This window comes from Rattus norvegicus, chromosome 7 (genome assembly GCF_021556685.1).
Source record: "Rattus norvegicus strain SHRSP/BbbUtx chromosome 7, alternate assembly SHRSP_T2T, whole genome shotgun sequence".
Classification (NCBI taxonomy): Eukaryota; Metazoa; Chordata; class Mammalia; order Rodentia; family Muridae; genus Rattus; species Rattus norvegicus.
Window position 1 is genome coordinate 119,641,708 of NC_141540.1, and position 70,214 is coordinate 119,711,921.

Here is a 70,214-nt window from a genome sequence, read left to right on the forward strand (position 1 = left end):
TGTTGCTGTGATAAAACACCCCGACAGAAAGGCAACTCAGGAGAAAAGGTTTGTTGACTGAGCTTACAATTCCAGGTTCCAGTCTGCCTTGTTAATTGAGCACATACAATTTCCAGATTGCCTCCTATCCACAGCCAGGAGCAGAGCAAACGGACAGCCTGTGCTGCCTGTTTGCTTGTGTTGCTTATGCTCGACTCACTTTCTTCATCCTTATAGGGCTCAGGGCTCCGCTCATGAAATGGTGCTGCCCATATTTAGGGTGGCTCTTGCTTCAGTTAACAAGGCAGAAATGTGCCCATGGGCAACCTGATCTAGACAAGTCCTGCACTGCAGCTCTTTCCTGGGTGATTCCGGCTGTTGTCAAATTGGCAGTTAAAACTAACATACGTGAGGTCCTCAGTTTGATTCCCCAGACCCATGAACGAAAATGAAGAAGAAAGAGAAAGAGGGGGGAGGAGAGAAGGGACCATAGGTCAGGCAGACACCTGCCATGGCAGGTCTGGCGTGCGGTCTGGTAGAGACAAGGTAAGAAGGAGATGCCAGATGTGTGGCCCGAGGGGTGCTGGGAGAAGGTCAATGCTGTGGAGAAAAAGAATGCTGTCTAGTGAATGGGAAGCACATGTCTGAAGAAACTGGTCAGAGGGTGCTTAATGGGATGAGCTGGGGAACATGGGAAGGAAAGGGAACCCTGGCAGAACGGGAGAAAAATGAAAGTGTGGGTAGGGTGCCTCCTGAATGCGTGAATCCATTTCTAGACCTCTGAATAGTCCTGTCTCCCAGCCCAACCTGCTACCCACCGTGGTCTAGGAGTACCAGATAGGGGCCCCTGAAAAGCATTTACAGGATTTTAAACTAGTCATATGAAACAGAATTGTACTTGAACCTGTTTCTTACCCTTCCTTCCAAAAAAAAATTCCTACTTATCCCTCAAGAACCCAAGTATACAGGAGAGGATTGGCTTCCCTCATCTTTAATGGCTTACTCTTGCATCTCACGCAAACTTATTTTACAGTCCCAGCACCTTCCCCTGGACCTGAACCTCACAATGGGGTTGAACCTGCCTCAAGTACTTTTGGAATAAGCGGTCTCTTCTGGGAGATTCCTGGCTAATGGTAGCTGAGAAGAAATGACCTGTTGTCCATTCGATGCCCCTGTCATTACATTATGGGGAAGGGTGGTTATTCCAGCTGTGAGTGAAAGCACAACTCCTCTTAGCTCAAGGGGAGGAAAAAGTCTTTTTGGAAATGGGGGCCAAAGGGGCAGCCCACAGGCCTTCGCATACCAGCACCACTGCCCTCCCTTCCTGTCCATAGGTCCATCAGTCATTGCACTCAGCCTACTAAGTATCCAAGCAGGATTCCAGCTGGCCTTTTAGCCTCAAGGCCTCCTTTAGAACCAGCAGCCTTACTCTGACCTCTGATAGTCACCTCATCCAGCTGTCATCTGAGAAAGGACAACTCAGATACCGGATGCGTGGTTGAGAGGCCTGTGGAGAGGCCCAGCCACGTTCCTCTTCCCGATGGCTTAGAATTCCTCTAACCCTGCTCAGCGCAAGATGTGTGCCCACAGGCTGCTGCGACTCTGAGGAAGAAGGGCTCCTCTCAGGTAACTGTTGCAGAGGACTATATCCATCCTCGTGAGGAAGCTGTGGTGGAATGCCTCAGGGCCTTGAGTCATGGTGACAGGAGTGCATGTGGAGAGTAACAGCAGAGAATTGACCAAAATCAGGTCTTAGGGACCTTCAAAGACCCATCCTTATTGATCTGCTTCTGCCAGCTCAGTACCCCTTCCTAGAGGCACCATAGCCTCAAAGAATAGGACCACCCTGTGGGGAACAAGCTTGTAAAACTTGAACCGTGGGGGCTGGCTCAGATTCAAACCCTGACAGCTACCAACCATATTCTTCCCCAAGGGCCCTTCTGACTCCTCCCTCCCTGCCTTGACCCCAAAATGCCCTGGAAGTAATCTGCTGTTTCCCTTGCCTGTCTGCCAGCCCTTCTACACTACTTCTACCTTTATCCCTTGTTTGCCCATGAAGACTGCTCTGGGGACCTACATAGCATCTCCCCACTACAGACTGGAGGCCACCAGAAGAAATACCTTGTGTTTTGCACACTGCTGGGCCTGTGACATCATAGTGGGACCCTCTGCCAGGTATAGACTGTGGCTGCAAACTCAGTGGGCAACATGGAGGGGAGAGAGCAGTCTGTGGCTTCATGGTGACTTCCTCTGTAAAATTACTATAGTGACACCTGTGCCTCAGTAAAGTTCCACAGAGGTCTCCCAGGCTCTGTGCTTGACTAACACCTGCAACAGTTCCTGTATGCATCCTGTTGTACGGATGGAGAAACTGAGGCACAGATTGCTCAGGAGATGCTATCCTGTGCTCAGACTTAAACGGGGGCAGAGCCTGTGTGTGTGTGTGTGTGTGTGTGTGTGTGTGTGTGTGTGTGTGTGTGTGTGTGTGTGTGATATGGGGGACACTAACTGCACCGCTGGGAAGTGTCAGGGACGACTATGACACAGGATAGCTCTCTCAGGTCCCCACCCTTTGGTGAGGCTGATTTTGTTGGGAGTGAGCATCTGAGCCCCTTAGGGCTGGGAAGTAAATCCTGTCTTTATAATCCTATTCTCTTTCACTGAGGGTTGGGTCGGGTCATGTGACCAGTTCTGGCCAATGAGAATTGAAGCACTGCTGCTGGTTCAACTTTCACCTCTTCTGTCCGTGGTGCAAAAGTTTTCATGAGAGGCACACAGCGTGTGACTCCTGACCCTTGGTGTGGCCATGGAACTGCCCTGACCCTAAACTCAAGGTTATTTATGTTTTCTCTGCTTTGTTCTGGGTGTTCTGCACCCTGACAAACACAGGGGTTCACATAAAAAGCAGTGGAAAAGGAGGTCTTCGCTCATGCCCAGAGTTTAATTCAAGTTGGGCGCAAGGCTTAGAGGGGAAGATGCAATGAGCACCCTCAAAAAGTGTCTCCAACGTACAACACACACACACACACACACACACACACACACACACACACACACTTCAGTGAGCCTTAAATGCCCTGAGTTGGGGCAGCAGAGGGGGAAACAGCACTTCAATGGAGCATCCTCTCTGTTCAGGTTAAGTCTGGTGGGGCCTCATGGAGATCACGCATGTGTGTCTTGCTTCTGAGCCTCAGAGGCAGCATCCCTCTTCCTGATCAAGGCCCCAACGGGGAGGCAGCTGGAAACACAGGAAAGTAGTACCAGGGTCCCAGGCTAGTGAGGCCTGGTTAAGACTGCCTCCCAAGAATAGGTGTGTATACTGGGAAGACCCAGGTTGACCAGAAGCCACCCTAGTTCCTCAATTTCAGCAATAAATGCTGTCCGGAAAATGAAGGTTAGTCAGAGGAAACCAGCCTTGTCCTGTCTATGTGAGAATCTGTGCTGTCATTTCTTCCCCCTGGACTGGTGATTAGCAGTCCTTTCAAGACGGTCAGCCACCTGCAGGCACATAGGGACTGCATCTGTCCCCACCTCATCCTGCCTGCACCCTGACTGGCCTGATTCGCCTAAGGGTCAGCTGCTTCCTCAGTGTGACTGTGGTCTTCACCTAAGGCTTTCCTGCCTCCCTGCCCAGCCCTGTGAACTCTTGACTTGTGTTCTGGAAATCCCTCTTTCCTCTCTGGCTCCCTCTGTGTGCCCCACCCATAATGTCCTGGCCATCTGCTTCTGTTCCTAGTGAATGTCTCCGGCTTTCCCTGTCCTGTAGTTGTCCACGTGGCAGCACAGGTCCCCGAAGTGCAGAGGAGATTCAGAGAACTCAGTCATCCATCTTCAGTCAGAGTGGTGCTGCCTCTCCCCCAAACACACACACAGACACACACAAACAGACACACACAGACACACAAACAGACACAGACAGACAGACGGACACACACACACACACACAATTGTATGGACACAGTGGGAGTAAAGCCAAAGCTCACACAGGGGGAAGAAACAGCCCAGGGCTCATGACAGGGAACACTGAGGTGCCTGGCAAAGTGATCTGAAGGGGAAGTAGTCCCTCAAAGCCCCCCAGCCTGGCTGCAGAGCCCACAGGAGCTGAGACCCGAGCTCACCATTTCTCTCAAACTACTCACGCATACTTCACATTTTCTGGAGCGGTTAGTCCTCATATCACGATTCGGCACCACTCTGAGCCCTCATAAGTTCTGAAGTGGGGTTTTACTGCCATGCCCATGTGTGCTTTGAGGCAAAGTCCTCAGTAGGGTAAAAAAGATTTGTAGTCAGATGTTAGAAAGACAATGTGGGGTCCACAAAGGTTAAATTACCCAGTATCCCCCATCCCTCCAGCTATACAAGAGGCTGCCTTGCACAAAGACAGAACAGAAAGCCACCAGGCCTCTTAGACAAGTCTTTAAGAATGGAGGAGCCTGACAGGCAGGGTCTTTGTCTTGGCTAGGGTGGGGTCAGTCTGTTTTCCACTCTGCATCCAAATCTCCCAGCTCCTTCAAAAGTCCAGTGGGAACTCGATGTCCTCATGGTGTGTGGCGCCCTCCCAATTTCTGGGGCTCATGTCTGCCCTGGACTGCAGTGCAGGCCTCTTCCCTCTAATCTGGATCTGTCTACACCACCTGGCCCCAGTGAGCTGCCTTTAAAGGCCCCAGCCCAAGGTCAACCCCAGGCCAAGCTTTACACATGACACCTCTCCTGTGTCCGATTCCATTCTGTGTACTGTTTCTTTGTCTCTGTTTTCAGCTTATTTCATTGAGACAGTATAACCCACCCTAGCCTTGAACTCTATATAGACCAGGCTAGCCTTCAACCACAGAGATTTCCCTGCCTTTGCCGAGCCCTGGGGTAAAAAGCATAAGCCACCCTGCCCAGCTGTCTTCACTTAACTGAGATCTTCTCTCTGCAGCCCTGCCTTGGTGGCTTCCAATTGTATGAAGCCCTTGCCAAAGCTGCACCATGTCTTGCCCGTTTGGAAAGTCCCTGTCACCAAGATCTAGGGTTCCCGTACCCACTGGGACTGTGCCACTGAGTCAGAACACCAGGTGTGAACACTGACAGAGGCCACCCCATGGCCACCTCTGAGCTGAGGCTGGGAGGAAGCGTGTATGGTAGTGGGGGATGGGGGGGTGAGGTGGGTGCTGGTCTCAATGCCCTGAACTAGCACCGCCTGGAAGTGCCTGTGGCTTTGGTGTGCAAATTAGAGCGCTAAGTGTGCAGGTGCCGGGCAGGAAGTTTCCAGAGCTTCAGGCAGCCAACCAACCAGCTGATCAGAAATTCCACCGACATGCTAGACAGAAGATCTGGGTTTTCTTCATGTTAGCGCATATTTAACAAGCAAGAGCTTGGCCCCGAGCCTACTGTGAGGCCGTTGCTTTTCAGATCACTGGAAAGCATACAGATAGAAATGGGCCACCTCTCTTCAGAGCCCTCAAAGGCCCTGTGTCTCAAAGGGCCCCAAGGACACAGGGCCCACTCTGCCACTAAACAGGCTTGGGTCCCAGGCAGATCCAAAAGGTATGTTCTGTGCAGCGTTCACCTTCCACTCGGAACACAGAGAGCCACCAAACAGCGATGGCTACTCAGGCAGGGCACTAACTCGTGCTTCCCCACCCACAGCAACAGGCAGAGTGGAGGCAGGGGTCAGTTTAACAGTATAGGCAAGGGACCGTGCTGGTCAATATGGCCACCCCCAGCAGACCATCCTCCAGGAGGTATGATGAGTATTTTCCAGCTGTTTCCTTATGAGACAGAGGTACGGGACTGCGGTCCCTCGCCCAAGAGAGGTGCTGTGGTTGGTATGTGGTGAATATTGTCAACTTGGCAGGATCTAGAATCACCTAAGACAAGTGTCTGGGCATGCCTGTGAAGTTGTTTCTAGGTCAGGGAAGGTGGGAGGCACTGTGGTTGGGGTCCAGGTCGGAATAAAAGGGAGAGAGAAAACATTCGTCTGTCTCCTGATGTGACCAGCACCTCACAACGCAGCTGCCGTGTCATCCATGCCATGGTCGACTACCCTCAAGCCAAAATGAACCCTTTCTGTCCTGAGTTGCTTTTGTGTCACAGTAGCAGTGCACTTTGGAGTACCCGGCTGGAAGGTGAGTCTCTGGAATGTTCTCTGAGGGAAATCAGCACTGTGCTTCGGCTGCACAGAGGTACACCTGCTGGGCAACACGCCTTCTGGTCCTGAAGCCCCTACGCCCCCACCACCATGCGGTAAACCATGGTCAGCTCCACTCTGCAGACAGTGAAATCAGAGATGTGGGGACTTGCCCAGATAGATATTAGCTGACTCTCAGTGAGACTCCAGGACTCTGGCTGTGAATGACTGGTGGGACAAATCGTCTATCTTCCAAGGCAGAGGATGGCTGTAGGGCAAAAAGTACCAGGCTGAGTTGCCAAGAGAATCCAATATCTTTATTCACACTGGCCAAGCAGGCAAGGACAGTTGGGCTGAGGATGGTTTTATGGAACCAGCCATCACAGCACATGGCTTCTGTCACCTTGCCACGGCTCCCTTGGCTGTAAGCACCAGAGATACCCTCCTAGGGCCAGCCCTGCCCTAGATCTGCAGAAGCACCAATGGACGGAGGCCACCTTCCCCTGAGAAGCTCGGGCAGGCTACAGTGGAAGAGGGGAAGGTTGGAGGGTCACCAGGCCACACACCCTGAGAAAGGCATGGGGGTCTTGGTGCCCCTTGCTTTTCTACAACCTCCCCCAGGGCCTGTCTTGGCAGCATGGCTCAGAGAAGACCCCCGGGTAACCTGAATGTCACTGGCTTCAGACCCCAGACCTGCTTTGGGCTGAAACCTGCCACCTCTATCCTGCCTGACTTGCCCACGATGTCTACAAGGGCAATACAGGCAGGAGAAGCTCTGAAATGGGAGCCGCCTCCAGGGGGACGGGTGGGCGCTTAAGCACCTTCATAAACCCAGTGTGAGCCTGGGCCTTTGAGAAGCCAGGAGGGCCAGAGAGCACTGGTACATGGTCTGACCGTGGCTAATGTCCTGGAGAATGGGGAAAGAGGAAGGGCAGGAGCCTTCAAAGGTCAGATAAGAGAACAGCTCCAGTTCCCAGATGCCCCTTCGTCTAGGTGCATCCAAACCCCTGGGTCTCCTCCCAGCCAAGACTATTCTTATATTTGCATTAATGCTGGGTACTGGACAAGAATGCAGGGAGTGGAAAAGGGACATCATCCCCATCTCCAGGATCTATGGCACCATGGAAGCAGTGGAGAAGGGCCCACAGTGCCTAAAAACCCAGTTTAGAGGAGCACCCAGTATATGCTCAAGTCTTAGTACCCACTTCTGGGCCTTCCTAAGGCCTGAGACCAAGTGAGCGTTCGGCATTTGATGAATTCACAAATGAACAGCGTCTGGAAAATGGCGGGGAGGTGAAAGGTCAGAGGTGGGTGAAGCCCAGGGGGAGGAGGATATGGGGAAGAATAGAGTTTGGGGGGAATTCCAGAGTGTTCGTGAAGTCCCTAGAAATGCTGGGAACATTCTAGGGAGCACAATTCCTCAAGTGTGATCCATCAACCAGTAGCAACAGTATTCCAGAAGAAATCGCTAGAAATGCAGAATCCTGGGTCTAGAATGAGAAGCCAGAATCCATCATATAACAAAGTCCACGGGGACAAATAGCATGGTGGAGTGTCAGGAGAGCCACTCTAGAGGCTGGCAAAGTCTGGAATAAGTGAGCCCAAAAGTATGGGGAAATGAAGCCAACAGGGGAGGGGATGGGGACAGATTACAGTGGAGACAAGGAATGGAGGGCAGCAGACCGAGCCCTAGGACCTACAGGACCTGCCCTAGCCACCAGCCACCCAGCTGTGAAGGCGGCCGGGGAAGCTCAGTTGTCCTCTGCCTTGATCAGGTGGCCGCTGAAGGTGATGTACGTGTCCATGTCATCGCTGTAGATGCCATTCTCCCGCTCCCGCTTGAAGAGCCGCACCCACACGTAGTCACCTGGCACCAGGGGCAGCATCACGCTCTGACTCTGCATGATGCTGCGTTCGCTGGGCTGTGCATACAGAATCACGACCGCCTGCTCGTTGTGGACTATGTGCACGTAGGTCTCCTTGTAATTCCAGCTGTGCACATTGAGGCTGAAGAAGTAGAGGCCTCGCAGGGGAGCCACGAAGCGGCCAGTGGCCATGTCGAAGTGGCCGTCCGTGTTCACGAAGACCCTGTCGAACAGCAGTGAGAGGAAGTTCTCGCTGCTGTGCAAGCCCGTCTTGCGGCCCACAGAGAAGGCCGAGTAATGCGTCTGGCACGAGCTGCCAGGGCTACCTGCCTGCCCCTTGTCACCTTTGATACCCTGAGAGCCACGGTCCCCTCGGGTACCATTCTTGCCTGGCTTCCCTGGCGTTCCTGAAGGACCTCTGTCCCCTTTGTCACCTGTGAGGACATGAAGGGGAGAAGTCAGGACAGGTACCCATCCCTGTGCTAAGCACTCTGTTTTGGAAGCTTCCACCTTTGCCTGGGTCCAGAAAAGGAGCTAGTGTTTATTAAGCACCTAACTGCATGCTGGGTATTACCACCCCAAACATCCCTCTGCAGAAGTGAAACTGAGGCCATTTCCAAAACCTAAAGTGTGTCCTATCCAGCTCAGTCTGGGAGGCTGCACCACCTAGGCCAGCTAGGAGGTAGGGTAAGGTCAGACATATTTTGCACTTCTAGTTAGAGAAGAAAACTGCCTTTGGGTCTTGGGTTTTTAGGGTGGACCTTAAAAGGGACCTTCAAGGTTATACATGCGTGAGTCCTTACCTGTCAAGGAGAGGACAGGACATCCACTCAGCCTGGCCCAGCCCATCTCCACCCTCCCCTGAGCTGGTGATCTCCAGCCTAGTCACTTTCCCTGCCCTGGCTGCAGGCTGAATTTGAGTACAAATACGCTGCCGTCCCCAACAAACACGCCTGGTGTGTACTGAAGAGACCTGACTCCACGCATTTCCCTGGTGAGGTATACTTCCTCAGGTCTCCTTGACCACCATGGTGAGGTCAGCAGATGGTAGAGAGAAGCACAGGTCTTTGAAGACAGACCAAAGGAAAGTGGGGTGGGCGTGGCCATGGCTGTGTGCTGGCTCCACAGGTGCCATGTCCTGGGGGAAGCGCCTCACTGGGTACAGGACACTTGAGCACCCGCTCTGCTCAGCCTAAGTCCGTGGTAGTAGTGAGTGAGAAGAAGACTGCTTTCCTTCTACACACAATCTGGCAGGAGGTTTAGAAAGAGGCCATCTTGACCCACAAGGCAAGGTGCTTAGACCCTGGGCTCTTTGTGCTACAGGGAGCCATACACTTTTGACATCCCGGTCCAGGGTACCACAGGACATGGATAGCCACAGGAAGGGTATCCACACCCAGGTCCTTCTATCTCCAGAAGCTAAGCTTCTGAAGTTGTATGGAAAGAGGCCATGGCACATCTTCTCCGGGGGGATCAGCATGTGCAGGAGTCTCGGGTGCCTGCTGGCTATCAGAGGGGAGTGCCCTGCTCTGTCTCTGACGTCGAGGTGACCCCAGGAGAGCCCCTCCTCTGCTGTCCTCACATTGGGTGGGGACATGGTGAGCAAAGATGGGGCAAGGATGTCAATGGTGTGACGGTGGCAGTCACGGTTCCGGTCGCTATCTATCAAGGGGTCACCCAGTCATCCTGACCTCCAGCCATCGAACTCCCCCAAGACACTGCACTTCAACCCCTGTCCCTGTGTGTACCATATGAAACCTATGGGGCCAGGTCCTCTCTGTTCAACTCCTCGGATCCCACGGAAAGAAACTATATCCTGGTGGTGGCTGGTGACCCCGTGGACCCCGTCTTTTTCACCATGATATCTCTTTTCACACCCCTGCTGGGAAGCCCCTTACCCCGTGAATGCAAGCTTACACATCGCCTTCCCAGGAGCCCTGTGGCCTGCCATGCTCACGCTGTTGACTATGCCCCACACGTCACCCCAACACCCTCTGCCCACATTTTGGGTCCCAAGGCCTTTCCCTCACCTACTCCATTAACCTGGGGAATCTGCTCGCTGAGTGTCACCTATTCCTTGGCTCCCTCCACATCCTACGTGCTGTGCATATGCAGACCAAAGGCAGACAGGGCCTAGGCAAGGCCTGCCCTGCTTTCTGCTGTCACTCCGTCCCTACCTACCCCACGCCCTCCCAGTGTGGGAACTCACCTTTCAGGATGGTGATGTTGATGTACGGCCTGACCTCGGGCAGGACATAGGGGGGAACAGCATTGACCGTGTCAGCAGGGGACAGTGGGTCCTCAGGGTCACAACATCGTTGACAGTTTTTGGGGAGATGGGAGGCCACAGACTCCCCAAAGGTAGGCTCTTCTGTGGGGACCCCAAACACAAGAGGAAGAAGGAATACTGCCCAGATGGACCCCAGGCTGGCTGTCCCCATGATGACCTGGAAGGAGAAAGAAATACATTTCTCTCAGCATATCTGGTGTGTCAAGGCCCAGGGATAACACTGTAGCCATGGCAGACCCAGTGTTACTAGGGGAGCAGAGTAAGACCTCTGTGTGTGTAAGGCAAGTCTGGGGCCTCCGGGGAAGCAAGCCTTGGGGGGTGGGGAGACGATACTAGACTGGCCATCGAGCCTCCTGGCGTCTATCAACTGTGGTCACTGCCACGTGGGTTGGGAAGGAGGAAGGCCTCGTGGTGACACTCCAATGGCACAAACCCTCCTCCACTAAGACACCAAGGAAGATATCCAACTAACTAAGGAGATGGAGAATGTCTCTAAAGGCTGTTTGCTGACCTTGGCAAGATCTCTTGCAAGCACATAGGAGGTAACAGGACCTAGGGTCCCTGAGACCGAGGCATTGTTAACCCTGCAGGCCCGTGCTTCTGTGCAGAAGCAGGAGGTGTCCCTCTTGAAGAACAAGTCAGAGATGTGCCCTTTGGAACAACATAAGGCTGGTTAGCAGGGCTCATCCTCTGGTAACAAACCACTTGCCCAGAAGCCATGTGATTTGAAGGTGGTTGTGTCAATCATGACAGGCCTACCAATCAGCCACTGAGGTGGTAAATTGAAATTAAGGGGGTGAACAGAAAGCACCTGGAAGTTGAAAGGAATCAGAGATGGTAAGGTTCCATCTTGAGACTTGAACATGATGAGGTCTAGAGTTTCCAGAGTGGGGCAGGAAGTAGGCCGGACACCAGAGGAACCTGGACCAATAGGCAGGAAGCCTGCAGTGGGCCTTTGAGGTGGTGACAGGCTCGGGGGCTGGCTCCACCCAATTATCACAGATCAGAAAGTGCTATTGAAACCAGACTGGTTTTTTACACCTCTGGCGTCTCTTTGTTTATTTCCTTTTTGTTCCTCTTTAACATTTAGTACAAATTCAAAAATATTTTTCTGTGGTTAATACAGGCTGAGAAGGTAAAATGATTACTTCATGAAAGGCTATGTGTTAAAGGGACAGAAGCTCTGGATCTCTGGGGGCCAGGGTGACAACAGGAGGTGTCTTCATAGACACCTCCTTTCTGGAATGATTCTGTCCACACTGCTGGGGCCTGCTGTTTCTATTCCACAGGCAGGGAAACCTCTCAGAGACCAACTCCATGCCTATTCTTAACTACAGGTCGCAGCAACACCCCCCACAGTGCACGCGCACACGCGCGCACACACAGACACGCACACACAGACACACACATGCACACACACAGACACACACACAAACATACACACAAACATACACACACACATACACAGACACGCACACACAGACACACAGACACACACATATACACACGCACATTCACACATGCACACACACAGACACACACAGAGACACACACAGGCACACACACGCACACACATAGACACACAGACACAAACATACACACATACACACACGCACGCACACACACAAACATACACACATATACACACACATACACAGACACACACACTCACACACACACAGACACACACAGACACACACAGACACACACGCACGTTCACACATGCACACACACAGACACACACAGATACACACAGGCACACACACAAACATACACACATACACACACACAAACACACACACACACACACACACACATACACATATATATATATACACACACACACACTTTATTCTGGCCATATGCCCACCCTAGGGGGGGAATCCAAATAACTAACAAACATGTGACCTAGTGGTCACGTGACCTAGAGATTGCAGCTTAGCCCCTCTTTCATTCACACAAGATGCCAACATGTCTGCCTTGCTAGGCAATACAGGCAACTTACACTCTGGGAAACTGCCTAGCTTGTCAAAGACTTCAAAGTGCCCATTCCCTCCTCTTCCTGTATAGGGCTTGAAAGGCAAAGAACTTCCGGAGAGTCGGTGTGGTTTGGAGACATTTTTGTTTCCTATTGGTCTGGTCCCTTGGGAGTCAGGAGTCAGATGCTCAGAGACACAGAGCTGCAGCTTGGGAGCAGGAAGCAGGAAGCAGGGCCCTCTCCATGGAAATAGTACTAATCGCAGATGGTATCCCTGATGGGGTTCTGGGAGGGGGGGCAGGCAGGACTAAGCATAGGGGATCACACCAACCATAGAGGGGTCTTTCTGTTTCCCACCACCTCACCTAAAAAGCCAGAGCATCTTGGCAGGTAGCTGGGGTACCATTGTTGTTATCCAGATGGGTGGGCCGGGCTTAGTGGCTTGGAGGTGTGTGGGGGGGGGCGGAGGAAGTCCCTGCAGGGGCAGGTAAACACAAGAAGTGCAGGGTAGCAGAGAAGAGGAGATCTTCCAATGAGCTAGCTGGCTAGGCCAGAGGGAAAGAGCTATGTGCTTACCAGAAAGAGGGGAACAGAGGCATCTCAGACTATGACCCCCAGCTCCCATCCCAGACAGAAGAAGGGAGGCCACCAGCCACTCACCCTCATCCTGCAGCCTCAAGCTCAACTCACAGACCCCGAACGGCCTCTGGCTCCTTGGCCCATGTCTGTGATGATAACTTGTTGCAGGCCCAACCCCTAGGCCTACGACTGAGCTAGGAGGGCGGAGGGATGGAGGAAGGGAGGAGGGAGCATGCTGAGCTGGCTTCCCAGTCCCCTCCTCCTGCTCCCGCCGCTCCAGCCTGGGGATCTGCCTCGGAGATACTGGGAGACTCAGATCTTTAACACCTTGGGCATCTGTGGTCCAAGCCCAGCTACGGGAATCTGTTTGAGTCAAATGCCCCAAGAATTAGCCAGGATGAGTATCAAGAGCTGAGAAATACTTGGCCTGGAAATTGGAGGCGGCAGAGACGGGGCAGGGCTCTGCATTACTCTGGGAAAGGGAGGCAGAGCTAGGGACTCTGCAGCCTGGATCTAGTCTGAGCCCAAGAGTCATCTGCTAAGAGCTACAGAGACAGAGGGAGTGGCATGGGGGCACTGGCACACATCCTCCATAGGCTATCCTGGTCCTAACACCCAGCAACATAGCTAAGTATTGTCTCTCCTACCCAAGGTGGTCTAGGATTCTGCCCCTCGCACGCAAGTGCTGGACAAAGGATAGCTTATTCTATCTTCTGCACCTGGAATCCTGCCTTCATTGAATCAACCTTTGGTCTCCTAAAGCTATCTCCCTCACAGAAGTAACCCCCAAGAAGTTCATGGTGGGGCGGGGGCTGGGGCGAGGGGAGGCAGCCTGTGTGCCCTGGGTCTAGTGAGAACTCTGCCTCCGATTCCTCCCGGGCAGACTGGGGAACATTTAGCAAAGTCACTGCCTGGCTCCTGGCCCTGGTATCCTGGGGTCAGAAACCCTGAGCAGTTCATGTCAAATGTCCCTCACCCTTGACGATCTGTTATTTCAGTTTTGCTGAACACCTCTTCCCTGAGCTAAGCTTCACCTCACTGGAGACCTTGGTCCTCAAAGGTATTTGGATTTATTCCCACCCCAACCCCGGCCTCTCTCCAGGCCACGGAGTATGAGCAAGTAAGAAGCTAGAGGGTCTTGGCCACAGTATTGCTCTCCAGCCCACTGCTAATGGGATAGATTTAGGTCTTGGACTTCCTGGCCCCACTAACAGTTAAAAAATAAAAAAAGTGGGGTTGGGGATTTAGCTCAGCGGTAGAGCACTTGCCTAGCAAGCGCACGGCCCTGGGTTCGGTCCCCAGCTCCGAAAAAAAAGAAAAATAAAAAAATAAAAATGTACACCAGCCCTGATCCTTAGGGTCTTTGACAGGGCTGTCTCTGGGCTCAGGCATTCTGGGTATTTAGGCAGACAATCCAACAGCAATCTCAGGCCTGGAAGGGGCCTCAGAAATGACCTAATCCCATCCCTTAATTAGGGACATTGTGGCCCAGGGAGACCAAGCCTTTGGTACAAGGTCACATAAGTGAAATCCAAGTTGGAAGGACACCAGATTCTTCTAGTCTGGTGCTGCATCCCAAAAGGACATGGGTTCCTCAGGTCCAGTTAGGAATACTGGGGGGCCCAGAAGAAAGCAGATAGAGGGATGATAGCCCTATAGGGGCCACCGCAGGGGTCACCACCAGACTCACACAGGCATGGCTTTGTGTAGCCCGCCCTGAGTAGCATTCCTGGGGCACAGAGCCAGGACTAAAGGGAGGCTACCGTTTCAAGCTGCAGCCACCAGGGCAAAGGGCTGAATCAGCAGCCCCAAGGGTGGGGACGGCACCAGGCGGTCTCAAATCTCTGGTGTTAGAAAACTGGGAAAATGGGTGAAAGAAAAGATGGATGGATCAGGAAGAAGCAGGCGAAGGGCACAGTTGTGCAGAAGGCTGGCTGTGTGCCTTGCACTGGTACCCCACTACACTCCGTACCACCCTATACAGGGACAACCTGTTCATTTCACCTTAACAAACCGGGAGGCTCCCAGCCACTGACCTCAGGCATGAAGATGTTCCAGGCACATCAGGTAGATTTGAGACATGGAGTCCAGTCCTGGAGTAACAGATTACAGCTCTCTGTTCCATGATACTGGGTAAGTTTCCTTACTTCCCTGAGTCTTTGGGGTGCAGTGAGGGAGGGGGTTGAGACAAGGTTTCTCTGTGTAGTCCTGGCTATCTTGGAACTCACTTTTTAGACCAGGCTGGCCTCGAACTCACAGACATCTGCCCTCCTCTGCTTCCCCAGCACTGGGGTTTAAGGTGTGCACTGCCACTGCCTGACATTTCTTTGGGTCTTAATGACCCTGGGCCAGACAATTTTGAAGAGTCCAGGAATGTATTAATGTCTGGAAATAGCCAACCAAAGGGTACCTTGCTACTTTGGTTAAGCTCTGTATGCTGAGGTGTGCACCCACTTTTCTCCACACACCCACCAGTACCCTAAGGTCCATGACACCTTCTACACTCTTTCAAAGCCTCTGTCAGCAAACGTATACTGGAACATAATCGCCAGAACCAGGTCTAAGGCCAGACTCCCATGATGTGTTTGTTTCTCTTCTCACTCCCGCCCTTTCTCCCAGGAGTCAGGACAAGGACTTGCTGACGCCAGAAGTGAGCCGAGTATAAATCGTGAATGGTAATTTACAGTTGGAGTTCAAGGTCACCACCAAGTTAAGGTCTGCACAGACGGGTAGGAGGGCGCCATCTTCTGGAGGGAGCCAGCGCGAGGCCCTGCACCCAGTACCAGAACCCCGGCAGGCAGTCCAAGCCTGGCTGGGGAGCAGAGTTTATTCCTCCAAACCTCAGCACCCCCAGAAAGTGGGCAGAGATCCAGGGCCCACGCCGTGGAACCCTAGAAAGGAGTCGAGCATATCCAAACAGGGCCAGAGTCTAGTCCAGCCGAGTAAGGCCGAGTACAGCCGAACAGAGACTTTTTTTTCCGAGCCTAAACGAACAGAGTCGGGTCCAACCGGGTGGTTCCGATTATGGCCGAATCAAGCCGAATCTGAGCGAAGAGGAAGAGCTGGTGCTCTGAGGTCCAGCGGCGCCCCCTGGCGGATTTAGAAAGCACTGGGCTGACCTGAGTGGGAGTCATTGGATCACCTTGCAGTCCAATCAATGATAGTCCTACAAGATGGGGTTGTGAGGTGTACTTCAGGAATGAGGAAACCGAGGCTCCACCAGGGCCCGAGACTGGCTCACAGGCACTCTGAGCTAGGAAGTGAACCATCTGGGGTTCCCCTGATTGCGTGTGGCCAAGAACACCCGTGCCACTGCCCACATGTAAGTCAGGTCGTGTTTGTCCATTTATTACAGCCAGTGCCTACAGAGACCTCCCTGGTAGAGAGTGGACAGAGCTCAGACACAGATGGAGAAACCAAACAGGCTCTGGAGGTGTTGACCGAGGGCGGTGGGGCGGCAGTTCCCATGAGCAAATATTGACACATTTCCTGACCGTTAAAGCAGAAAGTCCGACTGAAAAAGGACGTTCTGTCCCTTCTCTGCAAAGCTTTGAAACCTCCTGCCCTGACCCCACGCCTCAGTCTCCTCACCTGAAACAAGATATTAATAAAGTATGTGGCTAGGATCCCAGGTCTCTGGGTCCCTATGGGGCACGAGTCATGGCTGGGCATTCCTTGGAACTAGTGAGAAAGAGAAGTGTCTGCACACAGGTGCAAACTCCAGATTCACCCTCACTCTACAGCACCCTGGAGTGCCTGTCCAGGGCTGCTCTGCTTGGGACACTGGGCCTCTAGGAAGCAACGGAAGCTGTGTATCTGACCATCTTGTCTGCTTTACACACTTCCAAGAGCATTGTGTGCCATCAAGGAGCTGGCACCGGTAGTCTCAGAGCACGCGACCTCCAGCATCACCCTATCCACCTAGCACTGGGGAAACTGAGGAAGGAGGATGGCCCTGAACCAGAGTTGGGAATGTTCTTGGTCTTCTCTCTGGTCCTGACATTGGGCAACACAGACATGACATGACATCACAGACCACCCAGGAGGTCTTGCACATCTGTCCTGTGGACACACTTCTGAAAATGCTTGTACAGTACCTGTACTTGGGCAGGAGGCACTGGCCCAAGATCTGCAAAAGTTAGCTCATCTAACAGCCTAAGCACTTCCTTGGCCCAAGGAGGAAGATGCTGAGGCAAGCAGAGGTTCATCTATGGGCTCAAAGTCAGGCAATTAGTAAACAGATGGGCTGGGACTACACCATAGGCAGTCTGAATCCATAGTGTGCACACACTAACACTCTGCTGTCCCTTCCCTGGCTCCTAGACAAGCCATTTGGCCTCTGGGCTCAGCCTTTGGCAGTTAACCACATGTTGCAGGTTGGTTGGACAGATCTTCTCAGGACCCGAGAATAACACCCCATGGCAAATGGGACCACCCCATGACAAATGGGACCACCCCATGGCAAATGGGCAGTGGTCTTCACAAGAGTACAGCAGGAACTTCAGAAACAAAGATTACTGTGTTGCCAGGAGCAGTGGTTCAGGCCTGTAGTCCAGGCACTCGGGAGGCTAAGGTAGAAGAGTCTTGACGTCTGGGCCAGCCTGCTCTACTGAGTGAGACTTTGCCATGCAAAAGAGAAAACGGGCTGAAGAGATGGCTTAGGTGGTAAAATGCCTGCTTACAAGTGTGAGGACCTGAGTTCGGATCCCTCGAAACCTACACGAAAAAGCAGTTCATGGTCATGTGTATCTCTAGCCCTGGCATTGGGTCCAGTGAGAGATCTTGTCTAAAAGATAAACTGACAGAGATTGGGGAAGACATCTGACAGGCCTACATACATGTATGCCAGCACACATGTACACACACTAACAAATACATACGTACACACGTACACACACCACACACACAAACATGCACCTACCACACACAGAGACATAGACACACACAGACACACAGACACACATCTGAACACACACAGACACACACTCAGACACACATACAGAGACAGAGACACACACCAACACACAGACACACAGAGACATAGACACACACTGACACACACACACACACATACCACACACACTGACACACAGACATAGACATAGACACACACAGAGACACAGACACCCACCACACACAGACACACACCCAAGCATGCACATGAGTTTATTGTGACAATTCAGGAGTGCAAAGCTCCAAGAGTAAGCTATCACCCTTGTAGCTTTTCTGGGCACTGGGTGTGTTCGCAGCCTCCATCTGTCTTTTGGAGGTTGCTGGCATTCTCAGCATCCCTGGGCTTGGAGAAGGCTCACCTTGGTCTTAGGGGGGTGCTGGGTTGTTAAGACAGGGTCTCACTATGTAGTACAAACTGGCCTTGAGCTACAGGTAGTCCTGGAATCACAGGAGTGTGCTGCCCCATGACTTTGACCTTTACCCCTATACTGATTTTGGTCGTGTCTGTCTAAATCTCTTTCCCTGGGGACACGCATTGTATTGAGTCCACCCTACTTGAACATGACTTCCTTCCCTTTTTACATCTGCAATGACCTTGTCTCCAAAAGAAAGAAAAACAGGTTAAGGTTGCAATACAGGAACTGGGAGGAACACAAGCCAGCCCCTAGCAGGAGCTACCTCTCCAGGACACCATGACTTCACAGCCTGTGCCTCAGCATGGGATTTCAGCTGCCTATGACCTTGCTGGATGCTTTGTCTAACTGTAGAGTGTCAGCACACACCAACCCTGGTACACTCAGGCTCCAGCACCTGCCTCTTGTGCACACCTACTAAGCTCTCCCAGAACACATATATACTCACCTTTCCCACTGTGGCCAAAAAGGAGCCATACACAAGTGGCCACCAGGGTACGTCCAGAGGCATGCCCTGACATACCCAGTAACCTTGTCCCCAGGACAACCCAGTCTGACGGAGGATGCTGACACACAGTCAGCCCTCAGAAAAGTCTCTGTTAGCTAAGTGAGCTATGCCCAGAGAAGTGAAAAAATGTCACCCAGTAGGTTCACATTACAATGGAGTCTAAGGTCTGGGACACCTAACTTTGGGTCCCATTATATGTATATATATTTAGGATTTATTTTCATTTCTCTCTGTACATGTGTGTGTGCATGCACGTGAGTGTGTGTATGTGTGTGTGTGAGTGTATGTATATGTGTGTATGAGAGTGTGTGTATGAGTGTGTATATGAGTGTGTGTATGAGTGTGTGTGAGTGTGGGTGAGAGTGTGTGTATGAGTGTGTGTGTGTGAGAGAGTGTGTATGTATGTGTGAGTGTGTGTGAGAGAGTATGTGTGTGTGAATGTGTGTGTGAGTGTGTGTGTGAGTGTGTGTGTGAGAGAGTGTGTATGTATGTGTGAGTGTGAGAGTATTGTGTGAGTGTGTGTGAGTGTGTGTGAGTGTGTGTGAGTGTGTGTGAGAGTGTGTGTGAGTGTGTGTGAGAGAGTGTGTATGTATGTGTGAGTGTGTATGTGAGCATGTGTGTGAGAGTATTGTGTGAGTGTGTGTGAGTGTGTGTGTGTGTGTGAGTGTGTGTGTGTGTGTGTGTGTGTGTGTGTGTGTACTATGGCATACATGTGGAGGTCTTCGGACAACTTGGAGTCAGTTCCCCCAAGTACCCTGGGAGACTGAAGAGGGTATCTATCCCTGGAACTGGCTACGGGGAATGTGAACTGCCAGCCATGTGTTCTGGTCCTCTGGGCCCTCTCTCCAACCCCTCACATAACTTTTAGGGCTATGTTCCTCTCACAGCTTTACAGGGGACTCCCCAAGGGCCGAGGGTTGTCAGTGATAGGAAGTCCTCTGAGGCTCCTTCAGGACCACTCCTTGCTCACCTCCAGGACAGCCTGGGGACCCACTCAAGACTATTCTCCTTGGGGTCCCATGGAGCCCAGCTGTCAACTCCCTTTGGGACAGTAGCTTACATCAGCTTCAGATAAAGAAGATCCCAACGACCTGTAGCCTTGTCTCCCCAGCCTCAGACCCCTGAGGCTCCCACTTCTCCCATCACACTGTTACTGGTGCACAGAATCCTCATCCAGAAGCTTGTGGCCGTGGGCTGTTGCCTGGCAACCGCCTCTGAGCGACAAGATCAAGGTTAAGTCAGCAGCTTCCATTGCTGAAGGGGACTGTGGCAGGCTTGGCTGTCACTGCCTCTCTGTCTCTGCTCAGGACTAAATCATAGGTTCTAGTCACCAAACCCAAAACAAACTCCTTCAGTTTCCTCTGCCTGCCCAACCCACCCTTATTATTCCCAACCCCAGCTCCGAGGCAGGATCCTCACAGCACGACTATGACTCCAACGGCCTAACCTTGTTCAAGTATTCATCCCAGAGACTCACAGGGAGGGCCAGAGCTGCGCTGCCAGGCCTTGGAGACACAGCTGTATTATGCCTGTCCTGCAAGGTCAAGGTTTTCAGATACATGAGGACACACGTACATGCTCTTCAGGGTGCCCCAGCAGTGGCTCCCAGTGTTGGTAAGTTCAAAATTGTGAGAGCAGAAGAGAAACTCAGCCCATGTGGACACTGTCAGGTAATACGGGCAGTGGCTGGCCCATCTCTGAGGCTGCATATCCCTGCTTCATAGAACACTTTGGACAGGTGTTTATGGCATGAGCAGCTTCTACACAACACACACTAAACAGTTACACACACACACACACACACACACACACACATTCTTGTATGACTGTACCTAGAAATAGTAGCCACAGGAGGCATAGACACACTCAGCCTACTGCTTTGGACTGGCCTTTCCTCCCACAACCCTGCCCTTCCCACTTCTAGTGTACCATTGGCCAGATTATATTGTCTATCCATGACCCTGCCCCTCCCACCACACCATTGGCCAGATTATATTGTCTATCCATGACCCTGCCCCTCCCACCACACCATTGGCCAGATTATATTGTCTATCCTGCCCCTCCCACCTCATCATTGGCCAGACTATATTGTCCATCACACTGCCTCACCTCTGGCTGTGTGGAAAGGCAGACACTAACCAGTCATCACCCCCTTGGCCTTGTCTTTGGTGACTTACTTGTAGTCAATTATCTCTCTGCTTTGAGATTTGCTGTTAGATAATAGTAAGAAGAGGTATCGTTTTTGGGGTGCAAATCTTCAAGGGTGTAGGTTCAGACTTTCAAGCACACCTGCGTAACCCTTGAAGGACTAGGGAGTTATAGAGAAAGAAGCCACCCAACTGAGCACATGGCCATCAGGACACACAGAGAAAATGGTCTTAGTCACTATCTTTATTGACAGGAGCTCAGGTCAGAAGCAGCAAAGAACTTCTCAACTGGTCACCCACCCCTTTGCAAGACGTGGCTCACCTACCCCATCCAGGAAGGTTGGACTGCTTACTTCCTGACCCAGCTCCTTCTCAGAGGAACCCCTGGGCTGGGCCTCAGGCCCCATACATGCCTATGTTTGCAAACTTCCTCCTTCTGGGGTGGCTTGCATTCTCCATGGTCCTTGGCTTCTGACCTCCTGCACTCCATTTCTCATGAATACCTTCACCTCCAGTAGCTGACACCGAAGCCACTCACTTAAAGGGCAAGGTGTGGGCTGAGCCTGAGGTACAACACGGCCGCTTTGTATCCTTACGCAGCCCCATTGTGGTGAGCAGTAGCTTGCCTGGCATGACTCAGTTCCCTCCTGGATTCTAACAGACTGGAGAACTGGGGGATCACATTCTCACTATGATGAGGATACTGAGGCGCAGAGACAGAGGGTATGGCCAAGAGGCTTGAGGTGAATAGAAGATCCAGCTTTCTCAACATCTGGATTTGTGGGTTCCCTGAGAACCCTGCCTCTGCAGGGTAGGGTGGGGGTTTGAGCAGAAGCCTCAACCTTTCCAGGGCCATCACTGCTGGGACCAGAAGGACCATCTCTGGGAGGGGAAGAATGAAGTCCTGACCCAGCTGGGACAGTGGCTACTCCCCATGACAGCCTGTTAGTCTCTACATCAGCTGGAGCCCTGGGAATAGAGGATGGGAGGACTGACCCACACAAAGGACTTACCATCCCTCCTGAGGAGCCAAGCCCATTCCCACGACTCCATCATGACCTGTGCCCCTCTCACCAGCCCCACGCACCCTCCAGGGGATCCTGGTCACATGTCTCCTTCAGATCCTTCCTGAAACCATCAGTGCTGCAAACTGAGCTTAGCTCAAGGGGGAGAAGGTTGACTCAAGATCACCACAAAGTTCTGTTCTCTTCTCCCTCCGATCCCATCCCCCTCCTCTTCTTACTGCCTCAGCTCCCTCTCCTCCTTTCTCCCTCTCCTTCCCTCAGGCTGCTGCATAGCCCTGGGGACTAGGTAGCTGACCTGAATAGGGTGAGTCAGTCTCCGGGTGGCCTGAGCCTGGTGGTGTGCAATCTTCCCTCCAGAGAAGGAATACAAAATTAGAAGACCAGTCACACGTAGGTCCCAGGGGGGCCCAAGCAGCAAGAACCCCTGAAACTTGGTTTCACCTGCCTTCTGGGAAGTTCTTCCCCTGGTGTCCAGGAGCACAGAAGGCCCAATGCTCAGACGCTGGGGTGAGGGTCTGTAGGACACCCGGACTGCCCTGCAGAAGAGGTAGGAGGCCTGCACATGAACAGAGTGGCTGAGGCCACAGAGCAGCATGGAAAGGGCTCACTTGCGTCCTAAGCCGTGGCATCCCACCACACCAACTAACACTTCCTTTAGGTTTCAGCCAAGCACCCACCCCCAGGTCATCTGCATCTCTGATTTCCCAAGCCCTGGTGTATCTCCTTGAGGGCCAAGATACAGACTGATCCCCAAGATATCTTGTTTCTTGGTCAGACTGTGCAAATTCTTAACTTGGGCTCTGATTAGGAGATTAATCCCAATAAGGATTCCAGACCCCTCTTCTGACAGGGCTCATTTTACCCATCCCTGAGTCAAAAGAAGAAAACAAGACCCAGAGAGGGCTAGTGACTGGCCAAAGTATACACAGCAAGCCCTGGCACAGTGGGACAGAGCCCAGGCCTATGGACATTCCATCACTGGACCCTAGTACCACAACGGTCCAGAGAGGGCCAGGACAGCCATGTAAATAAGCTCACTCTAGCTGTTGCTTGCTTAGAACACTGCCATGTGTCTGGTACTCGTGCCTTAGGTCAAGCATAGCTTCTGCTCTCTTCAGGATCATGCTGGCTCTTTGAAGGTTCTTACAGATGGCTCAGCGTGCTGGCCTTGTCCCCAGCTGTGGCTTCCTGGGGTAGAAGCTGCTGTTCCTTGGCAGTCCCTGTGCAAGGCCGTTGCTGCTGTCCACTGGGGCCTGGCTGTGCGATCTGACTGAGCCTCCCATTCATCTCCTGCCCTCTCTGCATCCTCCGCTCTTCCTCTTCCCTTCTCTCTTCTTCCTCTTCATCCTCCTCCTCCTCCGTCTTCTCTGGAGGGCCAGACCCTGGCTCCTGGCTCCGTACTCGCCGAGAAGGTCTTAGCAGGATCCTGCGGAAGCCCTGCTTGAAGCGGTAGGAGAGGAAGCCGTAGAGGATGGGGTTTGCGCAGCTGTTGGCGTAGGGCAGCGCGACCACCAGGAAGTAGAGGCCAAAGAAGGCGGGCTCCTCCGGCAGCGGGCACACCACATTAACGATGTTGAGTAAATAGAAAGGCATCCAGCAGAGGACGAAGAGTGCCACCACAGCCACCACCATGCGTGTCACCCTGCGCTCAGAGCGCCGCCGCCGCTGGCAAGCGGGTGCCTGTACCCACTGGCACGAGGGCGCCCGCACCCGCCGTGTGGTCGACCGCACCTTCACCACAATAAGCAGGTAGCATAAGCAGATGACCAGCAGGGGCCCAAAAAAGCCCAGTGCGGCCGTATAGATGATGAAGGCTGTTCGCCAGGCAGCCGCTGGCTCTGGCCACTGCATGTGGCACGTGCTCATCCCTCGGGGCACTCCTGAGAACACAACCACAGGCAGCACGACCACAGCTGAGGCCACCCAGACAGCTGCACTGACCATTCGAGCCACAGGTGCCGTGCGCCAGCGGGCAGAGCGTGTGGGGTGCACCACAGCCAGGTAGCGGTCCACACTCATGACGGTGAGGCAGAAGATGCTGGTGAACTGGTTGATGCCATCCACGGCCATGACCAGACGACACATGAGAGAGCCGAAAGGCCAGTAGGACAGGGCGTTCTGAGCAGCCAGGAAAGGTAGCCCCAGCATGAAGAGTTCGTCAGCCAGTGCCAGGTTGAGGATATAGACACTGGTCACTGATGGGCTGGACGTGTGCCGCAGAACCACGTAGATCACCAGTGAATTGCCCAGCAAACCCACCACACACACCACCAGGTACACCAGAGAGATCAAGATGCCACTGACAGCCAGTCCTGCCAGGCTAGTGCCAGCAGATGCATTCCCCAGGGACGTGTCCAGGGGCCAGGCTGAGGATGCATTCCCAGGGTCCAAGGTCGTAGGCACGGATGAAGGATAGGTAACAGCGGCCATGGCAGGGATGAGGATCAGTCAGCAGCCAACTAGCCCAAACCTACAGGAGGGAGAGCACAGCTTAGTTGTGACAGAACGGCTTCCTATTTGCCACCACCACCTTGAACTTACAGACCTACTATGTGCCAGCTCAGAAAGCCCAATCATCATCTATGTTCTCTGCACAGCCCAGTAGGGTGAGAGGTGTTATTCCTAGTTCTCAGGTGAGACACCCCCTCTCCCAAGTCCCTCTGCAAAACTTCAGGTTAAAGTTGATACAGTTGTATCTTTTCTAGCAGAGCTCAGAACTTTCCTCAGACTTCCAATTCCAAACAGAATGGCAGTGAGCCGTTGTTTCCTCTCCTGGGAGTCAGAGTCTTTGACACCTCCCTAACCCTGGCCATCCCATGGGTCCCCCTACCTACATCCCTGCCTGGAGGGGTGAGTGTGAATGTGAGGTGGGTGCCTGGACCCCTTTTCCTCCAGGACCTGCTGGTAATGAGAAACCTGCATCCGGAAGCTACATCTCCCAGGTACAGGTCTGAGTGCAGGACCCTACGATTGAGTACTGAGCTGAGCAGGAGGATGGAGCAGACATTCCCTGGCGCTTGGTGAGGTCCTGTGCGTCTGGGCCTAGGGGATCCTTCTGGGCTCCCCTGCTGGACTCAAAATCTCCTGAATCACCACGGAACAGCCAACGCTGGACCGTTTCCACTGCCCGCACCACTCTCTCAATCACTCACCAGTGAGTGAGGCATCAAATGAGTCAGAAGAGCCCAGAGTGGGCAGACGTGTGTGAAGGTGTGGGCTGCACACTGGGGGATCTGAGGGAATGGGAGCCCTCTGGCCTCCTCCTCAGCAGGTTACTGCTTCTAGAACATTCAGGTACAAGGCTAAGGGCAGCCTCTCCCATTGACCTGACCCTCTGCCCTGTCTCTTTCCCAGCCAATAAACTGCTCAGCTCAGCCCACCAGTTCCCTTGGCTTCTGGATCCTGGGTGCATCTAATTCTGCGCTGCAGAGTGGAGCAAAGGGGGAGCCTCCAGGCTAAGGAGCTGCCCTTCTCACTTCTGTATTGACTCATTCTGGGTCTGGACCCCTTTACTAGAAGCAGAGAGTACTCTGGATGTAGGAGGCTCCTGAGAAGGGGAAGCATCTAGCTCCCAGCATGCTCCTGAGTAAGGAACATATGTGACAGCTCTGAGTGCCAGGCTGGGGATGCCAAGGATGGCGACGGACCCCTGGCAGAGTGCCAAGGCTCCTCCCTGCTACACTCCAGGTTGGCCAGGTTTCTGGCAGCCTCCAAGCTCCGGGCTCAGTAAGCCCCCAAGTGTACCTCAACCTGCGCACCCTCAGCCCCTTGAGCTGCATCTAGCAAATGTGGGCCGTGGGGTTCTACAGTGTCCTCACAGAGCTGGCTGCTCCTTGTTGGACCCCGACCCCATAAGACTTCAGGCAAAGCTGGCATCTCAGAACTGACACAATCCCCGGGCCTACAGTGCAAGGCCTTCCTGCTGTCCTCACCAACTGGCCAGGAGCTAAGAGGAGTCTCACGAATCTGGGCCACAGACAGGAAGAAGCACTTATAGGAGGCCCTGTGATCCATCATCCTATTTTACAGGCTGCCAGACTGAGACCAGGCTAGGGCAGGCCCCTGACTCAGTATTGTGATGGCTTCACTATCCTGGTGGCCTAGGCAGAACTTGTCTGGCTGTTTGTGCTCTTGAACTCTGGATCATGGGCCCAAAGTCTCAACCCCACAGGAGCCTAGAGACGGGCATTTAAATTCTTGGAACACAGCCATGAATCTCAGAGTCCGGTTTTCAGGCCCCGTGACTTTGAATCAGGGAATATCACAACCCCAGATAGACAGCTGGAGTCGAACCATCCTAGAAGAGGAACTTTGGGATCGAGGACCTTACAGTTCTGCTCCCAGTGTGGGGGTGGGATACCCTACGTCACCTGGCCACCCTACCCACTTGCTTTATGCAGTGCCTCTTTATAGCTCTCCCATAGGGTAGCCAATCAAAGACGCCCAGGACTGCAGGAGAAGGGAGAGCTGAGAGCCAGGCAAACCTTTCCAGGCTTCAGGCACAGATGCCCTCAGGGAAGCCCAGAGTGTGCTCCAAGGATGGTCCCTCCAGGCCCACACAAGCACATTCATGAGCCTGCAGAATCATATGCGCATGCACACACACACACACACACACACACACACACACACACACACACTCACAGGAACACAGCTACCCAGCCAGACCCTTCTTGGATCCCCCCTCCAAGATACCCTCCTTGCTGTCAAAGTTGACAGGCCAGGCAGGTGCCAGAACCCAGAAATCACAGCTTTTCGTTGGGGGAAAACAGACCTGCAATTTCGATGCTGTCTTTTCTTTAAGGTTCTGGGATCCTATGCCTGATCTAATTCTTCCTTGGAAGGGAGGGAGGGAGGGACTTTGCATCCCTGTCTGGTTTATCTTTGGCACAAGCTTGCCTGAAAACTGGGGGTGGAATCTCCTCAAGGGACTGTTGAGGAGGGGAGAGACACACAGAGAGGGTGAGTTAGTGCTCCCAAGCCCCACAGCAATTAAGGATGGCCCCCCAGGCTTGCTAGACACCCCTGTTGCTCTTATTCCCCTCACACTTGGCTCCTACCCACTCCAAAGTGCTTTCCCTCAGCGCCTAGCCTATCACCACGAACTTAGTAAATACTAACGGAAACAAGCACCCTAAGCAGGTAGAAGTCAAAGGAGCAAGGATTCGGGGGGCCGGAGATGGAGGACAAGATGAGGAAGGAAACTGAAGCTCAGAGAGGTTAAGTGACTTCCACAGGGTTACCCAGCTGGTGAGTTTGAAATCCTGTATGTCTACTGGACCATGATGGCTTCCTTAAAGGTCTCTGGCTTAAAGTTGTCAAAAATCAAGACAAATGTAGGCTGAGGACCCCTAGCTGGCTCTGCAATGCATGTGTCCTCTGCAACCCTGGACCTTCCCGCAAAGAGGCTGGGATTTTATTAGTCAGCAGTGACTGACATGAGCCCTAGGCCTGGATCCTGACCCTCAGAGCCACCCCGTCAATCCCCGAGCTGAGAACTTGGACTCTGCTGATGCTAAACTGCTGTGTGACCTTGGGCAAGTCACTTCTCTCTGGTTCTAGTCTCCTCCTACTTCAATGGTGATGTGCATTCCCACCTTACGGGGTTGCTGCAAAGGTGGAAGGGACTCTTCAGATGCACCACTGCCAGCATGAGGGGGTGCTCAAGGCCTGGGAAGCCATGGGTAGCTTGCATCTCTTTGGTCCAGTTCTGACATTCTGCTGCATGGAGGTTCCAAGATTCTGGAATGACGGCACAAGATGCTGAGATTAATAGCCCTTCCTGTCTTCCAGCCCACGCAGAGATCATCAAAAGCCTTATTGCTTTCTGAAACTCCCCACCCTCTGCCAGCCCCAGACTTAGCCCTAAGTTCAAACTAATCAGAGAAAAGGCCCAGGTATCCCACCCTCCAAGTCCCCTCCTTACCTGCCCACAGGGCAAGAATTCCCTTTGCAGTCGCCAGGCTGGATAACCTTCTGCAGCCAGGTACCACCAGAGCACAGCCAGCTGGGGTGACACACAGTGCCCACTCCTCCAGTGCTTGTGGGCTTGGTTGGGCCCTTCCTAGGTCCTCGGGGGCCACGTCAGCCCACGTCGCCTCTCCCATCTGGTCCTCAGTCCTGACTTGCCACCCGCACCTGGTACGTCACCCCCCATCTCCAGGACACGTGGCGGGTGCCGGACACAGGATGGGGGTCTTCAGATGGCACCCAGTTGGGGGTGACAGAAGGCACTTCCAAAGATGACAGAAATGTGAGATAGCAGGGGACATAAGAAGCCCGAGGAAAATAAGGAAAGGAGGGGGAGGGTCGGAGGTGGAGAGAGAGAGAGGAGAGGGAGAGGAGACAGTGTGTGGGCGGAAAGGCAGAATGAGGGGGAGTAAGGAGAGACGCCTGGCAAGGAGCAGGGACCGAGGAGCGAAGAGGAGAGGCGAGAATAGATGGACGAAGGAGCAGGGAGAGACGCAGAAAAAGGCAGGGACAGAGGGAGGTAGGAGGAAGGAGAAAGAGGGGGTGGTGGGGACAGTGACAGAGAAGGATTGTGCCACAGATGGTGACATGGAGAGCCAGCACATGGGGGAGCAGGAGGCTGCGGGAGGGGCCGGGAGGAGGGGCTGAGCACCGGACAGCAGGTGCCAGACTGAGGGGCAGCAGGTTAGGGGCGGAGGCCAGACCGGGAGAGGGAGAGGCAGATCCCGTTACCGGGGAGATTTCAGCCACCCACGCTGGCCTTGGCTCCTGCGGGGACTTGGGAAAAAAGAGGGGAGCAGCAGAGAAGGGGGAGCTGCATGCCAGAGGCAGGACAGCTCCAGATCCCTGGGATGCGCTTTCCCATGAGGGAGGGGGCTACTCAGCGGAATGAGGAGAGGGCAGGGTGGGGTCCGAGCCCACTTATCTCGTGTCGAGGATTCCAGGAGCAGCAGGATGGGTCCAGGAGATGGCAGATAGGGACTGTGATGCTGGGGTCAGTTGGATCTGGACAGAGGAGGAGAGAGACGGGATAGAAAGTAGGTACTTTAGGCTTTGAAAGCTGGGAGTCAAAGGTATACAGCGAGGAAACAAATTCTCACTTTTTTTTTTCTTAAAGGTTTTTTTCCCCCAAATTCTCACCCTTAACTGATACAATATGAATAATAACAACTGCCCTGGAAGGCAAGTGTTCATGACACATCTGCCGATGTGCTCCCTGGGAAGGGGAATATTTCGCTTCACTGGTGCATGAAGGTGGTGGTCCCCCACCTCAGATGGCTCACTGGTGCCTAGCTATGTAAACCATTCTGTCTTGACTGGTAAGCTGGACAGACTAAGTAGTAAACTGTGGCCATCTGTGGCCACCGCTGGTCTAAAGCAGACACAAGCTCTGAGCAGACCTGAGGGTCCAAGGTAGGGCTTCTTGGTGCTGTTTTTCTCTGCGCACAGACCTCCATGACTCTTCCCAGTCACCTGCTGCCCACTGCCCCTGTTACCTCCTACCCACAGCTTCCCTTTGGCTTCCCAAGCTCTGAGTTCATCAATTTCATTCATTCATTCATTCATTCATTCATTCATTCACTTGTTCATTCCTTTTCAGAGACTGTTGCCTCCAGCCTTGTTCCAGGCTCTAGAGATAAAAGGAATGAGGTTTGCTCTGGGCAGGCAATCCACACTATATCACTAAAGACCAAGTCCAACTTTGGATGGGATGAAAAGGAATTGGGTACAGAGATGGGGCTGGGAACCATGAAGCTGGGTGAGGAGCCCTCACCAAGCAAGGATCTAGGTAAGGCAGTCTCAACTAAGCCTTGTGGGACTTATGGTCATCTTGGGATCTGGTCCTCTCGATCTGGGTAAGCAGGGAGCTTCTGAGAATGTCTGTGCCTTGACTTAGGTCTCCATGGTTCTTTTCACTGCTGCACGAGTCACATCCAGAGCAAGGACAGGAGCAGGAGGCCAACAGGAGTCTCAGGGTCTTCGCACAGGCTTTACCTGCAGCTGGAACACTGACTTTACTGTGGGGTACAAATGACCATCTGGTTGACCTCAGGTAAGGGAGTCTCATCCTCAGATGTCCGAAGTCTGTCCTCGAAGATGTGATCTACTTCATGGTGACTCATCTGAAGATGGGCATGAATATTTTCTGTATTAGACTGTCAGCTCCCCAAGGTCAAGCTCTTGACATGGTCCCCAAGGTGGCCCTGGGCTGGCACCAGCCTAGCACACAGTAGGTATTCATCCTATTACAAATGAAAAAAGATGGAAGATGCATGCATGGATGAATGGGTACGTAAGAGGCTGGACACATGGATGGATGGATGATCAGACAGACAGGTGGATGGACAGTCTGACAGATGGATGGATGGATGGATGGATGGATGGATGGATGGATGGATGGATGGACAACTGGATAGGCAAATGGGTGGGTGGGTGGGTGGGTGGATGGATGGATGGATGGATGGACAACTGGATAGGCAAATGGGTGGGTGGATGGATGGTTGGATGGATGGATGGATGGATGGATGGATGGATGGACAACTGGATAGGCAAATGGGTGGGTGGGTGGGTGGATGGATGGATGGATGGATGGATGGACAACTGGATAGGCAAATGGGTGGGTGGATGGATGGATGGATGGATGGATGGATGGATGGATGGATGGACAACTGGATAGGCAAATGGGTGGGTGGATGGATGGTTGGATGGATGGATGGATGGATGGATGAATGGATGGACAACTGGATAGGCAAATGGGTGGATAGATGGATGGATGGATGGATGGATGGATGGATGGATGGATGGACAACTGGATAGGCAAATGGGTGGGAGGATGGATGGTTGGATGGATGGATGGATGAATGGATGGACAACTGGATAGGCAAATGGGTGGGAGGATGGATGGATGAATGGATGGATGGATGGATGGATAACTGGATAGGCAAATGGGTGGATGGATGGATGGATGGATGGATGAATGGATGGATGGATGGATGGACAACTGGATAGGCAAATGGGTGGGTGGATGGATGGATAGATGGATGGATGGACAACTGGATAGGCAAATGGGTGGATGGATGGATGGATGGATGGATGGATGGATGGATGGATGTTGGATAGATAGGCAAATGGATGGATGGCAGATGACTGAATTCATAGAGCTCACAGGTGGGTGGCTGGCTGGATGAATAGAGAGTATCAGAGGGACAAGAAGGGACACCTGGTTCCTGACAGTAAGCTAGAGAGTGGAAAGTGTGCTATGCAGCAGACTGGGACCAATCCTTCTCTAGGAGGCTTCTCCCAGCAAAAGTGACCTGGGGCTCCTCTGGAGCCCTTTCTCTGGTGAGCCAGGGCAGAGAAGGGAAAGTGTAGGTCCATGCCTAGAGTTCTGATAGCAAGGGACACTGGGGATCTAGAGGGACCCCACAGGGATGGCCCTGCCCTGGGAGTATGAGGTTCTAGAAGCCTGTGGCTTAAAGTCCTAAATCCCTGACCTCAGGCTAGACCTGGCCCCCAGGGCTGTCAGATCTGCTGGGGTCCTGCAAAGGCTAGTTTGCTGGCTTTCCCATGTGATCTTGGCCTTGGAAAAACAATGATGGCATCTCCACCCTCACACTAGAAGACTCCCATGGCCAGCAATAGTGCCTCTACTGTGTGGCGTGAAGTAGTTTTCAGGAGCCCAGATTCAACTGGAAGTCGAATCACATGGGGCGAGGGAGGGACCTAGCTTCTGAAACAAGCCTGTCTTCTAAAACGTGAGCTTACTTTCCTGCCAACTCTGGAACTTTCTCACTTATGTCCCCACTAAGGATGTCTTTGGGCTCGTCACCCCCTCCTGGCTCCTTCTGGAGCTGAGTCTCGGGCCTGCTTTGTACTAACTGTGTGACCTCAAATATGTGTCTGACCCTCTCTGAGCCTCATTGTTAGCTCCTGCTTCATAGGGTTATGCAGATAACAGAATGAGGCACCCTACCCCACCCCACATACACTGCAGCAGTTCCTGTGACCCAGTGACTTCTAACTTCTAAGCTCTTGCTTGTGAGGAAACTGAGGACCATGACTTTGAACAGAGGGACTCTGTCCTGGCTCTGTCCCCAACCACATGACTGTGAAACTCCTCTTGGAACTTCAGTGTTCTCCTTTAGTAGAGGCTGCCACCTGGCTGCAGGTCACCTGGCCGTGGTTGGCAGGAGACAGAGAAGAGGCTCCCGGGATGCACCCCCAACCCCTCACCTCTCTCTCACGTGGCCAACTCTCCAGCCTTCACAGGAGTCCAAGAATGCCACCTCCCCCTTCTGCTTTATCACACTGATTTTCTCTTTTTAACAAAAGATACTTGAAAATCAAGAAGGACACCGTGACCTTCCCTTCTCCCTTTGAAAGCAGGGCTGAAAGCCACGAGAGGAGCCTCCGGGAACCAGGAGGACCATAACCTGCCAGCTTATCAGACAGGACTAGGGAGGATCTGTCGAGCACACCATCTATTTAACCCTCTTCTTCCCACAGGACAGCCGCCCATGAGCACATGCGTTTTTTTTGTTTGTTTGTTTGTTTGTTTGTTTTGTTTTGTTCTTTCTCCATGGGGAAAGTGATCAGGGAATTCTCCTGCACCATCCCTGTTGATGCGAGTCACGTGCCCTTTTCCTGTTAATCTACTCTGTGTCTATTCTATTCTTAGCTGGGCCAAAGACCCTTAGACAGCACAGTGACCTCAGCCTGCTCAGAAGGCACAGGGACTTTATTAAAATGTTGAGTCACAGCCTGACAGCTTGAGGCTCTCCCATGGCCACCTGTCACCCTTCAATAAGTCCCTGCCACAGTGCTTAGTGTCAACCTCCCCTCACTGACATATCATTCCACTTTACCCCTCCGCTTATCCTAGGGCACCCTCCCGGAAGCCTGAACCCTTTGCCCAGGCTTCCCCCCACATCTTCCCTTCCCTTTGCTTCCAGCAAGCTTAGACACCACCTGCTCTCAGGCAGGCTTCCTCCCCTGGGCCTCCCTTTTTTGTCTGTAATGCAATTATTTTTCATTTCTGATTTGTTCTTGTGTTCTTCAAGCATTATTTGCAAACATGTTTCTGAACCTGTTGTTGCTAAAAAGGTTTTATATGAAGAAGATAGAGCCATCCTCCAATGCCCTCTCCCTAGTTTGTCTCAGAGGCAACACTGACCTTTAGTTGTGTTTAAGTACGCACATCTTCCAAAGCATCCTTCTATCCTCTCTCCACCCCTTCCCCCATGCACAAACTTGGTGTTTTTGAGATAGAATCCCAGTATGGAGCCAGATTGATTTTGCACTGTTGATCCATTCTGCTTCAACCTTCCAAGTTTTAAGCTAAGTGTGGGCTACCCCACACAACAGGCATTTTTAAAAAATTTACTCTAAAATAACCTTTTTATTGATTCTTTACGAGTTTCACATCATGCACTCCAGGCCTGCTCATCTCCCAGTCCCCTCATATCCACCCTTTGCCCTTGCAACCTCCCCCCAAAAATAACACACACACACACACACACACACACACACACACACACACACACCCCAAAGTATAAAAAAAGTCTCACTGTGGAAGCTGCCGTGTGTCAGTGTGCTCCACAGTGTATGCCTCTGTCCACCCACACATCTTCACTTGAGAATGTTCGTTGCAGTGAGTCATTGGTCTGGTTCAAGGTCTCTGGCTTCTCTGACAACATCAATATTGAATCCTCACCCAACTCTTCTTGGTTTTCCTGTTATTACCCTGTGTCATGGGGTAATCCTGCAGCTTTGGGTCAGCAGGATTGGCCCTTTTACATGCACCAACAGTTCACAGATGATGTAGATTTTGGGGTGGGCCAAATCAAAGCTCAGGCTCTGGGCCTGGGTGGTAGCTTAGCTGGTCAGCCCATCAACTCTTCCTTGTCCACATCACCAGGGAGAGCTCTTCAGCACTGCTCTGGCTAGGCCACCCAATGTGGCCATCAGTAGGGGGCAGGTCAGCTCTCTTGCTCTCTGCCCAGCCCAGCTTACCTACACCCATGCCTCCAGAGTCAGCTCCACTGTGCTACCCAGTGGGGTGGGAAGGGGAGCACTTTCCCAAGTGCCACAGCCTGAGAGGGGCTGGGCCAGCTCTCCTCTCATGTTCCAAGACTAGCTTTCCTGACTGCAGGAGGTGTCGAGGAGAACTCAGGGGAGGGCATTATCCCTACACCCAGGCTACCTTCCCTTCCAGCAGATGAGTGGAGGAGTCAGCTCTTTCCCACACTCATGCCCTCAGGGCCAACTCACACTCATCCCTGCTACCAGGGCCAGCTTCACTGCGCCACACTGGAGAGGTGCAGGGTCTACTCTCCTGAGTGCAAAACATTGACTTTATGTGTATAAGTTTTGCCTGAATATATGTTTGTGTGCTACATGTGACATATGATGCCGAAGGAGGTCAGAAGAGGGGACCAGATGGTTGTTACGAGCCGTGTGTGTGTGTGTGTGTGTGTGTGTGTGTGTGTGTGTGTGTGTGTGTTTGGGGAGGGGTGTTGGGAACCAAAACCTAGTCCTCTGGAAGAGCAGCCATTGCTCTTACCAGCTGAGGCATCTCTCCTACCCCTTCTGCAGCAGGGATTTTGATTTCCTCCTCCCTCTTACCATTCTTCATTCTTTCACTTGCTTACTTAGAAAATAAAGCCATTTGATTTCTGGAGCTAAGCATTTCCACACGACCCTACAGTGCCTCAATAGCCACACAGTACAAAAGCCCAGAGTCCAGTTACAGTGGGAAATTTCTTAGAGACCACCAAGCTGCTTCCCCTAGTGCTGGTTGCCCCCTGGGCTGACACTCTGAAACAGTGCCTTCATCGGAGAATGGGTTGCTTCAGCTTTTCCCAGAACCTGTGTTTGTGCTTCAGTCCCTGCCCTCTTCTCTTGTGATTTGCTCCCTTGCTTAGAAGACGTGTAGCCTTTGGGAAGGTGTGCATGCCTGGAAACAGTTAATGCCTCAGTCAAGGATGGCCAGGATGGATATTACATTTGCTGCATGTCACTTTGGCTTGGCTCATGGATGCCATCTTTCTTTGATCTTAGATTTCCTGCATTGTGACCATCCCCAGTCCACAGCACATATGTATTATGTGTGGCCTCTTCCCCTCCCTTCCATTGTGTCTCTGTTGTGACACAAGCAGCTCTCCTCTACCATGCCCTTTTCCTTGGTCATGGGTCCAAAGGCAATGAAGCCAGAATATTATGGATTGAAACCTTTGGAACCACAGCCAAGATACACAGTTCTGACCCTAGGCTATTTACTTCAGAAAAAAATTCACACAAAAATGTTGGTGCTGAGAAGTGAGATAATGTCTGACAATTCTTGACCATTGATCCAGAAGGCTTCAGAACCTGTTTGTGGGGGTAATTTGAAAAACCTTGGAGACATAGGCTGGTAGATCCTGGGAATATTGTGAGCAGAGCTAATTAGGACACTCTGGTTGAACCTCAGAAGACTAAAATGCAACAGGGATGTTATATGGAACCGAGAGTTAATAAAGCCTTCCCTGCACCAAGTGGTTTTTAATCACGGTGTTTTGTCATAGCAATGGAAACCCTAGTTAAGTCAAGTTAGTACCAGGAGTGGGGTGTTGCTGTGACAGAACTGACCATGTTGTTTTGAATAGGATTGTGAAAGAACTTTCAAACTTTGGGCTGGAAAAGTCATTGAGTATTGAGAGCTCAGTGAGTTATTCTGTAGGAGCTTGGAAGATAAGCCTGTTGAGAGCAATGCAGATAATGGATGCTCAGCTTCATGTGGAAGCTTATGAAGTTCAGAGAGAAACAGACTCTACAGAGCTATTTATTTGAATTATCTGTGGTTCTACTCAGTTGGGGCTAAAGAATCAGCTGTGATTAAGAAGAGATGGCATCATTGAGGGGAAATCTTCTGGAAAGTGTTTTCTGAGAGTCAGCACACAGAATCTGTGTTCTAGAAGGAGCCAAGGTCATACCTTATGCTGGCAGCTGAACTTGATAGTAGAAGAGTCACCCAAGTGGTACTGTATTGAAGACACAAAGAGGTCATGAAGAGCAACTGGTTTTTGGCACTGTGTAGCATGGCTGGAGTCCCTGAAGAGAGCCCAGGAGAGGGTACTGGTAAAAGGGCACCCCAATTGTAGCAAGAGACCTATGGTGGTTTGAATAGGAATGGCTCCCATAGACTCATGTGTTTGAATGCTTGGCTCATACGGAGTGACACTATTAGGAGGTGTGGCCTTGTTGGAGTAGGTGTGGCCTTGTTGGAGGAAGTGTGTCACTATGGGCCTGGCCTTTGAGGTCTCATATGCTCAAGCTACATCCAGTATAGCACATAGACTTCTGCTGCATTTGGATCAAGATGTAGAACTCTTAGCTCCTTTTCTAGCACCATGCCTGCCTGTGCTTGCCAAGATAATGAACTAAACCTCTGAAACTGCAGGGCAACCTCTATTAAATGTTTTCCTTTACAAGAGTTACCATGGTCATCATGGCTCTTGACAGCAATAGAAGCCCTAAATAAGACAAAACTCCAGCATTTTTTGGAGACACCAGTACCACAGGATAATAACCAAGAACAGCAGAAGCACTAGGGTGGAACCAGATGGAGCCTAGAAGACAAGCTGTGTATGCTACAGAAGGCAGAGCCAAAGAAGTGACCCAAGCCCCTCAGAAGAGCCCAGAAGATCTCGAGTGGATCCCAGGCAATTGGACATTTTAGGTTATTCACACTTTTGGAGTTTGGTTTTTCTTTGTTCAGATTACGATCATGCCCTGGTTCTTCCCTCTTGAAGTAAGAAAGAATTTGATTTAATTTTCTTTTGACAGGAGCCCACAGTTGAGAGACTTTGAATTTTAAAAGACTTCAGATTTTAAAAGAGACTGGCTATTTTAAAGAGACTGAACTTTAAAGTGTTTAAATTTTTAAATACTCTGGAACTTCTAAAATTTGGAATGTTTATATTGTAATGTCAATATTAATGAGTGGTCGTGGGGAAACACAATAAAGGAAAGGTTATGGTTCAAGGGTGATGTGTTTGTATGTCAAGTCAACAAGAGGTCAATTGTGCTTGTTCCATTTATGTCAAACTTGACACAAGCTAGAATTATTGGCAAGGACAGAAAATCCACCGTAAGATCTGGCTGTAGGGCATTTTAGCAGTTGTTAGGAGAGGGCCCAGCACCTTGTGGGTGGTGCCATTCCTAGACTTGTGGTCCTGGGTTCTATAACAAATCAAGCTGAGTAAGCCAGTAAGCAGTTTGCCACTACGGCATCTATATCAGCTCCTGCCTTTGGTTCCTGCCCTGCTTGAGTTCCTTTTCTCATAGTTTTTGATGATGAACTGTTATATGGAACTGTGAGTGAATAAAATGTTTCCTCCCCAAGTTGCTTTTGGCCATAGAAACCCTAACTTAGACAGACATGGACAGAGTCAGTGCTTGTGAAGTTTCTGATGGCAACATGAATACTCCTGGGAACGAGACCACACATCATTTATGCTACCTTATGTCCGAGAACCTATCTCTGTTTTTCCCATGAGATTTTGTGAGACTAAATTTAAAGGTGGCTGACTAATTAATCTGGCAGAGAAATTTTTAAGGCATTTCAGCATTTAGGTTACAGCATGGTTATTGCTAGCTACTTTTAGCCACATAGATAGTGAGAACAGAGAAGGATTTGAAAACCTTGCAGATTGCTCAGAAAGGGAGTGGTTAAAGTTATCTCTAAGAGGAAAAATTGATTGATAAAGAGATTCACGCCATTAAAAGGATGACTGGTATAATGGCACATCTCTTTAATCCCAACACGGGGAGGCACAGGCAGGAAGGCAATCTCTGTGAGTTCAAGGCCCACCTAGTCTACAAAGCAAGTTCCAGGCCAGCTGTGGCTATGCAGTGAGAACCGCCTCAGAAAACACCACCACCACCACCACCACCACCACCACCACCAACAACAACAACAACAACAACAACAACAACAACAACAATAACAAAAAAAGAAGCCAATCAATACGTCTATCTGAATGGTAGGAAAAAGTGCCTCAAGGTCATCTCAAGAATTGGTCAAACCTCAGCCATTGGCAATGTCTGTGCTGTTAAAGTAATCATTTAAAAGGCTTCCCCAGGCTTTGTTTCACCATGCCCATCTGCCCAGGCACTCGAAGCTGCCACAACTATGGTTTACAGCTATTGCTTGAGATGGTAGCAGACCTTGTGTCACTTATATGACACTGGTTTTGCAGCCACGAAGAGTGGAAGGGTTGTAAGATCGTGGAGGCATCCACCCAGATTTCAAAGGAAATCCTGGGAGGCTAGGGATGGGGGTCATGGCTGGGTCAGCCCCAAGAGTACCCTCTTGTGTGAAACTGAGGAGAAAGCTGCCGATGCTGTAGAGACCATGCAGGGCTGGAGGTGCCAGAGACTTGGAAGAGCTGCCAAGGAAAACCAAGAGCAATGAGCAGAGCCAGCCCAGGAGAGAGGCTGTGTGCATTGCCGTTGGTAAGGCCAGAGCAGTGGGTGTCTGTCATGAAGTTCACATCGTGACATCACATGCCCCGGATGCAAAGCATGATATACAGGATTTAACATTCACCCTGCTGGGTCTTTGGCCTCCCATCTCCTTTCTATTCTCCTGTGTAAACACGAGCTTTTAGTGACTTTGAGACTGAATTACTTCATGAATAAGTAATGCCTAGGCCATAGGCTTGGGCTTGTTCCCTGACTAGCTTGTAACTCAATTGACTGCTTATTCTAAGCCCTGCCACATGGCTGGCACCTCTTCTCAGTTTCATGAATCTGTCTCCTCAGAGTTCAGGCAAATCCACCACCCCACCTCCCCTCCAGCTGACTCTATCCCAGAACCCTCTCTCCCTGCTGGGACTCCCACCTCCTATATCCTGTTGAAGCTAATAGGCCAATAGCTTTTTATTGACAGGTAAAGCTCCCGCATAGAGGACAAGAGATTCCCTCTACACTGTTGTTCATCCCAAATGAATGAGACTGTTTACTGCACGGTGTTGTATATATATATTTTTTTGATCTTGCCAATTTGCTTTGACTCTCAGCTTCGGATCTGAACTTTTGATCAATATTGAAATTGTTGAGGCTTTTGGGGAAAGCCTCAGTGCAGTACAGGGTATGCACAGGTCAAGCCGTGTCGAGGAGAATGGTCGTCTTTTGCAACCGTCTTTATTTGGCAATTAAGTGTGGTCAAAGGAAATGCATTAGGGTGTCAAACTGACACAGGCTGAGATCACATAGGTGAACCTTGCTTATCAACTTGATTGAATTGAGGGACACCTAGGAAATTAGTAAAGAACAGCCTGAGTGTCTGTGGTCATTTCCAGAAATAGTTAGATAATGGAGCCTCTGACTTAACCACTGATTTAATCCCTTAAGAGTCTAATTTCAGACAGACTGTTGGGAAGTGAACTGTGGAACTGCCTAACAGGAGGAAGTGGGTCACTCAGACCATGGTTCAGAAGAGTGAGAACCTTGGTCCTGGCTCCTTGCTCTTTGTCTGATTGCTGGCAGGCTGCAGAGGTGAGCAAGCTCTCCTCTACCTTGTCCCTCCTACATGGTGTTCTAGCCTTGCTACTGGCCTAAAAGGGAGGGATTGGCCAATCACCAGCCAAAGCCTTTGAAACCATAAGCCAGAATAAATCTTTCTTCCCTTAAATGCTGTGTCTTGGCTATCCTGTCCCTGTGCGGGATTGCTAAGTGGGATCAAATCCACATTTCCCAAACTCAGTGTGGGTCTTCACCCTGGCTTGCTTGAAGCAGGCACTCCTGAAGCCAGAGCTTCCTGGTTAATGAATTGTCCCTGCTAAGGTCAACGATGGGTAGCTTCCCAGCACAGGGCAAGGACCCAGCAGGCCAACCGCTCCTTAAGCAGGCCCCTCAGTGTCCTAAGCCATTGCTGTCACCAACAACCCAGTAGATGCTCCCCTAGAGTTCCAGGAGGTGAGCTGATTTCTATCCTTTTGATCTGTAATCCCAACACACACACACACACCCATCCTTCCCTCTTCCCAGCCTGCCCTGAGGCCTACCCTTCACCACTCTCCTGCTCTGTAGTTCACCCACCAGGATTTGGGTGTGAGAGCCGTCTCCCAGTTTCTCTGCACACAGATGTTTTTGTTTCTGTTCCTTCTGTCCCTGGCTCATGGCTGCCTTTCCATGGGGCCAGGGTATATGGACTTAAGGGTATATGTACCCTCCCATGGTACACCAACCCAGGGAGGACTGACCTTCAGACCAGAGCTCTTCCTCTCTGTACAGATGATTCTAATATGCAGATCAAATCACAGAGCAAAGGTATTCATGTGTCTGTCTCTCCTTGATCTCCGAGCCTCTGGTGAGAAAGGGCTGGGCTTCATCCCTCTCGTGCATCCAGTGTAGCACAGATGTGCGGGTATACAGGAAGTGAAGAGAAGCCAGCATTCTTCTATGTCTAGTGGCCTTTTGCCTTCCTGGGGGTTCTCTCATGGCATCTCACTGGCCCGATCTAGCCTGGGGACGGGGGCTAGACTGCAGTAGTTTTCGGGCTTGGTGGTGGAGGGAGCTGGCAGTGTAGGGAGATTTTCTTCAGGAGATTAGGCGAAGGACTTCTCTGTGACTCCCCATGGTGGATCCCAATGAAAGAGACAGTCCTTGGTTTTAAGGCATTTATTGTCATGGCCGAGAGTGGATGAGTAAAAAAATGTACCCCACTTCTCAGAGTGGGCCTGAGATTAAATCCCTTTTGCAGGGAAGAGTGTCTGGGAAGGGAAATTCATTGGCTAAGCCTCCAGGCCTTTAGGCACGTCATTATAATGGAGATCTGTCTTGAGCCTAAGTGACCTGTGGTCACATCCTCTACCAGTGAAGGGGCTTGGGGCATTGCCCTTACCATGTGACTGATGGCCACAAATCTACAGAGGGCTGCAGGCCAGTGACAGGCCTGGTTTCCTGGGAGTCAGGAGAAATGTCTACTGTCCCTTCAGGGTCTCTGGGGTTCAAGCCTCCTCAACAGGGAACCAGGTTGCCTTTTACTGTCCCACACACAAGAGAGGAAAAGCAGGAGGCACCCTAGGAAATGTGTTGCTGCTGACCAGGGGGAAGGGGCAAGGCCCAGCACAGGAGGGGCAGTGTAGTCGGGGGCTTAAAATGGGGGAGCCTAGTATGACATTCATCCAGACTTGACTACTGAGTGTCAGCGTGAGATGGCAGTGCTAAGAGGTCCCTGCTTTGAAAGAAAGAGCAGGAAGTGGCCAGACACAGAGGCGGGGCCCTTCCCAGGCCATACAATGTGTGGCCTAGTACCAGGTGGATGCTCTCTCTGAGAGGCTGCAGTAGAGCAAGCCTCCCTCCTGAGCCTACCCAGCAAGCACTTCCTCCTGTTTCAAAACATCTCACAGCTTGTGATTCTCTGTTCCGGCCTCTGATCCTCAGCCACTGTGCTCTCTCAGGATCTAGGGCCTCAGGTACAGAAAACATCAGCAGAAAATCTGGCCAAGTGTGGTAAAAGCAAGTAACTGGTTCCCTCATCATTCATCCCGGAAACAAGGCTGACACAGGCCGACGGCACCGGGCCCAGTTTATCTTCCCATCCTCCATTCGAAGCCATTGGCTTCTGCTATTGATGTGGTGACTGCAAGCTCACAAGATGACAGGAGCTACTCCAGACACCTCAGCTGTTCAGAGCGGAGGACAGTGCAGACCACGTTTGTTACTTTTCTCCCAAGAAACCGCGCCTCTGACTGACTCTCCTTGTGTGTGGTTGTTTGTGAAAATGGTGTGACCTCTGAGATCCAAAGGCTGAGAAAAACGAGTCTTTTGTCAATGCTAAGTACACTGTTTGTTGTCCTGACCCAAGCTGGGATTCTGTGGGCAAGGGGGGGGGGGGGGCAGGGAGGTTAGGAGGGGATGGGAGGGATGGAAGGGGTGGGAGAAGAATGGGAGGGGCAAGAGGGGTGAGATGGGGTGGGAGGAGCAGGAAGGGTGGGAGAAGGTAGGAGGAGGTGAGAGAGGGAAGGGGGGCAGAAGGGGCAGGAAGGAGGAGGGGCAGGCGTGGTCAGGCTGCTTTATCCATCGGAGCACTGACTCCTAGGCTTTACAGGGCCTGTTTCCTCTTCTGCAATGGCTAGCAGCACCCCAAGTGACCTAATGCAGGACCAAGGTTATCTGTGCGGTGAGGGAGCGGGCGGGGGTTGGGGGTGGGGAGGAGAGGCAGTAGTTCATGTCATTACTCTTGATGGAAGGCAAGGACCCCAGGGCAGCTTGGGGAAGCTGAACACCCACAGCAGGAGCCCACCCAAGCACACAGGGGAGTTTAAGGAGCACAGGGACAGAGGGCCCCAGTCGTGGGCAACAGAGGGAGAAGAAAAGGTCGTTACTGGTGAGCAGGGTCTGGGCGGGGTTTTCTAGGTTCTTGGCCTCTTATTCAAGGAACTGAAGTAAAGTTTCTCACGAATTGCAAAAGTAACAGGGACTTAGTGAAAGCTGAGATCTGGATGAGGTAGGCTGTCAGGGTGACAGTGGGCTGGCTGTGTGAGCGTCAGCCCCCACAGAGGCTCAAGGTTACAGGCTTCTTTTATGCGGCCTACAGAGAGGAGGGGTTTAGCTACTCAGAGGCTTGGTTTGAGTGGGTTTGCGTTTAGATCTACTGATTTGAATCATGTAAGGTTTTGCTCAGTCTCATGCACAGAAAGGAGCAGGGAGCTAAAAGAGGGACCCGTGGACTCTGGTTGCACCCCAGGTCTTTAACACCCCAAAGTGATGGGGGTGTGGGTCCTCCCAACCATTTTGGAGAGTTCAGCATGTGTGGGTTTGAAACTTTTCTTTCTGTGTCAGAGAAATCTTGCCCTCATGTGAGTCAAGCTAAGAACAGACAGAAGCTTCCAGCACTGGGCCAAGCCCCACCAGGGGTGGAGTCCGTTAAATGGGAGGCTGTGGAGTCGGGGAGCAGCTCTGGAACTCTTGGAGACAGACTATGGAGAGGCTGAGCAGTTCTTGGCTAGCATCCCAATATCAGGGTGCCTTTTAGAGGCTCAGGCCCTAGGGATTGGGGGTGGAGGACAACACGGATGTGTCACCAAATCTCTGAGACCTCGGTAACACCTGATACAGACAGGTCATCAGAAGTGTGTTGGGAGAAGGACTGGGAATCTCAGGCAATGTCATGCCCCTGTAATCTGTAATTCAGTGAAGACCTAGGTAGGACTGTCTCAGAGCCAGGTCCTGGGGTGCCTAATATGGGCACCCCATCAACCTCCATAGCAGCCTAAAGTCTCTAGTAAGAACTTCAACCCTATCCAGGCATGGTAGCATCTGTAAACCCAGCATTTAGGAAGCTGAGGCAGGAGAATGACAGGTCTGAGGTCAGCCCAAGCTATATAATAAAATCTTATATCAAAACAAATAAAAAAAATCTCCATTTTTCTTAGTGCCAACTGGGGCAGAAACTGTCGGCGGTAGTGGTAGAAAGGACACTTACCATGACCTCTGACTGTCGAGGTTAGAGATCCCTATTAGACCCCCTCAAGAATTTACCCACACTCACTCACTCACTCACCCTATATCCACGCTTCCTGGTGTCACCTCTACTAATGGCTCTAACCCAACTCATGGTCAGTCACAGCACAGTGTCTCTCTCTCTCTCTCTCTCTCTCTCTCTCTCTCTCTCTCTCTCTCTCTCAATCACACACACACACACACACACACACACACACACACACACACACACACACACACACACAAACACACCGGTGTGATTGAGGGTGGGCCTAAGACAAGCTGGTCCAATCAGAGTAGCCCTTCCTTAGAACTTGCCCAGGGCAGACTTTACCTGAACTTGACCTCAGAGGATCAAGTCCCAAGAATCAACAGCCAGAAAGTGAGCCTAGCAGGCAGAACCAAAATGGACGGGAAGGCAAGGTCCGTGGTATGGTCTGAACCCTCTGCCCCACCTTGATCAAGCTGAGCCTGAACTCATAGCACGTCCACCGAGAATCAACACATTTATTTTCTGCGTAAGCAAGAGACTTGTGTTTTCCATTTGCTATGGCAGGTGGGGTGGGCAGTGCCAAGAGGGTGCAGCCCCACCCTTCGAGTAGCATAGGAAGCCTTGAGAGACTGTAGGGGTCAGCTGAGCTCAGACCCTCACTTGGCTGGGCAGATCAGAGATTTACCAAAATAGATTGGTTCTGTGTTTTTCTGACAAAGGAAGACAGAGGAGCAGACTTCCACATCTCTCCCTTTGGTTCAGGGAAGGAGGTGTTCCAACAAGGCGAACACCGTGGTGACAGGCCACAGAGACCGGAAGCTTCGAGAGAGGCGTCAGAAAGGCCTGGAGCAGGTGGGTGCATGATGCTGTATGACATGAGGATGGATGGCTGAGTCTTGGGGCTCCCCTCTGGTCCCTGAGAACACAGGAATCTTCCGGGTAGGATGTGACCTATCAACATCACCCCATACCCTGGGACCTCCATGGAGGAGAGAGGCAAGTTCTGCAGATGACTGTGAAGAAACACCACACACAGGGGACAGCATGTCCCACCAGTATATCGCTGGGCTTTGGTGGGGAGCCCTGGAGGGTCAGGACCGTGGGAGTGGGAAGACTGGGAAGACACCTGGAAGGGAGACAGGAAAGGGTCAGTGTCGAGGACAGACACATCCCAGCTCAGGGCCATTCAGGCCCATGGCTGCTTTCAATGGCTGTCTCCCCCAGAGCTCTCTTCCTCTCCTCCCCACGCACCCCCGCATATCCCACCCAGGGTATTCTTGGGGTTCCCCAGTGTCATTAGATTTTTGTGACAAGGACAGGCTAAATGAGAGGCAGGAAACTCCTGTGTCCTGGTTTAAGTCACTGGACAGGTTCTGGCTTGCTTGGGTTGAATCCGGAAAGGAAGAGCTTCACAGGCAGTGACAAAGAGGGGAGACTGAGGCTACCTAGGTACCCATGGCCCTCTGTCCTGGTCTAACACTCAGTGACCTGAGGGCTGGCCCTAGGGTAGGGTACCCTTCCAGCAGTGGAGAGCTGTATACCCCTAGAGCAGGCTGCAGGGGCGTTTCTGCTGCCGTGTGGGCTGTGGGCACAGGACTGCTCGGATTGCCTCATCGAAGACGGTCTTCAGGCCTCGCTGGGTGAGTGCAGAACATTCCAAGTACTTCACTGAATCTGAGGAGGGACAGCGGGAGAGCAGGGGCCTGAGTCATGGAGAGGCTGTGTCTACCCGAGTGGGGAGTTATCACCTGAGTGCGGAGTATCACCCAAGTAGGGAGTATCCCTTGAATGTGAGTATCATCTGAGTGGGGAGTATCACCCAAGAGGCAATATGCCTCTCTGTACTTCATCTCCCTCCTATAGGACTCAGTGGGAATAGTGAAAGACCCCCACAGACACAAAGGTTTGGAAGGTGGATAGGACCTGCTTCCATGACAAGAACCAAATCCCTCACGGCCTTCCTTATGAAGCTGACACCTCTGAGCAGGTCTGAGGACACCCTAATACATATATCAATTATGGGCAAACCCAATTTATGGGCAAACCAGGGCTAACAGAGACTGTGGGACCTGCCTGCCCCAGGGCAGCTCAGTGAAGGGAAGAAATTATTGAGGTCTTCTGTGCAGTCCCGAGGACAGGCCCCTGGAGGCATCTGCATGACTACCCACCCCCTCCAACCTGAGCCCAGGGCCCTGACACAGAGGCTGGGAGACACAGAGTCCTGGGGAAGGAAAGGGGAAGGAAGGGAGCCCGGTGCCATCCCTGACTCCTTCTGCTCTCCTTTCTGAGTTAGGAGCTTCTGACAGCTGAGGAACTGGTGGCCCTCCCCACCTCACTGGGCCCAGAGCAGAGCAGCCACAGGCCCAAAGGTGCAGAACTGCAATGAGGGGTCACCCCTGGAGGGGAGCCACTGAAGCCAAGGCTTGGGAGACAGCAAGGAGGGAACGGAGCTCTGGGAGCCAGACACTGTGCAGCCACTGCAGGGTGTTTCTTGTTTCTGGAAAGTTCTCATGGCTCGCTATTCCCACTGAGAAGATGAAGCCAGGGTCCTTCCCTGGTGTCCAGCTGCTTATTCCAGAGATGGCTCTAGGTAGGGGCTTAAGGCCTCTGTCCCTCGGGGTTCCCCATCCTTGTGGTGACCAGTGGTGAGGCACTCTGAACCTGGGGTCCTAGGCTTATCCTCTCAGAAGCTGGAAAGGAGGGGATTTCTGTTCCCCACAGAGGATGAAATAGCCTCAGGGAGAAATGTCACAGGCTGAAGAACACACACTTTCTCTCCCTCCCCCCTTCTTTCTCTCTCTCTCTCTCCCCCCGACATACCACACACACACACACACACACACACACACACACACACACACACACACACAGTCTAAGACCCAGATCAGAGGAGCTCACAGGCAATCGATGATGCAGGAAGGAATGGACCCCATTTGCAGGGCCCTGTCACTGGAGAACACGCACTTTATGAGGAAGAAGTGTGGCCAAGAATGGCTGATGAATGAGGCCTGTAAATCCAGCACCAGGAACGCTGAGGCAGGGAATTTCCACAAATCAGAGGCTAACTTAGGCTCCACAGTGAGATGAGCAGGGGGAGGGAAGGCGAGGGGGAGAGATAGATAACCTCAGCCAGAGAAGGAGAAGCTTTTCTGCAGCGGGCAGCAGTCAATGCAGAGACCCAGATTGGTCTAAGTGCGGAGACTAAGTAATTACCGAGTGCCCTGTCCTAAGTGGGACACTGACATCACACACACTCCCATCCCACTCCAAGGCTTAAGGGACACTGAGCAAGATGGAACAGAAAGTCAGGGTGCCACAAAGTGCTGGGAATGTCTTCTGGACATTACATGGTCATTGCACTCATGAATTCACAGCAGCTATGAGACCTGTGCAAGGTCAAAGCTGCCATAGGTGGACACTCCAGCAGGCAACTCTAACTGGACTCAATGGGACACACATACACACACACACACCACATCTCACACATACACCACACACACACACATCACACACCTCTCACATACACCACATCTAACACACACACATCACACATCTCTCTCTCTCACACTCACACACACACACATACCCCACACACATCACACCAAACATCTCACACACACTACATCTCACAAACACACCACACACAAACATCACATATGTCTCTCACACACACCACACACATATACCACACACACACACACACACACACACACATCTCACACACAGACCATATACATCATACCTCACATATCACATACCACATATACATACACACATCACACACACATATACACACCCACACACATCACACCCCCATCATGTACACACCAACACACACATAACACCCCCCACAGACACACCACACACACACACACACACACACACCACACACACACACACACCACAAGCACACAAGCACACATATACCCAGGACATGAAGGGAAGATGGGTATGTGTCAGGTGTCTGGGGAAACTGGAGGAAGGGTTCAGAGTGGATATAATCAAGACAGATTGTTTACTATGCATAAAATCATCAAAGAATAAATTAAAATATCGAATCTCTCTCTTTCTCTGCACCCGGACTGGATTGTGACAAGCTGCCTCACATTCCTGCTACCCTCTCATTCCCTCCCATGTGATGAACTGTATGTACCTTGAGAGGTGAGAGGACGACTCTAATGGGGTGGGAGAGTCAGTGGTAGAGTGCTTGTCTAGTGTGAGAGAAGTCCTAGGTTTGTTCCCCAATACCCCAATCAATGCAGACCCCTCTGGGGACAGGCTGGTTAGGAAGCGAAGGCTGGGCACGTCCTGACACATGTGAGGCTAAGGCCCTGGGTGAAGCAGCAGAGAGGCCCCTAGGGAGGTGGCCGTGACAGTCACAAGAAGGCTGCGGTTTCTCTTCCTGTGAAGAGCCCCTCCCTCCCGATTCCTGCAGAGGAAGAGGTGCAGGGCTGGGTGGAGGTCAGACCTAGGCTTGTAGTTCTGCCTTAGGGGGACACCACAGGAGAGGCTAGACCCAGAGTCAGGTCTCCTGGGGATGGAGAGCTTAGTGGGGCGAGGTGTCCCCACTCACCTAGCCAGCAACCCTCTTCCATGCTTTTAATCTCAGCCACCACCCTTCCCCAGCTGGGTGACCTTGAAGGGTCAAGCCTCCTCTGCCGGGTCCTTGCAGGCAAAGAGTGACTGGAGGAAAGTCAGAATGGCTGAAGAAAGGAAGGTGAGGGCCAAGCACAAAGGACTGAGTCACCCCGAAGTCTCCAGCAGGGACATCTCCTCCAGAAAGCCTTCCAGAAACAGCCTGACTAGACTTGGTTACCTGTGCTCCAAGCAGTCATAGGTTATGCCTCCCACCCCTGCTTCACTGTTCTTATCAACCCTTTGCTTTGAGCACCCGGCTGCTGCCGTGACATCTCACACAGAACCCCTCATTCAGTGACGCTCTGGGTACCGTGAAACAAGTCATTTACCTAGACACTGACGTGGCAGAAGCCACCATTGCTGCTATACCTTCTTGACAGAACCTCAGGCACAGAGAGGCTGAGGGACCAGCCCAGGTCACGCAGCTGGTACAATGGTTTGGAAAACAGAGTTTGACCACACAGCATAGCGCTGGGACAAGGCTGTGTCCAGGAGCCTCCAACCCCCAGCTCCCTTCTCTGAGTTCGAGCATCATACCAATATCCTTGGCCAGTGCCAGGCCCTGCGGGTAGGTGATGGGAGCCAGCTTCTTCTCCTTCAGCTTCTCAATGGTGTCCTTGTCATCTCGAAGGTCCAGCTTGGTACCCACCAGGATGATGGGGGTGCTGGGGCAGTGGTGCCGTACCTCAGGGAACCACTGGAAAGGGGAAGGGGGAGTGAGAGGAAGCAGTGAAGAGGGGACAAAGATGCCCAAGATACCAGGAAAAGAGGAGGAAGAGGCCCAGCCAGAGGGTCACAAGGCAGAGCAGGATCTGAGCGGGCATGCAAAAAACTAGCAAGACTTTTTTTTTTTTGAGATAAGAATCAAGACAGTTTGTGTGTTGATAAGAGGAGACACGAGGTTGGACAGGGAAAGGGACAGGGCATAGAGGCAGGAGGAAGGCTCACTGTCTCACCCTACCCCCGTAGCCCACGGAGACTCTCCCCTTGTTGGCTCTGTGTGGTACTAGCGACCCTCTTTCCTGGGCACTCTCCTAACCCAAGATGGACCTTAACCGCCCATCCCTCCTTCCTGGGCACACTTACAGGTGTCTCCCAGCCCACTTGAGGCTCACCTTGGCTCGGACGTTCTCATAGGAGGCCGGGCTGACTAGCGAGAAGCAGATGAGGAACACGTCCTGAATACAGAACAGGGCAGGGTCAGCACAGGAAGGCCAGAGTCCTGTCTGGGGAACCCGCGGCTCCCGCTACCCACTGTGTAACCATCTACTTAAAATATGACACTCCCTTTGCCACTGTGGGTAGAAAGCCCAGGTCTGGGAACCTAGAAGCCACAGAGTCACCTGCGACAGGCCACCTACCCACCCCCGCACCAGGCACACTGGCTCACACAACCTCTGCCTGGTGCACACTGAGAAAGGCTAGCATCTCAGGACATGGTGATACTCGGGGCAGCAAGGCTGAGAGAGCACAGTCAAGGGAGACCCTAGCTCTGGGCCTCCAGGCCTCAAAGGGAGACTCGGGGTTGAGCAAACATTGCTGGCCTACAGGTCATCAGCAGTAGAGGGAACTGGATCAAGACAGGGACCACAGGAGGCACAGGGGTACGCACTGTCTGTGGGTAGGAGAGTGGCCGGAGGCGGTCATAGTCCTCCTGGCCTGCAGTGTCCCACAGCCCCAGGTTCACAGGTTTACTGTCCACCATCACATTGGCTGAGTAGTTGTCAAACCTGGAGGGAGCAGGAAGAAAAGGATCAGCCTCGAACCCAGAGCCCCGGGCTTCCAACCCAGGCCAATGTTGTCCCCAGAGTCCAGGACTCAGACAGGGGCTGTGACCAGCCCAAAGTCACACAGCCCTGTATAGCTGGCTGCCTTCACAACTGATGGATACTATTAAAAACATCTCAAGTACAAGTAAGCAAAGAGGAAGACGACTGACTCGGTTGTTTTCCTGGTTCCTCTTGTCCCTGGGAAAGGTGACTGCCAGTTCATGGGAGACTCCCTCCGAGGTTGATCAAAATGAACTTTATCTTCTGCCTATGCTGAACACCTAGAGTGTGTCGCACCGTGTCTATTGAGTGACTGCTTGTCCCTGAGTTAAGCTGGGTCTCCCTGAGGTCAATCCTGGGTGAAAGGGGCAGTGAGAAGTGTACTGCAAAAGCTGTCAGAGGGAAACAGGAAGGAGCCGCAGCCAATCCAGGTCTGTGATGGTGAGCTTTTGCCCTGCCAGGCCTGTCTGGAAGATGAAGGGACTGTGTCTTGAGCCTCCTGGAGGGGCAGGAAGTTGCACATGATCCGCTATCTCACTCATGTGACAAGTAGCTATGCTAGGGCCACTCCTAGAGGCAGATAGACAGACCTCAGTTGCGAACCCATAGAACTGTCTGGACCTTGCACTGGTGTGGGCCAAACACTGGACCAGGAGCCCAGTGTTCTACACTAAGTGGAGGGAAAGTAAAATCTCATACCTAGGGGGAAAGAACAGGTGCTTCAAGGTGGGTGGGGGAAAGTGAAGTGAAACCAGGAACAGAGAGGCATCATGACTCACCTGAGGTCACACAACCAGTGAGTGACCAACCTAGGGGACAAATTGTGTCCAGCAGGCTCACTATACCCTGCAATAGCTGAGATTTTAGGGACACCTTTCATTGCCTGCCTCTGGGACGAGGGATCATCTGACCTCCTCACCGAGCTCACACATGCATCCACTCCTTGTCTCATGACAGGGTCCACTGAGACCTGGAGCTCCTAGCCTCTCTGTCTGCTCCTCCCTCACACAGCAGCCTCACACCGCCCACCTCCGTAGGTTGCCTACACTGACATCTGAAGAAAGCCCCTTCCTCCTCCAGCTAGTAGTCCCACCTCTCCTAACTTGCTTCCCACCCTCAACAGAATTCATTGGAACACTTCGGGGAGACTGATCTGCCTCAGCCAGGTCAGCCCACTAATTACCCTCCTTGGGAACATCAGGACCCTCTATCTTCCCAAGATGCCTTGCGGCAAAGGCATCTGTCTTTTTGGCTCCTCCGAGCTTTCAGGAAACCCAGAGAAGGTAGGGAACGGTCAGGACTTTCCAAGCACCCTTCTAGTGCCTCCCTTGGCCAGGTGGAAGGGGATTCCCTATGTATATTAGGCCTAGAAGTCTCACGTGACTCAGGAGATGAGGGAGGAAACTGAGGCCCCGAGTAGTCAAGTGTCTTTAAAAGGGCCAGTCAGCCCAGAAGCATAGAAAGTGACTGCTCTTCCTACAACGTCCATTAGGAGGCGCCACCAAATGAACAGGAGGGGGTTGGCAGAGCCCTGAACAGGCTCACCCACCAGGCGGGGTGCTTTGCCCACTGCCAACAGCCGATGTGTGACGCTCTAGAACCTGGTACTTTATACTAGAATCAAGATCGAGCCAGATACACCAGCCTCCTGGCTCCGCCCCAATCTGCCCTAGCCCTGAAGCGTTCTCGGTGGGTAGGAGGACAGGAAGTGGGAGCAAGTGGGCTGTGGTAGACAGGGAACACTGTCAGGAAGGAAGGCGTGCTCTGGGTCTGAAGGAGAGAAGGGAGCCAAGAGAGCCCAGAAGACGGTAGACAGGACCGAAAAGCTGGAGGAGATGGGGTAGAGAAGGTGGAACTTGAGGAGCTTTGATACCCCCTTGTGCTGTGTTTTAAGCATAAAAGGAAACCAGATGAAGGACTTGGGCCAGGTTGAGGCTCTAGTTAAGTTCTACTTTTGAAAGTTCATCTAGGGGAAAGATGGATGGATGGATGGATGGATAGATAGATAGATAGATAGACAGACAGACAGACAGACAGACGATTTATCTAGGGATTGGATCTGTGTGTGCTTGGCACCGCATAAAACCAGATTTGATGGTACACATCTGTAATCCCAGCACTCCAAAGGTGGAAGCAGAAGGATCAGGAGTTCATGGTCATCCTCACCCACACAATTAGTTTAAGACCACCCCGAACTACACAACAAACACACCAAAAGAACCCTGCAAATTTTACCTGGAACCTGGCTGTTGGGGAGGCTGAGGCAGGAGGATAGCTGCAAGCTTAGGACCAGCCTGAGCTACATAGTGAATTCCTAGGTCAGTCAAGGCTACATTCTATACCCTACCACAAAAATGAAAAAAAAAATAAATAAATAAAAAGTGAAAGTTTACGCAAGCTTCAGTTGGACAGAGTCAGGAAGGAGACAGGATGGGAGCCCACATCACAGCGCCTGAAATCACAGAGCTGCTATCCCACCTCTGTGCTCCTGGCACTTGATACAGAACCATTCTCAGGCGAGTGTCCCCATCTGAGAATATGTGTGCCAACCTGATTGGACACGGGCTCATCTCAGAGCAGGAAATCCCAGTGTCAGTCTGGCACCAGCACACGGGGATCAATGGAGGACGAACCCAAAGGACTTCAGCACCTGGCCAGCACTGCAGTCTGTCGGTCTGTGCCATTATGACATGGAAAGCCTGTGACTCCCACCTCCCACTTCCTCACAGGGAAACTGCTTCACAAGGTTCAGATCTCCCAGTCCCCCACTTGTCTCTCAAAGAAAAGAAAACAGAGGCTCATGGGCTCAGAGGAAAAGTGATCACTTTGAAATCCTTGAACAAGTGGGTCCTCCAGGGCTGCCTGAGCAAGCAAAGACAGGCGGGATAGGGTCTTGACTCGGGGACAAGAACAGTGTCAACACACCCTGGTGATAGTGGCCTTCAGCCATAATCCCTTTTGCTCCTGGTCTTGCTTGGGTCTAGCTCCAGCCCTCTCTGACTTCCAGGTGCCTCATAAGCCTGATGGAATGAGCCAGTCATGATTTGTGCAGTAGGGAAGTTTCTAGAGTCTTCATTCATATCAGGACGCAGATGGGCAGAGATCAGTGTCCAGCTGCCTGTCCAGCCCCTCTGGCTGCCCTTTGCTGGATCCTTCAGCTTAGCCCAGTATTAGAGGCAGCTGAACCCTTTGTTCTAGAAAGGGATCCCTAGATCCCTATTAAGGACTTGGAGCAGAGCCTTGGTTTGGCACTGGTCTGGTGGTGGCTCCTTTGATAGTGTGGGAGGTTTTGGGCAATGGTCACTGTCCCTCTATATACCTCTGCTTTCTGCTCCAGGCAGGGCTCCTATGAAGATAGAGTGAGGACCCCAGTGAGGGTCTGAATGACCCTGGGGGACAAGCACCATAGCTGCCATGGGCCATCAGGATATTGTAACACCCGCTTCCCTTGAGGACCCAATGCAATCACTAGTGTGGTGGCATCGTGCACGGGGCCTTGTCACTAGATGTTAGTAGTGATGATTCCCCTGGGCCTTGTCACCTCAACACACAGATATCACGAACCTTGTGATTATTACACAGTGTGTTAACCACCTTGTAGAGAAATTGGGCAGAGCCCAAGAAAAACATATGGCTCCTTGCCCTCCACAGGGACATGGTCTTGAAAGAGAGCTGGTGAGTTCCTCTGGGGAATGACAGCCTTTTAGGCTGGATTAAAGGCTTCCAGGAGGGCAGCAAGGATGCTCCTAGAGGGTATAGGTATGAGGATGAGACAGGAAATCACCCCTGAGCATTTCTGGCTAGGGAAGAGTTAGTGCAAAGGTCCTGTGGTAGGCCTGCCTAAGGATCATTGATTCAAAAAGCAAGACAGTGGGTAACTTCTCTAGATGAGAAGATGGGGAGAGTTTGAAGAGCTTCAAATCTGTGCAGGGAGCCGGGGAGCTGCTCTGTGAGTAGCAGGGTGCCCTGAGTCTGTTCTGACACCTGCTGACTCCTTGTGTATCATTTGGCAGCCAGTGGCTACGTCCTGCACCAGAAGAGAGTCCTCCCACAAATTACACCAGGCTCTGCCCCACCCCAGCGCATGGATCCCCAGACTCTGCTGCTGTCTAAGTTTCTGAGAACCTCCCCCTCTCTGACCTCAATACCTCATCTCTCCCCCATTTCTCCTCCTCGCTGGCTTGAAAGACATCTTCCTTCCTGGCCTTTAATGCCTTCCCACCTCACAGTCCCTCTTCTTTCAGGAGCCTCCGCCTCTTTAGCGTAAGTCACCGCATTGCATGTCGGATCACAAGACAGCTTCCCCACAGTGGAGAGTCTCTCTAGCCTTACCAGCCTGCTTGACCTCAGGCACCCACAGGGGACAGCCCCCAAGAAGTCACTCACACAGTGGGGATGTATTCTCCGGGGAAGGCATTGGTGGTGTAGCTGATGAGAAGGCATGTCTTGCCCACGGCTCTGAAAGACAAGAGACAAGATGCAGGAGAGACCAAGGTCACAGTTGTGCCTGAAGGAAGGGGAGACCGGAACTGTACCCAGGCTCCAGTCTCCCAGTCTGAGACACTTCATACCAGTATGCTCAACCCTCTGCAGTGTCAGTCTTAGCCACAGGTGTGAGCCGCACATCTGAGAACTAGGGGCCTGTACATGAACCAGTGTGCAGGGTACAGGTGACAGACACAAGCAGCCACGGGGCAGAGGGGCGGACCCTGGAGACCTGGGTAAGGTTGTCACACATCTCGCTCAAGCTTCAGATCCTACCTCCATCATTTGCCATCCACACAACTTTGGCGAGTCACCTAAGCTCCTCGTACCTCAGTTTCCCCACTCAGACAACAAGGACAGGTCCATCTTCCAGGCTAAATAACTGATACTTCTAAGATGAACCCAGTGCCTTAAGAGTGGCATCAGCCAGGGGTTGGGGATTTAGCTCAGCAGTAGAGCACTTGCCTAGCAAGCGCAAGGCCCTGGGTTCAGTCCCCAGCTCCAGAAAAAAAAAAAAAAAAAAAAGAGTGGCATCAGCCAATGACTGTTAGGGACTGCCCGCGGCCCCTCTTTGAAGTCAGAGACCCGGGTTCAAGTGCTCTGCCTCCAAGGCAGGTTATTTAACTTCTCTGAACTTCAGTCTTCCCACCCATAAAGCCCTGCGATGGTAAGTTGGGCTGGTGAAAGACAGATCATACAGAGGGCCACAGCCCAGTGACCACACGGAGTTAAAGGACAGAGAAATGGGACAGAGGCCACCCAGGTCATTCAGCAGGAAGCTAAGGGGCCAAAGGGACAGCTCTGGGCCTTCCCCAGTTCAATTCCGTTAAGTCACTTCCCAGTCTAGGAGGCAGTGCTGCTTTCCCTCCCCCTCAAGGCCTAGCCTGCCACCAAGGTAACTTTGAATGTGTAGAACCATTGGCTTCCGGCCACCCCCACCCTCCCAGATCAGACACAAAGCAGAAGTGAGCAAGGCAGCTGCCGCAGATAACGGCTGACACCCCAGCAGCAACCAAGTCAGCTGAGGGTGTAGATAGCCTATGCCCCCAGCAGAGCCAACGTGTGACCTTGGGACCCAAGCCAGGAAAGGGCTCCAGGCCTCTCAGCCCCTCCCCATTTCGAACTGGAGCTGGGCGTCTAGAACATGTCAGGATGGATCTAGCAGGACCCAAGATGTGCTTGTGGACTGCACCCTAATGTGCTGGGAAACCGACCTACTGTACATGAGGAAACCCAGGCCTTGTTTTGCGATATAGCCTGAGGTCCCACGATCTGACAGTGACTATGAACCCTCAGTGGGCAACGTGCCCTCTGGAGTCTCCACAGTCCCTTCATCTTCCTCCTCCCTAACACTGGCCTCAGTGCTCCCCTTTGCTCCTTAGCTCCTCCCTACCACACGGAGTTCAATCACACAAGCCAGCTAGAATAGTCAGGCACCTGCTCAAGCTAGCCCAGCCCACTGCTATGGGCAGAGGTCTTGCCCCAGATGGCGGGACTGAAAGTCAGAAAGATTGGAGATTCCCAGGAGCCCCCTAGGTGCAGCAAGACAGCAACTAGAGCCTGAGCCAGCCTCAGAAACAAAGGTCCAAAGGTCAAGTTGCTGATTGCCCTCCTTGCACCTGTACCCAGAATGGGAACCTGATGCTGGCCCCCCATAGAAGCCCTGCCCCAGCTCTCAGGGTACAGGCAAGTAGCAGCACCCCACCCACAGTCCCAGGCCCTCCACCCAAGTGGCTTCCGGAGTGGGGTGGACTGAGGGAGTGGGAGACAACTCAGCCAGGTACTTACCCATCACCCACCACCACACACTTGATGGCCTGCATTTCATCTGAGGCCTAGCAGGCAGTGATGACAGTTGGGGGCCAGGAGCGCTGCTGTGGACACCAGTGGTACGGAGAGGCTAGGAGGTGCCTGGCAGTGAGGAGCAGCACCCCAGCTCAGGAGGCAGGAGGAAACGGAAGAGGAACTTACCCAAGCTGCTGCCCCACAGCCTTGAGGGGGTGGAGCATGTGGTCTGGAAGAGGACCTGGGGCCCCACAGGTGCTAGGCTGGGCCCTGGCCACCAAGGGCACCTGACTTAAGCTCCAAAGGGAACCCAAGCACACTCTGGGCTTGGAGATTCACTTCCTAACCTAGGGCAGGGGCAAATTTGCTCTCTAAGAATCGTGTCCTCCAAAAGCACTTGAGTGCCTACTTTGTATCTGACATTGTGTTGGGAGCTGGTGACTCTAAAATGCAGGAAGCCAGATTGTCCTGGAGTTTTTGCTCTGTGGAGAAGGCAAACCACATTATAGGTGCTACGGGTGCGGCAGGAGGAGACATGGGCCAAGGGAGACTACAGAGCGACCTCAGAGTCACCAGCAAGGAAAGTTGGTGGCTGTGAAATGTGATATCCAACAAAGGATTTCCAGGAGGTGTTGCCAGTGTGTAGATAAAAGGCACAGGAGGGAGAAGGACAGAGAGAAGGGAAGAGGTAGATGAGAGGGGAGAAAAGGAGGAAGGGGAGAAAAGCAGGGTGAAAATTGGGAGGGGAGGAAGTGGGGGAAAGGGAGAGGAGGAGGTGGAAGGGGAGGAGGGAAGTCTAGGGAAAGGGGAGGAGTTGGGAGAAAAGAAATAATAGGAATAGTGAGAGGAGGAGGGAAAAGAAGAGGGTGGGGAGGATACAGTAGAGCAAGCTGGAAGGAATTTGGCAAGTCCAAACCTACTCACAGCACGGTGCAATCCAAGCATTCAGGAAGCTGAGACAAAAGGATTGCTGTGAGCTCAAGTCCAGGATACAGAGTGAGTTCCAAGCCAGACAGTGCTATATAAAAAGATCCTAGCTGAGAAACCACCTCAAACCAAAAATCCTACCTAAAAATTGTTGTAGGCTTCTTGCCATGTTGATTATATCAACTGATTGTGAGGGATACTGAAACACTTGTCTTGTGTTGGCCATTTGTGTTTACAGGTGTTTGGTTGGGTGTTTGTATTTACAGGTGTTTGGTTGGGCATTTGTGTTTACAGGTGTTTGGTTGGGTGTTTGTATCTGCAGGTGTTTTGTTGCGTATTTGTATCTGCAGGTGTTTTGTTGGGTATTTGTATCTGCAGGTGTTTGTGGGGCATTTGTGTTTACAGGTGTTTGGTTGGGTCTTTGTATTTACAGGTGTTTGGTTGGGCATTTGTGTTTACAGGTGTTTGGTTGGGTATTTGTATCTGCAGGTGTTTGTGGGGCATTTGTGTTTACAGGTGTTTGGTTGGGTGTTTGTATCTACAGGTGTTTGTTGGGCGTTTGTGTTTGCAGCTGTTTGTGTTTGCAACTATCTGTTGAGTGTTTGTGTTTGTAGGTGTTTTGTTGGACATTTGTATTTTTAATCGTTTATTGGACTTTGAGTTTCCTATTACATAAGTTACCTATTCATGTGTTTGTCCATTTCTCTACTGGAGTATTTTTTCCCTCTCTTATATTTATTTGGAGAAGTTCTGTGTTTGATTTTTCATGTGGGGATATAAACATTTCATAGTTCATTTCCAGTATGTGGGATTATTTTTATAAGTTATGATATTTATAAATGTTTATTTGTATGTGGTAAATTTTCTTCCCTAATGACTTATACTTTTTGAATGAATCTTTTGTAAGCTTCCCTATGCAGTTTCACAAACATATTCTACAAAGTGTGTAAAGTTTCTGTCTACAGACAGTGGCCTTTACACACAGAGTAGGTTTTAGATGACACGGGGACTGCTTGTAGTTTTCGTGAGATGTTGATCTTATTTCTCTAGTGCTTTCTTAGTTCCTTTTCCTATCACTCTGAAAAAATACTCCAGCCACAGCAACATAAGGAAGAAAGGGTTTATTCTGGTTCATGGTTTAAGGTTAGAATCACTCACAGTGGGGAAGTCAAAGCAACAGGAGCTTGGAGCAGCTGGTCTCCCACCATCAGGAAACAATGATGAGTGCATAGCCACTCAGATTCTTTCTTCATTTAACACCGGCCAGTTTCCCATCCTACAGGATGGTGCCACCCACAGTGGACGGATCATCCCACCTCAATCAATGTGATCCAGATGCCTTTCTCCCAGGTGATTTGGTCATGTTGACAGTGGACACGGGCCATCATCACAGAGTGCCATCTACTGAACAGAGTTTCAGCTGTCTTCTTTCTCCCAGTGAATGGGCAATCAAGAAGTCTCATGTGCCAAGACTGTTCCTGCAAACCAAACCCTAGCCCCTCTATCTGCTAGTCTACCCACTCACCCAGGGGCTGGCACAAGCCTGCCTCAGTTACCCCAGCTCTAAGCCTTTACATGCAAAAGGAGAAACCCGCCTCTCTTAAACTCCCTCAGGATCGTTCTAGCTGTTGATGAACCTCTGCTCTTCCGTCTCCACTGTGGAATAAGCTCAAGCAAATGGCATGAGAGTCCTGAGCATGACAATGCATTCACCCCATGGCAGTGAGTAGGGAGCTGACATCCTTGTAATATTCAATCTGCCTGCCTATTAGCATCTTCTCTTTCTCCTTTATGTCTTTCAATAAAATTTTACCATTTCCTCCCAGAAAGGTCATGCACATTTCTCAAAAGATTTACTCCTTGATTCCTTATTACTCTCAGCGCTATTGTAGCTAATAATTTTCAAATTGAATTTCCTTTCTACTCCTTGTATGAAGGGGAAGTGTCAGCCTTTGCATATTGGATTTGTGCATGTACAAACCTAGCAGAGAGACTCATGGCTGCTTTTAAAACTAAAAAAAAAATGTATTTGTGTGCATGACCATGCACACACCTATGGAGGTCAGTGGGTTCTCTCCTTTCACCATACGGGATCCTGGGGATCAAACTCAGGTCATCGGACTTGGCAGGAAGTGTCTTTACTCTCTGAGCCTTCTTGCTGGCTCTTGCTACAGTTTACCTTGAGATTTGCTAACAAACCTGACAGTGGTTTGAGGACAGCTTATCACTAGTAAGAAAAGGTGACAGTGTTATTTCTCCCTCTTAATGTTATAATATTCACTCCTGGGCTTGTTTGGAGTCTTTATAGGAGAGCTGCATAAGCCCACAGTGCTGGGCGTGGAACCTCAATCCCGGCCTGAACAAGGCGATTCTGATGTCTTGACATGAAATGTGAGAGAGCTGCTGCCCATTAAATGTTTGCTATTGCTCCTCTTTTTTTTTTTTTTTTTTTTTTTTTTGGTTCTTTTTTTCCGGAGCTGGGGACCGAACGCAGGGCCTTGCGCTTCCTAGGTAAGCGCTCTACCACTGAGCTAAATCCCCAGCCCCGCTATTGCTCCTCTTAACAGTGGCTTCCGTTTTCATTCTGTTTAATTTTACTGAACACTTTTCCATATGAACGGAAATGTTTCGGATGACAATACTTTCTGATGTCCTGTCACCCTGCTTAAACAATCCTGACAATCTACATGACTGTCCCCAGTTGTTCTCAATACAACACTCTTGCTCTACCTCTGCACGAGCTCACGGGTGGGAATCTGCACACACGTGCACACACGCTCACACACAGCTTACCAATCTTGATGTTTCTAGATGCCCTATTTTATGTTTCAGTTCTACACCTCCTTCAACTTGTGCTCTCCTTTTTCACAGTGTGTCCTTTGAAAGTGTATCACAGGCCAGGGGAAGGCTGTGCCTCACTAAGATGCTTTTCTTACAAAGAACCATGCAACATGCAACATGCACCATGCATGCAACATGTGCCATGCATGCAACATGCAACATGCACCGTGCACCATGTGTGCCCTATGCAACATGCACCATGCCTCCAGAGATGGCCTGTGGGGTTGACAGGCTTATAAGTGGCTATAAGTTGGCTGCAAACTATTTACCATCAGAAATGCTTGCCAAGACCGTCCAGTCTTCTTTAATGATACGAGGGAGACGCTGTCTGGCTAGAGCTCCCTTCCAAGGCCAGGTGTCATTTCTCCAATGTGGTAGCTCTGTCCAAGCCCCTGTTCAAGTTTTGCTTCCTAAACCCTGAGGTTATATCTCCAGGCACACATACCTTTAGAATTGTTACAGCTCCCTGAAAAGGTTCATCTCAAGCAGCCAGCTGATCTTTATTGCAAGATCTGGCCCAGAGCTGACACTTACATTGTTGTGGAAGTAAGAGGTTCGAAAACACCACTTTGGGCAGATGAGATGGTTCAGTGGATAGAATGTTTGCCACATAGCAGGAGAACCTGAACTCGAATCTTCAGAATCCACGTAAAAGCCAGGCAGAGAGGGGGTGATTCTGCAATACAGACGTTCCTACTACTGTGAGGTGTGAGCTGGAAGGAGGAACACCCCAGAAGCTCACTGCCAACTGGCCTTTGAGACTCGGCCTCAAAGCAAAGGAGTAACTAGGATTGAGTCCTGAGCTTGCCTTGTGACCTCCACACAGGCACCACGGCACATGTGCACCCTCCCTGACACACACACTTATGCACAGTTCACACACACACACACACACACACACACACAGAGAGAGAGAGAGAGAGAGAGAGAGAGAGAGAGAGAGAGAGAGAGAGAGAGAGAGAGTTTAGAAATAAATATATAGGGACTGGCAAGATGGCTCAGTGGGGATAGGTGATTGTTGTCAAGACTGATGAGCTGAGTTCAATCCCCAGAACCCACACATGGTGGAAGAAAAAAGGTGACCCCCCCAAAGAAAAGTTGTCTTCTGGCTTCCAAACTTGCACACGATATGCACAGGCACATACACACATAACAAACAATTTTCTTTTTTCAATGTTTATGTACAGTGATGTTTTTGCCTATGTGTATATCTGTACGAGAGCGACAGATCTCCTGGACCTGAACAGTTGTGAGCTGCTAGGAATTGAACCCGGGTCCTCTGGAAAAGCAGCTAATGCTCTTAACCACTGAGCCATCTCTCCAGCCCACAAACACTTTTAAATGGAATAATTTTTTAAAAAAAATAACCTTTTTTTAATGGAAAGCTGCTCTCTACCCTAACCCCAGTGGGTGTGAGATAGAGTTCGGGCTGGGTGGCATATGAGATGCGGTAGGCAGGCACTAGCAGGACCTTCCCCAGGGCAACTGAGCTGCCCCTCCCCATCCCTCACTGCTCCATGGGCCTCCCTAGGCCACTCTGCCATTGTGCTCCCTCCTTCCTCTCCACAGCAAGAGGTGCCACCTGGGAGGCTGCACCAGGACAACCAGGGCTCAGTGAGGGGACTTTCTCCCAGGAAATCCCCAGAAGAAGGCCATTCCTTCATCAGGGACTTTCCTCACCTGAAACCTAGACATGTGGCAGAGTCAGGATCAGACATCCTTGTCTCAGGGCCCCTCTGCAGTTAGCTCCCTTAGCTAAGCAGATGGGCGGATGTGTGGATGGACATGGATGGATGGATGGATGGATGGATGGATGGATGGATGGAGATAGATAGATAGATAGATAGATAGATAGATAGATAGATAGATAGATAGATAGATGACATAAATAAATATATGGATGGACAGATAGATGGATGAATAGATAACATAGATAAATAGATGGATGGACAGATGGATAGATGGGTGGATGGATGGATGGACAGACAGACAGACAAATGCATGGATGCATTCACGGATAGGTGAGTCACGGTATGGATGGATGCATGCATGCATGCATGTACACATGATGCATCAGATGAATGGTGCACAAATGAATGAATTCATGTGTGGATGGATGAGTAGAGGGATGGGTAGATATGCTAATAGATAGATGAATGGATACATGGGTGCATGGATGGATGGATGAATGGATGCATGGATGGATGGATGAATGGATGCATGGATGAATGGATGCATGGATGGATGCATGGATGAATGGATGCATGGATGGATGCACACATGGATGCGTGCACATATGTAGGTTTGTATGGATGAATGAATGGAGGTGTGGATCAGATGGATGATGCATGGATGGATGGTTCCATTCATGGGCGGATAGACAGAGAGATGGATGAATGGATGCACACATGGGTGAACGCATGAGTGAATGCACAGAGATGTGGATGAATGCATGGATGGGCAGGTGGATGGATGGATAGGATGGAGCTCCCCTCTTCCAGGTACAACCTCTCTGTCTGCTGCACCTGCTGCTCTTTTTTTTTTTTTTTTTTTTTGGTTCTTTTTTTTCGGAGCTGGGGACTGAACCCAGGGCCTTGCGCTTCCTAGGCAATCGCTCTACCACTGAGCTAAATCCCCAACCCCTTCACCTGCTGCTCTTTGGTACCAGTTTTTCCCACTCTCTGAGGCTGGCTCAGGGTGGGGCTCTGAGACCTCTCTTCACTCAACCTTAGGCGCCCCATAATCCCTCTCTCTAGCCTTCAATTCATCTATCGCGCTAGCTAAACCAAGCCACATGTTTAAAAGTTTTTAAAGGGGTTGGGGATTTAGCTCAGTGGTAGAGCATTTGCCTAGCAAGCACAAGGCCCTGGGTTCGGTCCCCAGCTCTGAAAAATAGAAAAGAAAAAAAAAGTTTTTAAAGCTTTAGGCAACCTTCTGGTATTTCCCTATTATATTTGAGTGGGAAATATGTTCACACAGTCCAAACTCAAACGTATTTAAAGGGGCTAGAGAGAAGGCTCAGGGATTAAGAGGGAGTAATCTCCAGGGAATGGCATCCTCTTCTGACCTCCAAGGGCAACTGCATGCGTGTGTGCGCACACTCCTCAAATACACATCATTTAAAAATAATAAAACAAAATTTTTTCACAAAATGCTGCTGGCTAGTGTAGTGAGGATTTTAGGTTCTTTTTTTAAAAATGCAGAAATATTGTAAGAATATGTTTTTGTTTTAATCCCAGGTGTGGGATATGTGGGTTGCTTCAGATTGTCCACAGCAGCTGACTGTGATTTGCCTCATGCTCTAGCAAGGGTGTGATTTTGCCAGCTGCAGATAGTTTCTGCAGTTGTGTGATGTTCAGAATTCTGGGGACTTTTCAGAGAATATATAAATGCTAGAGACCCATAGGTGAGTTGCTGTTTGGTTCTTTGGTTGTTGTTTGTTGTTTGTTAAGTAGTTGTGTGCAAAAGCGAGGAGGAGGAGGAGAAGGAGGAGGAGGGGGAAAAGGAGGAGCAGGAGGAGAGAGGGAGGAGGAGGGGAGGAGGAGGAGGTGAAGGAGCAGGAGGAGGAGAGGGAGGAGGAGGAGGAGGTGAAGGAGCAGGAGGAGGAGAGGGAGGAGGAGGAGGTGAAGGAGCAGGAGGTGAAGGAGCAGGAGGAGGAGAGGGAGGAGGAGGAGGTGAAGGAGCAGGAGGAGGAGAGGGAGGAGGAGGAGGAGGAGGAGGAGAAGGAGCAGGAGGAGGAGAGGGAGGAGGAGGAGGAGACGGAGACGGAGAAGTTAAATATCCTGACAGCGAATATCAAACTTGCCCCCAAGGAACTCTGTGGTCCTAATTAGCAGGAAATAGTTTAACGATAACGTCACCCCTTTCTCCTCATCTTTCTCTCCTACCTAGTATTAGGAGTTGTAACAGTGGAATAAGGGTGCAGAAGGGTGTAATGAAGAAGAACCCACAAAGCAGCCAAAAGCCTGGCTACAGGCTAGTGTCCCTGCTGAGTTCCCTCATCAGGTGACCTCCATGGCTGATTCGTCCTGACCCGTCAGGACTGATCTAAGAGAATAATTTCTTTTTTACTTCCTCTTCATATTGTCCTCCGCACCTCCACAGTTTCCATTATTCACCCTGATCTTTGTTCCCTATTTGCGAATAGCTTCCTCTCTTCCCCGCCTCAAGTGCCAGCGTGGGAATGTTTGAGGAGTTCCCGCTGGGCGCGGAGGAGGATCCCCTCCCCTCACCAGCAAAGGGCCACAGCTGTGCGCATGTGCATTCTGGCAGGTGTAGCTTCTGGAGGCTTCTTCCCCCCCCCCCCCCCCCATCGTCTGGGTCCTAGGATTGGTCGCAGGGTCTGGGCGCTTTTTTTTAATTGCCCCCCAGGACTCATTCAGGTTCCTGCAGGCAGTGCCCCCTCCTCTTCTCTCTCACCATCTCAGAGGTTCAGGCGCGGCTGTTTTTGACAGTCGGGCAGGCAAAAAAGAAAAGAAGAGTGGGTTGGTTGTGATTTGCATTCGGCTTCCTCTAAGCTAGCATTTTTCCAGTTGGCTTGGAGCTCACCCAGTTTCCTTTCTCCTCCACCCAGTGTTTTCTCATGTGTTGCCCTTTATGTCCTCTATGTTGGTTTTTCCCACTGATTTCCTTACTAGGGAAATTCACTCCTTCTATCGCGAATATCAGGCACGGTTCTAGCTTTGTGGATTGTGGGCTAATTAACCTACCTCTTCCTTAATGGTTCTGGGTGGGTGCGAGCTTCCCAGAAAGGCTTCTGCGGTCCCGGACCGTGTTTCAGAAGCATCCATCCTTCTGCGATTCCTACTCCCGGTTTCCTGGTTTAACGTTTCTCACTTGCTTGCCTGGGACAGCTCATATCATCCATCCATGGGGAGTACATCCTACTTCCTATCCTTCCAGATGGCCGCCCAGTAGCCACCATTCAGCCCGGTGATGTATGTCTTAACAGTGACATGTTTCCTGCCTCCTCCCAAACTACATTTAAAGTCAGGCTGGCCTAAGCTATTGTTCTTCGTATTTTTCCCTCCTGAGTCCTAACACCCAGGTTTCTTCTCTCTCTTAAATATTTCGTTTCCTCTTGGGGTAGAAGTAGAAAGCAAAATGTCCCTATGAAGTTCAAGCTGGCTTTAAACTCGCTGTCCTGCTCAGTGTCCCAAGTGTTGGAATTACAGAAGTGTACAACCATGCCTGGATATAAATATTTTATGGAAAATCTCTTTTCTTTACTGTGCCTCTCAAAACTTGGTGGGGGGCTGGAGTGGTGTCATCAGATAAAAGCAAGTACTATTCTCCCAGAGGACCTGAACTGGGCTCCCAGGACCCACATCAGTTGACTCACAACCATCTTAACTCCAGTTGAAGGACCCAGCGCCCTCTCCTGACCGCCACAGGTAACTGTAAACACACACACACACACACACACACACACACAGACAGAGACAGAGACACAGAGAGAGACAGACAGAGACAGAGAGACAGAGATAGAAAAAGATACAACAAACAAAAGCCCTTTAATTTGGAATGAAACTTTTCTACAAGCAATGTTAAGAGGGTTTGGTGCTGGCGTGAGCCAGCTTTGACTTTTGGGAGCAGTGAGCTTCCCAAAAGTGAAGGCTGCCCTCACGATTAAGGGCTGTCCTACTGCCCCTGCTAACTCTCCCAACCAACTATCTCTTGCTTCTCTCCCGGACTCTGGCCAGACCCTGGGACAGGCCCTCACCCAATGTCCTGCCTTATCTCAGCAACTATGTCCTTACTTCCTGATTACTTCTCCAAGATAGAGTCTAATGCCCTTGCTTGCCTCTCACTATTACTCCAGCTTCAGTCAGAAGGGGGATGGGGTGGCGTGGGGATACAGCAGCCCCAGTCCCAGTGCATCTAGCTTCCTGGAAGCCCACACAAGAGCTTCAGGAACATATTGAACCCGAAACTCTCTGGCTTTTGCCTGTGAGCACAAAACTTTCCCTCCATACAACCACTGGAGGTCTCGGGTTCTCTGTCCTGCCTTGTGTTTCTCCCTGGCTTGGGGGGAGGGGCGGCTCGAGCCTCGGAAGGCTGGAGGGGAAGGAGCCTAAAAGGAGAGCATTGATTGGTCCACTGCCAGAAAATTCCACGTGCAATGCATAACTAACATGTTATGTGGATGATGCAAAATATTTAAACAGGGTTGTGCGGGGGTCCAACAGAGAGACATCTCTGCCCTAAAGAGCTCCCTGGGAGACAGACAGGAAGACAGACACCACCCGACAGTAGGTTAATCTAAAGAACATCACTGGAAAAGGGAGATGGAGGGAGCCAGCAAAGTGGAGATTCAGCTAGCTGGAGGTCTCAGGGTATCTTCAAGGCCACTGAGGATGCAGTAGGGCTGGAATGAATTGCACCGGGTGCGTGGTGCCGGGTGCCTGGTCCCAGAAACACACTCTTGATGCTACTTTGTATTTTTTTCAGACACAAAACGAAAAACCGCAGGATGTGAATTCCGCTCGCGCTCTCTGGTGGCCATATGAGGAATAGGCCAGAGTGGGTGGGGCAGAAGTCAAGAGAAATACCCAGCGGGCTTACAGGGCCACGAGGGTGGGTAGGGATGAGCTGCGACCAAGGAGAAGATGTGGAGGACAGGTGATGCAGACAGACTGCAAACATGTGATATACAGTCTTCTGAACTTGATAATAGAATTTCCTATCCCGTGTCCAAAAGGCTAGGCTGACTAGTGAGATGACACTTGCTGCCACCAAACCTGACTACCTGAGTTTTATGCCCAGGACCCACAAAATAGAAGGAAGGAGCTGACCCATGTATACATGTGTCCACACACAAACACAATAAGTAAATAAAAATTTAAAGTATAATAGACACACACACACACACACACACACACACACACACACACACACACACACACACCAGGCTCATTCCTAGCAATGTATCAGGCACAGACCTGGTGTTACTCAACTATATGGGAAGGTAGCCAGAGGAGATATTTGGGCCCCAGAATAGGACTTCTATCCTGGGTATTTCAGCTGTCAAATAAATCTGACCAAGGAGAGGAGTCCAAACCAGAGATGCTGTGTGGACCCGCCCCGTGCCATTCTCTAGGAGATAAACGTGAGTGCCTGAACCCATGCCCTGAGCCCTTAGTGTGGTGGCATTTGCAGGCAGGTCCTCAGGATGTGGCTAGGTCTCAGGGGGCCATGTCCTCTCTTTATGGTTCAGTCCCCTCCACCACACGGGAGATTCTGTTGTTTATAAGTCACTCGGTCTGTGACATGTCATCCCAGTGACCAAAGACAGAGGACCGACTGGCTCTCTGGCAGACTGGCTGATGGGTTGAGTGAGAGAGCGAGCGATATGTACTAGTATAGTAGGTGGGGGTTGACTAAAACATGCGCACACTCAGTTACAGTAAGGCATGCTCGACAAACAAGGATAGTATAGGCTTAGCCAGCCTGTTGGGGTATTTTGAGCTATGTACACACAGACATGGTAATCTCCAACGAGTGGATGTGTCCGTTGTCCGCATGGCATTTTGTTTGTGAGTTGGGGGTGGGAATGTTACAGCTCTATCCTCGGCAACTTTCAGATACACAACGGATGCGGTAGAACCTCCTCCCCTTCGCAGGCCTCACCTCGCTGTTCCTCGTTCCCAGCTTTGTAATGAATGGTGCTGTGCCACCCGCAGAGGGCCTGACTATGGATCTGCGACCAGCTGTCTTTGTGTCCTTAGTGAGCCTGCTGGATCATACAGTTCCATTTTTAAGTTTTGAGGAAGCCCCGGGCTGTTTTCCACGATGGCTGCTCATTTGCATTCCTGCCAGCACTTCAGGGCAACCTCCCTCATCCTCCACCACAGATCTGCACACATGCTGCGTGCTCCCTGGCTGAGGGCTGCCCTTCAGAGAGGAAAGAAAGCAAGTCTCCTTGCAGCTTTCATTTAGATTTCCCCGAGGACTTATAAAGATGAGCTTTGTGTCCACGTGTCTGGGCCCATTCTTGGCCTGTGTGTCTGCTTGAGTCTTTGCCTGCTGTAAGATCAGATTGTTTGTCCTGCTATTGAGCTGGGTTTGCTCTTTATATATTCTGGATAGCAGCCATCTGACAGTATGTGCCTTGTAAATTTTGTTCACGGGTCTCCACTCAGGTGATTTCTGGCTTTGCTGTAGGGACACCTCCCTCTTTGATGCATCCGATATTTCTTTTCTGCCATTGTTTTATGTCTTTTCAGAACCACCTTTTAAAAAAAGTCACTGTACAAGACAGTGCAAAGAAACTCTCCTCTTCTCTACTCAAACATCTACACTTCCTGCCTCCACACTCATGTCTTTAATCCATTTGAGTCCATGGTGAAATGTGGTGTGAGAGATGAGTTCATTTCTACTCTTTATTTTATGTGCATTGGTGTTTTGACTGTGCGTGCATGCGTGTGTGTGTGTGTGTGTGTGTGTGTGTGTGTGTGTGTGTGCGCGCGCTGCACAACCTATCCAGAGCCATAGCTGCAAGGGATCCAGGACACAGCGTTGAGACTGCCTATTAAGGCCTTGGCCTCACAACCCAGGGTGGCCTTCATTAAACTGTGGCCTACAACTAGTCACGGTGCTCTCCCCCAGCACTCCCTGTCTGTGTAACTCAGGGAGAATCACAGAACCTCTCTCAGACCCAGCCTCGCTCACAGACCGGTAGGGGTTTCTGGGAAATGATTCTGAGACAAAGGTGTAAAAGTCTACACCTGTCCAAGGATCTGGCCTGAGAGATTTCCTGACAAAGCCAGTCCTTCCTTGTCTGCCAGTCATGGAAAACAAGGGGCCTGGCCTCTCAGTCCCCTTCCCTTTTGAGACTCGTTCCTCACACACACACTCCAGCCTCCCATGCCACCACACACACCACAGCACATACTGACCCACACACTGAGCTCATGGCTTCTCCACAGAGCTAGCACAGGTCATTCCTACCCTCTCTCTTCTCTCCCAAGGAGGCCCTTAGACCCCCTCCAGCCTACAGCCCCTTCCTAGGTCCTCCCTAGGAGAAGTACCACTGTCATCCCCTGGTTCTGTCCCATGCAATAGTGGACTGCTGCACCCAGTGGACCGAAGACTGTTTGCGCCCAGGGTGGGGTGGCCACTGCACCCAGGCAGGTGGGGGACACCGTCTACCATGTGACTCAGATCACTAGTTGCCTGCTGAGCCTGGGCACCAGGCTTTGTTCTGGGGGGAGAGAGAGAGAGAGAGAGAGAGAGAGAGAGAGAGAGAAGAACACACACTGATGGTTGTCAGTTGTGTCCAGGAATACAGGGTCATTGCACAAGTGGCACGTACTCTGAGGGGACACGTCCTCACAGGTGAAGTAAGGGACAGTTTGAGCTCACCAGAGGACAAGCCTAGAACTACCGTGGCCTATGAAAAGATGGATGGAAAATGATGGAGAACTGTAAGGGGGGAATAACCAGAGGGGAGGGAGGGAGGGATGAGAGATGGGGGAGGAGGGAAGATGATGGGGAGGGGGAGGGGGGAAAATGATGGAGAGGAGAAGAATGGAGGGAGAGAGGAAGAGAGGGGAGATAGGGTGAGCAGAGAGCATACTTGAGGACCATTCCAGGACTTCCTGTGAGATCTTTGCGTGCAGGGTGACCCCAAGGGGAAGCTAAAACTTGTAGACAGTGATAGTGCCCACACCATCCCATTAACAATCAGAAGTAGTAAGAGGAAAATCAGAATGAAGAAAACTCTGAGTAGAGATAGGATCTGACCCAGAACACCAAAGACTTACATCATCCATGTCAATCAGACCCAACCTCCCAGCCCTGTAGATCCTGACCCCACACTGCCCTCTTCCCCAACACCCAGCACCCTTCACTCTGAGACCAGCAAGGGAGATTCGGGAAGGACGCATGGAGAAAGAAAGACAGAGGTGTAGCCCAGCCCTATGATCCCTTGGGAAGAAGCTTGCAGAGGTCAGCACAGCTCCAGGGTCCAGTATTTCTGAGTGTGATCCCCACTTCGGCCACATGAGGGCACCCACGAGCCAGTGTGCTCAGGATAGACCTGCTCAGCCTCGACTTCTTGGTAGCCCAGCTCAAAGCTGCCTACAGAGTGCCTGCAGCCGGCCTTGACTGGCTCTCTGCTCACTGCATTCCATGCACATTGTTCACGAGATCCCTCTGAACTCCCCATGTTTAAACTAGTCGCCTCTCCCTGTGCGGCCGGCCGCAGTGTTACTCTCATTTTTTACAGACAGGAAGCTGGTACTTGTCCTCTGATGGGAGTTGGGGGGGGGGGGTGAGCAAGAGAAGAGCTGGCTTTCCAGTCCCGAGTTCTGCAGTTTCCGTAGCACTCCACCCCCACCCCAAGACCACAGAGCACCCTAGGCTGCCTGGGAGATAAATGACTGATTATCTCCATATTACAACAGCGTCGTTTTTCCTTCTTTTTTTTCTTTTTGTTCTGTTTTGTTTGTTTTTGAGACGGGGTCTCA

General features: G+C 51.4%; 3 protein-coding genes and 3 long non-coding RNA genes across 10 annotated transcripts in view; 2 read left to right on the plus strand and 4 right to left on the minus strand.

The window, feature by feature from the left end:
• Positions 1-2,306, plus strand: part of LOC148004874 (uncharacterized) — a 5,955-nt gene extending 3,649 nt beyond the window's left edge. Inside the window, exon 3 of the long non-coding RNA XR_015624894.1 lies at positions 1,013-2,306. This is a non-coding gene — a long non-coding RNA (uncharacterized LOC148004874). The remainder of the gene's footprint in view (positions 1-1,012) is intronic.
• A 4,080-nt stretch (positions 2,307-6,386) lies between these two features.
• C1qtnf6 (C1q and TNF related 6) lies at positions 6,387-12,952 on the minus strand. Its single transcript, NM_001034932.1, has 3 exons — positions 12,885-12,952; positions 10,166-10,403; positions 6,387-8,390 (listed from the first exon to the last, which is right to left on the minus strand). Exons 1-3 carry the CDS (start codon positions 12,888-12,890, stop codon positions 7,843-7,845), a joined length of 792 nt encoding a protein of 263 aa, NP_001030104.1. The 5' UTR covers positions 12,891-12,952; the 3' UTR covers positions 6,387-7,842.
• Positions 12,415-16,429, plus strand: LOC120093686 (uncharacterized). Of its 4 annotated transcripts, none has more exons than XR_015624897.1 (4): positions 12,415-12,492; positions 13,802-13,863; positions 14,788-14,936; positions 15,423-16,429. It is a non-coding gene; the product is annotated as an uncharacterized LOC120093686 (long non-coding RNA). The 4 variants fall into 4 exon arrangements; XR_015624898.1 differs by lacking the exon at positions 12,415-12,492 and adding an exon at positions 13,456-13,582; XR_015624896.1 differs by lacking the exon at positions 12,415-12,492 and having other exon boundaries at positions 13,627-13,863.
• Positions 16,430-21,053: 4,624 nt separating this feature from the next.
• Positions 21,054-28,245, minus strand: Sstr3 (somatostatin receptor 3). The gene is given in 3 exon segments (NM_133522.2): positions 21,054-24,319; positions 27,447-27,591; positions 27,776-28,245. A coding segment is annotated over 1 exon segment (1,287 nt). The 5' UTR covers positions 24,280-24,319; positions 27,447-27,591; positions 27,776-28,245; the 3' UTR covers positions 21,054-22,992.
• Positions 28,246-37,595: 9,350 nt separating this feature from the next.
• On the minus strand, positions 37,596-58,909 carry LOC103692944 (uncharacterized; the record flags this gene model as incomplete). Its single annotated transcript, NR_132624.1, is given in 6 exon segments — positions 37,596-38,246; positions 40,065-40,326; positions 49,321-49,332; positions 50,862-50,882; positions 52,477-52,482; positions 58,899-58,909. It is a non-coding gene; the product is annotated as an uncharacterized LOC103692944 (long non-coding RNA).
• Rac2 (Rac family small GTPase 2) lies at positions 43,796-56,136 on the minus strand. Of its 2 annotated transcripts, none has more exons than XM_087558524.1 (7): positions 55,981-56,136; positions 54,094-54,165; positions 49,551-49,668; positions 49,054-49,116; positions 48,476-48,635; positions 44,816-44,974; positions 43,796-44,426 (listed from the first exon to the last, which is right to left on the minus strand). In XM_087558524.1, exons 1-6 carry the CDS (start codon positions 56,013-56,015, stop codon positions 44,844-44,846), a joined length of 579 nt encoding a protein of 192 aa, XP_087414650.1. In that variant the 5' UTR covers positions 56,016-56,136; the 3' UTR covers positions 43,796-44,426; positions 44,816-44,843.
• Positions 58,910-70,214: the final 11,305 nt, after the last annotated feature.

Bases quoted from the DNA above. Each gene is read 5' to 3' on its own strand.
- C1qtnf6 (NM_001034932.1), bottom strand. The intron at 8,391-10,165 runs GTGAGTTCCCAC...ATGTCCTCACAG, and splicing joins CAACATCACCATCCTGAAAG to GTGACAAAGGGGACAGAGGT.
- Rac2 (XM_087558524.1), bottom strand. From the start codon at position 56,015: ATGCAGGCCATCAAGTGTGTGGTGGTGGGTGATGG. The intron at 49,117-49,550 runs GTGCGTACCCCT...TTCTGTATTCAG, and splicing joins CACTCTCCTACCCACAGACA to GACGTGTTCCTCATCTGCTT. The intron at 44,975-48,475 runs GTATGATGCTCG...GTCCCTCCTCAG, and splicing joins GGCACTGGCCAAGGATATTG to ATTCAGTGAAGTACTTGGAA.